The sequence below is a fragment of the Centruroides sculpturatus genome, unplaced genomic scaffold (genome assembly GCF_000671375.1).
Source record: "Centruroides sculpturatus isolate CEXI.00-Female unplaced genomic scaffold, Cexi_2.0 scaffold18, whole genome shotgun sequence".
Classification (NCBI taxonomy): Eukaryota; Metazoa; Arthropoda; class Arachnida; order Scorpiones; family Buthidae; genus Centruroides; species Centruroides sculpturatus.
The window spans coordinates 1,527,520-1,599,608 of record NW_019384302.1 but is presented as its reverse complement, the minus strand read 5'-3'; the positions used below and the strand labels follow the sequence as shown (position 1 = coordinate 1,599,608).

Sequence of the window (72,089 nt, the reverse complement as noted above, 5' to 3'; positions counted from 1 at the left end):
TCTGAAAATTGTATAAATTCACAAGGATGCAGCTGAAAGAAAACAATAGAAGTAGCCTAACTCGGGTCTTGTACGATGTATTTCACCATTCCCGTATTGTTCTTAATGTTTTTACCTACATACAAAACAGATGATGGTGCCAACAAATTTTACTCTTATTCTGAATACTTTAAATAAGTATTAACTTCGAATAATTATTTTTTCAGGAATTGACAAAATAGAAGAATTAGTTGTTGGTGATTGCAATGAAAATTTTGATGCTATGGCTTGCCATTTTGACTGCGAGAGAAAACGATTTTTTTTTGGAATGTGTAAGCGGTTATCAGATACTGAAGATATATCCTCCTGTGTTTGCATAAAACTTACGACAACGTATGTACAGTATTAACTTATATTATTTGTTATTTTGATATATACGGTATTATTTGTTATATATATGGTAAATGAGTATTCACTTCGAATAATTTTTTTTTTCAGACGCTGTAGAGTTGGAAAGATTGGTTGCAATTAGTGATTGCAATGAAAATTTTGATCAGGTGGCTTGCAAAGTTGACTGCATGGGAAAAGAATTTCTTTTTGGGTCGTGTTTGCGGTTACCAGATACTGAAGATACGTGTGTTTGCATAGGAAAACGTCCGACGGGCTTCTCAATGTAGTTGTTTTAAACTCTTATTATTTGTTATATACACGGTAATCTGATAATTATGCTGTATTTTTGTACCACTTAAAAGTCAAAGAATATTTTATTATTATTAACGTAGTAGACTCTTAATCATATACAATGAACTCTCCTGAAAGTTATAAATTAATAAAAATATAAATGCTAAGTTATCGATTGTTTATTTAAACTACAATACGTGAATGTGTGTTGTTCTAGAAGATAGGTCGTAGTTCGGATATCGAGTTCGTTCTCGTAGTTTCTTTCTAAAACAGTGATTCCCAAACTCTTTCGACTCACCGTCTCCTTGTTTCTATAAACTTATACCCAACGCTTCCACCATAATACAACGCTTACAATCCAATTTCCCTTGTAGTCATCGTTCGGCCATGCCTCCACTTCTCCCTTCACTAGATTTACTCTCCGCCCTCTGGGGCGGTAGCATTCACTTTGGGAACCACTATTATAGATGTATCGGGGACATTTTAGAACATTTATTTATCAGAATTACATTTGCTAAACATGATATATTAAAAATCGAATGGCATAAAAGATGGGGGATGATGTTTCGATCTGTACTTGCACATGTTAAATGAATAGTTTCGTATTGTTTCACATAACAGAATGTATCTAATGTTGGAATTGGATTGGTTGTATACGGCAACCCGACACGAGCAATATGCCAAAGGCGGAATGCTTCTCGGAGGACTTTCTATGGGAAAGTGGTTCCTATTTAGGTGTTACAAGCGTGAAGAAAACCCGAAAATTCCACGTGGCCAATTCGTTGGCCAGGCGCGAATCCACGACCAACTGTTTTGTAGGTTTATCCACTCGGCGCTCATGGGCGCGGAAGAGTTGAAATTCCTTGTTCTAAACTAATATCGGTTATAATTTTAACATAAAGAATTTCATAGGTTTTCAGTAAAGTAGCGGTTATATTTTTACTTTAAAATCATTCAACTAATTTGTTTAGAGATCGGCACGAATATTTGAAGCATTAGACTCTTAGATTATTAGATTATAGACTTATTACTTACAGTAAATATTCGAAGAAAAAATTTAATTTAATCGTCAAACGATATTAATTTTTCAATAAATTAATATAATAAATTTTATTATATTCTGAATATTAAATTATTGTCACTTAGAAATAAGATTATAAAAGTGAACTTGTGACTAAAAGCTGCATGTGTTTTCATAGGAAAGAAGTTTTATCTGTGTCATCATCATCACTGTTGAACAATTCTACAAAGAAAGATCGAAACTGGGTTTGGGCTACGTTTGTGTTAAATACCTGTAGACTATGCAACCCTCTGTTATGTTATACGAACTTTTGATCACTAATTATACGACCAGAATACTTATACATCTTTTATTTTATTTATTACAGTGCGATAGACGTACAATTTAAACACCTGGACCATCTGGGCGCCGGTTTAAATGTTTAGAGATCGTCACAATTATACGAAATATTAGATTAACAATACTAGTCAATTTTTTACATTCACTTCGATATTATATAATGTAATAATTCTGAGAAATATAAGCTTAATTTAAAGGTCAAACTCTATTATATTAATTTTTTATAAATTAATTTAATAGAGTTAAGATTAAATTTTTAATTTTTATATCACATAAAATGTATAAATTCATAGAAACGAAGCTGAAAGGAAACAGAATTTTATAAGAGGTGTAAACACTGGTATGATGTATTCAACAATTCCGGTATTGTTCGTAATGTTTTCATTTACATACGGGGATAACGAAGGTGAATAAGGATTTTTGTATTTCTATTTATCACTAAGTGAGTTGTAGTTTAGTATTAGTTATATGGAATTATTCTTTCAGGAATTATACCCGAAGAAATTATAGCTATTGCTAAATGTAATGAAAAATTTAATTACATAATATGTAAAATTGAATGTTCGGAAAGAAGATTTAATTATGGAATTTGTGCCAATATACCAGACTATAATGAGTGGGACATTTGTTTTTGTATCGACAAACTTTATTCGGGTTATGTCATGTAATAATTATGCTGTATTCTTATACCAAATAAATTAAAAGCTGTAATATCTACATTATTTTATTTATTATTGTTTTGTAGTCTCTTAACACTGGAATTTACATTTGACAAAGAGAGAAACAAAACCCTACAGGGTCTCTGAGACTCCTGATAGCAATCGGAAAATTTAATAAGAGTTGAATCTCCACGGACGTTAATATATATCTTTTAAATTAAAAAAGTACATAAATATATTTATACATGTCCGGGACAGATCACCCAAAAAATACCTAGGTGTGTCTCATGTATGCAAGATCCACTTTCATCATTTGTTAATTTCTAACAATAGAAAAACTTCAAATCTTTCCAACTCTCTTTGTAATTTATGTACTTTATAGAACGAAACTATAAGACTGGAAATTCAATGGAAATTCGTATAAAAGGTGTATTATAAAGTATTTCGGGAACAAAACATCAGCATTGTGTACGCAGAAGTAATTGTTAAATGTCACGAATGAAGAAGAATAACGAATATATTTTTCGATGTAAAAATTATATTGCTTTTTTATTAAATAATTTGGCGTATAAGCTTTAATTCAAAATATAAGTATGAGTTTAGCTTGGTAAAGGAACAGTTGATGCGACGTTATCTCTAATTCGAAAGCGATTCTTCGTTCACTCTCATAGTTCAAGTATGTATTGCGACTTCTATATTTGTTTATAGATTTGGGTAGAGTTTTATATAATAATTTTAATAATACAAGATTCTGTAGTTTGTAATTTAAAATAAATGATGAAATTAATATAGCTTCGTATATGAATTCTGAACTGACTTTTTTAGCTAATTCATATTAGACTTGCTAAAAAAGTCTTCATGGTGCCAAGAAAGAATACAGAACAAAGAAGGCCTTTTAAATGCTCATTCGGTTAGGCCCACTTCCGGCGGGCCTGACTGAATGGACTTGTTAAAAACCGAATGGATTCGGCGAGAACCACTTCCTGCGACCAGGTGATGAGATAAGAGGCCCGACATGTCGGCATGGACGAAAAATTCCCAAGATTTCAACTAATCGGATTGTAAAATGGATAGTTCACTACACTGTTTAACTTAAATAACAACAGTTTATTTAATTTTCAAAGTATTTAGTCGTGAAATTATATTTTATTGATTTAATTCGACTTTTACTGACTTCGTATCTGCCTGCACGCTGACCCATGGGCTTGAAAAATCATCATTGTAGTGCCCACAGGAAGGAAAGAGGAACAGAAAACAAACTTTGAAGCAAACAATAATATCCCATTTCCTGTTTTGTTTTATCGGTTTCTCATACAGAAGACATACGTATGTATATTTGTAATCCTGCTTTAATTAAACTAATAGTGGATTATATGGATTATATCTTTATAAACGTATGAAAACGGGGTTATATTGATGAAAGTTAATTAAGATCAGATATGGAAACCCGATTAATTCAAACCTTTTTCCCTTGAAAAAAGTTAAATAACTGACGGAAGTACTCTATTGCAAATAGGTAAAGTATGATATACAAGGGCTTGCTAACAGGAAAAGTATTATTTACAGAAGAAAGACACTACTAATTTGAGGTGGAGAGAGCATATATTTTTAATTAACACTTGTACATGAGGGAATCTACTGTATAATAATGTGGAAAGTGAAACGCGATCTGGACGAAAGAGGCCGGTACAGGGAGTCGAGTAGAGGGGAGAGAGAACATCACGGGAGAAGCGAGACGACTGGTGAAGAAGAAAGCGCAAAGAGACGAAAGACGGAAAAAGTCCTACACTTGTTTCAAAATAATCATAATATCTTTATGTAATTTATATTCTTTAAAACGTTCCTGTTATCAAAATCTTTCTTATCTTAATTAAAGTTCTTCAAAGACAAAAAAAAGTCTCACAATAATATTTAACAAAACATCTCTTTTTGCATAAGTTCAGAAAAAATGTAGTTAGTTAATTCTATTTTGATGAAATTTTAAAGTATAAATGTTATTAATTGTTCAAATTATAACTGATTTAAAGGAAGTTGCTGTAACGTTGGCTGGCACGATGATCGCTCTTCTCTTATTGTGTTTGTTCGNTATAAGCTTAAATTGAAAATATAATTATGAGTTTAGCTTGGTAAAGGAACAGTTGATGCGACGTTATCTCTAATTCGAAAGCGATTCTTCGTTCACTCTCATAGTTCAAGTATGTATTGCGACTTTTATATTTGTTTATAGATTTGGGTAGAGTTTTATAGAATAACTTTAATAATACAAGACTCTAGTTTGTAATTTAAAGGAAATGATAAAATTAATATATCTTCGTATATGAATTCTGAAATAATTGCTTTTAATTAACAATACGAGTGAACACAATTGAAGAAATTAGTTTTTAAGTCAGTTATGTATACTTTAAATATCCATGAACATACGGTTTACCGCTCTATTTTTAAGAAATAACAGGTTATTTAAAGTAATCCTTTGTGGGCTTGCTAAGAAGATCTTTATAGTGCCACTATAGGCGCTAAAGAGGTATTAAGAGGTATGGCCTTCATAGTTTCGAAAGGACAGGAGTTTTAAAAAAACATTGAAAATCGAAAGTCAAAGTATTTGTTACAGGAAAAGGTCGAAGGAATGGGGCGATAAGGGGTCGTGTGTATCTGCAGTAGGATCGGATTTAATGACGATTTTACTGGTTATTAGCATTTACAAATTTAAAAAAAGTAAAACTCATCCCTGAACTCAAAATTAAGCTTTTTGCATTTTATAATAGTTAAAAATACAAAAAGTTTAAAATATACTATGATAACAGCTGGTGCCACTATATATAGTAATACTGTAATACTGCCATATACAGTATATAGCAGTATTACAGCTTCGAATGTTGTGAACGTATGTTATAAAGATAAAAGAAATAAAAAATTTTTAATATAAATCTCTGAAAATAAAAATAACAGTAAAATTATTTTAATCGCTTCATTTTCAAATTACAAAGTTTAATTAGAAAACTTCAAAAATTCGTATAAATGTCTACTATTCGAATAAAAAAGTAAAATTCTATGTAAAGGGTTAATTTCTCAGTGACACGAATGTTAGAATAAAAGTAAAGTGTTTGTTTTCCAATGGCAACATAAATGAAAATAACCAGAACTCCCTCCAATAAACTAAGAAAAACACATAAATCGGCAATGTCGATCCGTTCACTCTTCTATCAAAACTACTTCCAGGCACCTCTCTCAAAGCTGGCGTATTTGTAAAATTTAAGTGACTCATACAACATGGAACTCACATAAAACAGAATTATCAAGTGTTATAGGGGGTCAACTGTACTTTCACATTGCACTTCATATAATACAAAAAATTGATATCAATTGTATAAGCGGGAATCTTATATGTAACATCTCTTAATGTATATAAGTTTCGTTACTAAGTGTTACTAATTCTATTTCGATGAAATTGTAAAGTATAAATGTTAATAATTGTACAAATTATAACTAAATATTTATACGCAAATGTAGATTTAAAGGAAGTTGCTGTAACCTTGGCTGGCACGATGATCGCTCTTCTCTTATTGTGTTTGTTCGGATTTGTTAAATCGGGTAAGTAAACTAACTTATAAAATGTGTTTTAACTTGTAAAATTATTACGTATAATAATAATTATTTGTATATTAATTTTGTTTGTATGAATGTGTTAATTGAGATGAGAAAGTTAATTCTTGTACATTCTTGCTCCACGTGGTGAGTGAATAAATCGACTGAACACTGGTCAGTTCAGTTGGTGGTGGGTTCACGTTTCACCAACCAGCTAGCCACGTGTTTTCTTGACTTGTCTAACACTTAAATAAGACAAGTTTTCTATTGAAAGTTTATTTACTGGACCATTGTTATATCTCGGTTAACTGTCTTACATGCCATTTTGCATATAATGTATATAAATTTCACTTTTTTTTTAAATTAAAATGTACTGTGTATGTATTTTTAAACTTTATAAAGCATTGTGTTTAACTAAATGCATATTTGTATTAAGATTTCTTCTTTTAATATGGATATTAATAAAGATAATATGGATATTAAACAATTCATTGTTTTGTATTATTTTATTTCTGTTTCAGACAGCTGCAACGAGAAGATGGACAACTTGATAAGAAATATGAAAAACGATTATGAGATAAGACAAAAATTGCATCCAGCCTATTTAGGAACGTTTCGGGATGGAAATACTGATGTTTGGGATATAAAATTGTATGGATTATTATCTCTTAGAAGATGTGAAGAATGTACATGGAATTTTGGTGATGACTTCAATGTTAATGTTATTTCTGAATTATGTGCTACTGGTTTAAATATTTTCTTTTCTTATTCATACGGCTTAATTTCTGGAGAGGTTCATATAAAAATTCGAAGAGTGGAATCCATAATAGAACTTTCAGCTTCATTCCCTGTTGAAAATAGCAAAGTAACGTCATTTTTTATCACTGGAATCCAAGACTTTAAAGTGGTTTCCGTAACCGGATTCACGTTTCTTTTTAATTGGCTTGCAAAATATTATTTCGAACAGAAAATTAAGTCAATGTTTCCGCGTATATTGTTTACTTTAGAAGATAAAGTAATAAATGTCATTAATAAGAACATGAATAAACTTTCTAAGCATTTGACAGACGTCATATGAAATTAGAATATACATGCCCAGTGTTTCAATATATATTTTAATATAATATAGGCAGGATAAAACGTCCAAATACTTTTACACTCAGAGTGAAAAATTATTTTTTTTTCTTATGTTTTAGACTTTGAACTGCTGATTTTCATCCCTGTAATCACATATCTGTAATATCAATTCAATCTAGTTTAAGTTTGTAACAGTTTAAATAAATTTTTATTTGTATACTTTGATTTTTAATATATTTATTTAAAAATGTCATTAATATTGTGTGATTAAAAATGTGCAATGGAGATTAATGAGGGAAATGACTATTGAGAGTGAAGCAATGCGAACAACGGCTCGACTGAAACAATTGTCATCTCTTGCAACATGGATAGAGGCGACAGATATGCAGACGATCTTCTTCGGCAATAGGTGCAACAAAGAGTTCGAAATTCTGTTCGTAAACCGATCTGTTCGAAAAGTGAGTTGTTCGAAAACCGAAGTTTGACTTGTATTTGAAAAATAAGTGTTTTGAGACACAATATCGATCAGTAGCGCCATCTGTTAAACAATGTAAACACTAACTATAAAGAAATTAATTAAACGTTTAAGTATTCTTTATTTATCTGCAAATTTTATTTATTAAAAAAATATTAGTTTACGAAAACTTACGTCACAATATTTTAGCATTGTAGACATTGGTGTAACTTGGGGTAATTTGAAAAGATGATCTGGGGTAATGCTTTAATTTCGGGTATTAAGTAATGGCTTAATTTTTCTACATTCTGATTGTATTTGCATAAATTCCCCAATGATTAACTAACTTATTCAAATAAATTCACCAGGAATTGTTTGTATGGTCATTTTTATTTGAATTCTGATTGTACTAAAAAGTACAGTCAGAATGTAGAAAAATGAAGCATCCTTTACCCATTGCTGTCGATAAATCATCGTTTTTTATATATAAATAACATCTCTAGACCAGATATACTATAAAGCTAGACTCCAACCAATGCCGATAGATTGGTTGGAGTCAAGTCTTTTATATTCTCATCAAATAAATGTTCTGGCGAGTATATAACCAATCATATACAATGAACTCTCTGGTTTAGGAGCGTTCATTGTATATGATTAAGAGTCTATTACATTAATAATAATAAAATATTTTTTTTACTTTTAAGTGGTACAAAAATACAGTATAATTGTCAGATTACCGTGTATATAACAAATAATAAGAGTTTAAAACAACTACATTGGGAAGCCCGGCGGACGTTTTCCTATGCAAACACAGGAGGACGTATCTTCAGTATCTGGTAACCGCAAACACAATCCAAAAAGAAATTCTTTTCCCTTGCAGTCAAGTTTGCAAGCCACCTGATCAAAATTTTCATTGCAATCACCAACAACTAAACTTTCTACTTCTACAGTTCCTGAAAAAATAATTATTCCAAGTTAATACTCATTTAAAGTATTCAGAATAAAATTAAAATGTGTTCGCACCTTCAACGTATGTAGATAAAAACATTAAGGTCACTTTTGACAAAATTTTTTTTTTTTGGAATTTTTGGAATGTTTTTTAGGTCCTCAAATATTTTCAAAATTTTTTGTCCGCGCGAAAAAATTTAATCGTGATTTTAATAAGCCTTTGATAAAGCTCGATTAAGGCTTAATTGTTTTTTAATGGGAGTTTTTTTTATCAAATTTATTTCATGGTTGTAGTGCACGGATTTGACTTCGATAAAGTTATTTAAAGCTGCTTTCTGATGTCAAAAACGACTTCCGAAAGTTTTTTTAATTTTTTTAATTAATCGATTTTTTAATATATTAATTTAATTAATTAGGGGGGGTCGGAAATCGCAATTAAAATCTTAATTTTTTAAAAATATTTAAAAATATACGTGTCGGTCATATTCACCCTACTTTAAACCCTTGTCCTCCCGAGACGTATATGAGAATGTCCGGGAAATCCGACTCCAGCTGTGTTCAAGGTCATCCAGCTGTGTAAACAATGACTCATCGGTGTTAAATTTCGCAGAAAGGCGAGACAAAGGAAAATAAAATTTGAAGCTTTTTCTTCAAAATTAACGCATTTCTTTCGTTTTTTTCAGTTTTAAGTATTTTTTATGTATTTTTTATGCTTAATTACATCATAATTAATTACAGGTGGTCGTTAAGGGGTTTTAATTAAGAACAATACGGGAATGGTGAAATACATCGTACCAGACACGAATTAGGCTACTTCTATTGTTTTCTTTCAGCTGCATCCTTGTGAATTTATAGAATTTTAAGATGTAAAAATAGAAGTTGGAATGTAATTTTATATAATAATTTATGGTTAAATTTATGAAAAATTTATTTTATAATATAATCTGTTATTTTTTAAAATTTGATATTAAAAATTTATGTAGTTTATTACAGCTGTAGCACTTCATATATTTATATTAATTTCTAAAGCATTAAAATAGAAAATGATATGAACAATTTTTGTGAAATATAAAACTATCAACATTTTTTGTAAGTTATTAAAAACCTTGAAAATAGAAATGTGATATTTAGTTGTAAATCTATATTACTGTAAATCAAAGATAAGATGGCGTTGTAACTTACAAAATGGAACCATCTACTTAATTAACAAAGTTGTGAAATAATCAAATTTGATACCCTTGATAAAAGTTTTCTTTTAACGCGTACGAGTTTTTATTTTTATTTTACATGATAAACCTTACCTGATCCATCTACCAGAAAGACCCGAATCTTTCAGTTGGAGGATATGTTCTTTTACACTGGCATTTATGCATCAACTTATAAGATCTTTCTAGTAGCCCAGTAGTAGCCGAATGGATAAAACACGAAAAAATAATAGTTGGTTTCGAGTTGCACCCGACAAACGAGCAGGCCGGCGGAATTTTTCAACTTTTTTTCTGGTGTCTAATACCTAACTAGGTGCTAATTTTTTATAGAAAATCTTCTGGGGATGCATCTCCCGTGATAAATCATCCATGTGTTATGTTGCCGTATCCCATCAAACCACATTAAGACCTTGTTAGTAGTTTTGTTACTATTTGTATAGCCTTAATACAGTAATGGAGAATGGAAGAAAAGATTTAAAAATATATTATAAATTCCTACAATTACATGGAGAATGTTCTAGGTTTTCTTCACCTAAATAAATGCTAGTTTTCCATAAGACCTCCCGGGAGGCATTTCCTCCTAGGCAGAATGTCCATGTGGCGCGTAGACTTAATCTAATAAAACTAATTGATTATGTTATGTAAAAGCGTTAATAATTAAGATAAATGCTTTTTTTTCAATTATTCTAATCATTTGCGTTAAGTTTTAGGCTGACATCAGATTACGCTTGTTTTTGTATTTATGTTAATTTTATATATTTCGTGGGCCAGAACGTCCCACAGGTTTTCCGTGGGATTTAAATTACTATTTCTGGCTGACCAGTCAAGAAATTTCACGGAATTTGCTTCAAGCCATAATTTTGATGCAGCTGAGACACCAATTGATGGATTGTCCTGTGGAACAAAGACTTTCCAGACGTAAATTAAGCAGAGAGTAAGATGATAATATTATGACGTTAAAAGCAAAGTCCTCTGTAAATTAATACGGAAATGATTAAACATAAAAAGTAACATATTGAATTTTATTTCTTGCGAATTTCAATCGATACTCTTTATTGTACTTCGGTATGCAATCTTGAAAGTCTACCTTGGTTAGCAACGAGGAAGATACCTTTTCCTGAATTCAGTGGCCATTTTTTGCATTTCTCCTTATCAATTCCATTTTATTTTTCACGTGTATAATATTTTACACCCTTTTTAATTCTATGAGCATTAATATGTATACTGTATATCATATGAATAAATATGTCAAAGTACATTTTGCGATTATTTCGATAACCTTTCGAACTCGTTCGCTCTCCTAATAATTGCGAAAGGAATAAATCAGATCCATCGATTTCGAAACTTTTATCTAAATAGGTATAATCGATTGTTTCCAGTTTCAATTGATAAAATTTATGACGCTATCGATAAACTTATAAACAATAGAGTAAAGCTAGCGTTAAATATAAACAGAGATATCAATGACGAATTTCGGGCGGCGTGAATGGGACACAATTGTAATACTTTTTCAACAGTTTTCCCGATTAAAGCCGGATATCTCTGGTAGTTACAAATTTTATAAAAGTGATCGGGTCCAAAAAAGGGGAGAGATTGTCATGATTACAGCCACGGTCTCCTAGTTTCTCTAAAAACATTTTACCTTGAATAGTTTCCCTTTCTGGCCAAAGATATATATGTGCCAGGAAGGGAGAAAAGCAATGCCTTAGGGAACGGTTTTCCCACCTAAGAAAGAAATTAGGGATTTTACTTTTTTTCTTTTTTAACTCTTTTCGCCATGCGAGGAATAAGAAGACAAGGGAAAGTCTAGCTGGGAAGAGAGAATACCGTGCAGCCTGTAAACGCTGAGAAATCCTTTTTAGGAAACCCATCGTGAATTTGGTCAGGGAGTGGCCGGGAGACGACATATCCGGGACGGAATTTTTACAGATTTTTCGATCAAATCGAATTCGTTTCCGTGTTTACCCATAGCGATAGCCCGACGCCTTCCGCTCGGTCATTCATTTTGCTGGCAAATTTCTATCGCAAGGTATGAAACCGACTTTATACGATCTTTAATTTAGTTAATATTAATATTTAATTAATTATATAAAAACATGATTTTTCAATGTTTCTAATTTTTAAGTTGCAGAAAGAATTTTTTTATTTATTTTTTTTTCCAAAAATTACTATTTTCAATTTCTCCGCGAGGGTGCCAATGCATCGTTTCGACGTAGGTTATCATCTGTTTTATGCGTATCGATGTCCGACTCGAAACGTGGTTCGTAGGAGATATCAATTGACGTCACAACCATCTGTCTGGCGGTTCAGATGCACCTTTCGACCGAAATGTAGTTTAGTAACGAAGAAAGGCGTGCGGGTTCTTTTCCCTGTTATCTGATCGTAGGAAATGGCCGGAGATCAGATGGATGCGGGTGAAGGTTATTCAGCCACAGTGAGTTTACTTCATTCAGATCTTGTTTTAAAATAGTTTAATTATAACACGTGACTCATTTCATCCCATTAACTAATGCACACAATTATTTTGACCTGTGACAATACATTTTTAAGCATCTATTACAAAAATCTTCATATAAACCTATCTGATAATTAATAATGAATGTTCTCGTCATTATTTAATGATTTCTGATACAGTTTATAAGCTATTAATTTCCACAAATGCCCTATTTAATCTATAATGTCGTCATATATATCCTTAACTTATTGATTACACAATTATATGATCTCTGTGCTAGAGTTAACTTGCCCTTTATGGATATAATTCCACTTGGATCATGTGATTAGCTTCAATATATATATACTTTTCTAGAAAACATCTCATTCTTTATAAACAAATTCACTTTGTTTATACTACACTGATCTATGGTTTTTTTTTTTAAATATAAATGTGACGCGTTCGAAGTCTGAGGCTTGACAAGAGATAGATTTTAAAATGATTAATAAACTACCAAATTTTTAACAAACTTTTGTGGAATATATCGCTTCTATATCTTACGGTTCCGCGTAATGTACTTGCTGTGTAGAATGCCTATGACGGTCATAAGATATAAAAGATACATTATTGACTTAATATAGAATTTGATAAATATTTAAATACCTGCATTATTATTTATTTAATTTAGCTAATTTAAAGTTAAAAATTATCTAGAGATGATTTTTAAATTTAAATTGAAGATTATTCTTGATTTAAAAACTAAAATTGTTTATTTTGGGTTAAAATAATAATGATTTTTTTAGTGTAAAATAGTTCATTGGGAACAAATAATAATTTGTATATGATAGATTTTCATCAATTTTACTTAATTTGACCAAGGTGACAAGTTGCCAAAAATGACATTTTATGGCGTGGCGACGATGCCGGTCTAAATAATGGAATTTTTGTGAAGGCATATATGTGCAAATTTGTTTACGTATATACTATTTCTATTTGTAGTTAAATTTTAATTTTAAAAAATGTTGGCTATTCAACAGTTACATTTGCTTCATTATGCTTTGGAGTTGCACCTTGGAAAAGTAGTTGTATGCTTTGTTAACATATGGTTTGTTTATTTAGTTATGGTAATGCAACACTTGGGAGGTCTGCCTATGGGAATGCCTTCTGCGAGGTCTTTTTTAAGGGAAACTGGCCCCTATTTAGGTGTTACAGACGTGGAGAAAATCCGGAAAACTCCACGTGGCCAGCCCGTCCGAGCAAGGTGCAAACCCACGACCAAACTCCCAGTGTTCAGAGTACGAAAACTGCTTGGCCATTGGTGGGCCTGTTAACATATGGAATCAATGTTATTAGCAAGTGGCACCAGAGAAGAACAGAGTGTACTATACTTTCTATTTAATTTGTCATCAACATCAATTAAAATTTTTGTTAAGTATTTTAAAACTATTATTAGTATTATTATTGCTGTTTATTTGTGTATATTACTAATATTGAAGTCAAGATAAAATTTAATGTTGTGATAACTAGAGTATTTCTCATATCACAAATAGATATTCAATTTTAAAAATATAGCTCTACCATTTATAAGGAAAAAAAAGAACTTGAAATCACAGTGTTGTTTATAGAATTATTTTGTTGGATGAAAAGATCACGGAAGAGTTATGTGCTTAAGTTAAGTTGCTTAAGTATAAACAAATGTACTTTAATTCTTATATGAAGTGATAAGAAAAGTCAAAAAGAACATTTTAACAACTTTTTTAAACAATTTAACTGTAGCTGTAAAATTCATAAAATATATACAGAAAACACACTGTATGTAATACAAATTATACTTTCAGATACCTGAACTAAATTATTCCAGATTCATTTTTACCTCAAATTATCTATTGATTATAATATGATGGCACTGCCCATCACTAAGCCAAGTTACAATAATAATCTAATCAAGCATAGAATACTTATAAGCAAAAACATTGGTTGAATTTTGATTAAGTATTATCTGAATTAATATATCAACAGTTTTAATTATTCTCAATTAAATACTTTGAAGAAAATATTTAACTAAATATTAATGAATAATTTATCAAACTTAATTGCTCCAATTTTTAATCTCTGTGCATGTGCACTTTGATCCTTGATTTTTCCTGCTATAAGACCAAATTTGTGTGTAAATAATGCACTTTTAGTCCTTCCTTCCACATTATTCATCCTTCTAAAAAGTTTGTGCATGAACGTATCATTCTTTTATGTTCCCCTTATTTTCCTACAGTTGTAAAAATGTTTTTGTATGTGCTATAGTTCTGGTCTTCTAAAATATGTGTAAATAAATAAAAATATTCTAAATTTGTATAAAATTGATTGTTTTTATTATAATATGAACTTTATCTTGTATATACAGTTTGTATTTGATTTCTAAATCAAAAAACACTGAAAACTTGATGTCATTCTGACTTTGTTAATTTATGTTATCACATAAATTTATTATATTTAAATATTTTCTATTGAAATTAAATTATCTAAAATGAAAACTAAACAGTTTAGTCTTTTCAGAATTTAATTTTATCGCAAACTTATTTTAAATAATCTGTATAGTGAAATTTTTAGTAAAAAATTTTGTGAGATATATCTATGACAAAAGTTCTACCCATATCAATTTTATCTCTTGTAAATATCAAATTATTATTACTGGAATTGGTTTTGGTAAAGATAAGTTAAAGTGACTTTAATGAAGTACCAAATTTAATCTTTTGCCTGTATTTTTGATGATAGTAAGGTCAGTTCTGGGTATTGATCAGTTTTAATTGTAATAGTAATCATAACAGTCACTTAAAACTCTAAACCAGTGTTTTTTAACCTGTGGGTCGCGACCCCCAGGGGGATCGCAAAGCCTTACATGGGGGTTCGTGGGTGAAAGAAAAAGACAAGTGTTTGTAGGTCCTACACTACAATAAAAAAATTTAGAATCTCAGTGAGAAGGCTGTGCCTGTTTATTTTACAGTACAATTGGTTTTTCGATCAATATTTAAAGAAAGAAAATCAAATATGTAGTTTTTAAAATCTGGCCTGGGGGGTCTCCAGAATTTTTTAACTTGTAAAGGGGTCACATATTCAAGAAGGTTGAAAAACACTGCTCTAAACTATAACCAAATAAATCTACTTTTTATGGCAGTTCTCAATTAAGTTAATTAATTAAGAAGTGATTATTTTAAGTATAGTAGGAGCATCTCCCATGTACTGCATATAGCCACCAACTTGTTCCCAGTATAGATTATTCATAACAAAAATTTTAATTTATATACCTTCATCTGTCTAATTCTAAGTGAGGATTCATAAACTAAATCTAGATCCATTTCGAAAGGCACCTCTATACTCAAATTAATTGAAAAAACAAAAATATTATATAAATCACATGAAAAAACTTTCCTTTCAGACTTTATCCATCAAAAACATAGAACACTCTTTAGATTTTAGACCAGAAAAAACTACTATTTTTTCAAATCAGTCAAACAACATGATTTCTTTTTAATGTCTCACAAGAAAATGTTTGAATTCCATGAGTAAGTGATTTGCTTCACTTATCTCATGAGCTTGGCTCATTTGTTCTCAATATAGACTATTCATAACAAAATTTTATGACGTGAAACAGCTATGAAAATGAGTACTGCATGACCTATTGCCAGCACAAGTTGAATACCAGTAAAAGGTTTAGAAGGGTGGTACTTTATGAAAATTTAATTCATTATTAACATTTATACTTTTTCATAAAACTCATTCGAACTTAAAAAGTTTGGATGCTGTGAAATGTTGATGATAGCATTTACGGCCCAAGCTGGCTGCTGGTCTTTATAGCCTGAAACTGGGTAGGTATTACATGACCTGATGTATATGCAAACTTAATTTTTTGCACATCTCTGTCACCTCTACTGGTCCTGCAATTTGCATGTGGCTATACACATTCTTTCATGGTGTTGTGATTTTACTTTTAAGGAGTGTATATAAATATTTATTATGTTACTTATTTATAGTTGACAGCTGTATACAAATATTGAAAAATAAATTGCATAAACCATTTTCAATCTAGTTGAGTTACCACTACAAATTTTGGTAGTCAGAGATTTAGGGTAGAATTATGCAGACGTGAGCAAGCAAATTTTCCAAGTGAGCAAGAAGAGGCGAGATGCAATAAATATCAAACCTGTCATATATGTGCAAGAACCTGAAATTCGCTCATGCCAATGAGATTTCTTGCTTCTCGCTTGTACATGTTTTTCTTTGCGAGATATCTAAATAGCTCGCAACCTCTCACTCACTACTAAATTTGCATCTGCATAGTCGCATCCTTACTCTGTATACTAAGGAGAGAAAGTCTTTGAGTGTTTTCCTTGTAACATTGTCTAAGTAAATAATGTCTCAGTTAGTAGTAGAAAATTAGTAGTTATATTTATTTGGATTCTTATGGACTTTGAATGAGTGGCAATGTTTACTATAATGAAGTGACACTTATTATGATTCAAAATGCTTCTGGAAAGCAAGAAGATACAAATCATTAAATTAAATATTAGAATTCAAACAATTATTTATCTGAATTATTGGTCTGCTTTTAGCCTGATAATTTGGCAGGTTGTTTGGATTTTATTAATTAAAATTGGGTTATAGTTGTTATTATTTAAATATCAGGTATATTTATTTGAAAATTTAATAACAATAAAATTCAAAACTGCAGTTTGTTATAAAAAAGTTTGCACTTTTCCAATTACAAGAGTTTTTCAGGTTCTTTACTGCCTAAATGTGTAAAATTGCTAAAGTCCTAAGAATGAGATTAAAAAAGAAAGCTGAACTCTGCTTTACTATGATATTACTTATTCTTACACTTATGTTCCTGTGAAGTGAAAAAGATAGAAAGGAAGACGCCAAAATATTTTTGTGTTAAGATTATACAAGGTCTGTTCAAAAAGTATCGGACCTTTGGTCGGCAAAAATAAATTTATTGACTTTGAGGTACAAAACCCTAATCCCCTTCAAAGTAGTCTCCTTGGTAATGTATACACTTCTCCCAGCGTTCCTGCCATTGCTGGAAACACTGCTGGAACGCATCTTTTGGAATGGTTATCAGCCGGTCCGTCGCATTTCGCATGATGTCTTCTCTCGACTAAATTTGGGTTCCTTTTAGCGGCATTTTCAGCTTGAGAAATAGCCAAAGGTCACACGGAGCCATGTGGAGAGAGTACGGAGCGTGACGAACCACAGGAGTATTGTGTTTGGCGACGAAAGCCCGAATCAGATGCGCAGAATGGGCGGATGCGTTATCACGATGGAGCTGCCAAGTTTTGATCGACCACAGATCCCATCGTTTGCATCGCACTGTATCGGAAAGACGACGAAGGACCTCCTGGTAGTACTCCTTTGCGATGGTTTGGCCTTGTGGTGCGTACTCACGACACACCACCCCACGAGAGTCGAAAAAACTGTCAACATGACCTTTGATATTGCTGCGGACCTGCCGCGCTTTTTTTGGCCTCGAGGATCGTCCCCGAAAGCCTGCTGAATCTTGCGAATGGTTTACACTCGGGTATCGCCAAGGTTTTTGGCAAAATTTGATGTAATATCGCTGCTCACGTTGTTCAGTCATTTTCCAGCTTAGTGAAATCCGACGAGAGCGCACTACATGACCTCACTCATAGGCCTATTGCCAACGACTGACGCTTCCTGCAGGCGGGAAAAAATTCAGGGCTGTGCATGACTGTCCCCTCCACAACTCCACCGAAGGAGGCCTCTCGCGCATCATTGGTTTACGCGAAAAAAATAAAGGTCCGATACTTTTTGAACAGACCTTGTAATGCTTGTTTATTTACATAAATTTAAATGTTACATATACAGTCTGCTCAACATAATCCTTTTGGTTAAGAATAATATCTTACTGCTTTTCAATGAAGATGTGATTAATTAAAATGTTCAGATGTAGTACAACTTTAAAATATATTTTATAAATGATAATTATGAAAACTTTCTAAAAAATTTATTAATTATTTAACTCTTGACAATTATATTAGATATTTGGACATTTTAAAACATCTGTAGTAGGAACTGAACAGCTGCTATCCTATATTAATTAACATAGTTAAATGCTTTGAATAAGACATACTACATGGTAAAAATTCAAATTTATTATTCTGTCGACTTTATTATTTGCTATTAGAATGCAGTTTTCTCTCAAGGCAAACTGGAATATTCAAATTCTGAAATATGCAGAGTTAACTCATATAATTGATAAATTTATGAAAATAAAAGACTATACAATAAAAAAAAAGAAGTCTTATTATATCTTTTCTCACACCTCACATTTCAAGAAGAAAGCCTTACCATGGAATCAATTTCTATTTAGAATTTTACATACTGAGGCAGATGAGTAGCCTCTCAATAAAGGTCAACTCTACCATAAGACTGTTATTTCCTGAGATGAGAGAAAGGACATAATAAGACTTCTTGTTTTTTTTTATAGTGTTTTTATTTTTGTGACCCTACATTTACTGTCCGGAGAATTTTGTCAAAATCATATAATTGATAATTTATTCTTTTTTAATTGAAATCATTTCTAAAGGGTTACTTAATAAAATAAACTGTCATATACAAGGTGCATAGTAAAGCCCTTATACATCCACAAAACTGACAAACCATATAGCTACAGGTATGAATGTGATGTATAGTTATAGTTACTAAGTCAGTAACTACGTACTAACTTAGTAAGTAAGTTACTAAGTTAGATAAGAGCACTTGCAGTGCACTTAACTGGAAAACAATGCATAATACAGAAAAATGTCAATTACAAAATTGTAGAGTATGACCAAGTTAGTACAAAATATCACTTTGCACACATAAATAGCTTGAATAGAGAGTAATGTAAATTCAAGTCTTCTCATTCATTTCTCATCTGTTTATTTATAACATGTGTATTTCTCATTTTCCTATGTCTTTGTGCTACTTTCATTACTGCGTGTTGTATGTCAGTGTATAAGTGTATGAGTGATGTTGTCTAAATGTTGTAAAAGGTTTTCATTAGGCTCATATACATTATCAGCAGCATCTAAGTTAAAAATCACTGATTATCTCTACAGAAATCTCAAAAGATTAGCATTATCTTATTTTTGATAATTTTTTAAATCTCATAGTATGCTTTAAAACTGCAGTCATTTTTATATTAAATCAGTTTATAAGAGATGTAAATTATAATGAAGTTATAAAAACAATTTGTAATTGAATAAATTTAAAAAAAAATCTTAATCTGTAAATATTATGTTATGTAGTCAAACAATTGCCTTAAATACTCAGACTATAAATCCACTAATTTCAATAATACTAAGTAATTTGCTACTAGAGGTAGACATTAGGCACCATTTTGTATCCAAATTGATAATTATAATTTATTATTTGAGTATTTAAGGCATTCATTTCGCTATGTATCTATATGCATATCGGTTCTTGGGGTTGTTTAACATACTTATGTAAATATTACATATTTGTTTAGATATGTTGATACAAAGATAAATGTTGATAACAGTTGCAATGCAGAATAACTGTTAATATAAATCTATGCAATGTAATTTTCCAGTTAATCATTTGAAATTACTCAATTTAAAAAAATTAGATAACGCAAAATGGTTTTAATAATCGTGTGAATGAACTGTGTTATTTGGACACAAGGTATTTTGCAATAAAAATTGTCAATAATCTCTTTTTATCTGAAAAAATTAATTTATTCTGTCTTTCTCATTCAAAAATAATACAAGTATGTTGCTAAGAAGCATTAAATCCATAAGTATGAGAAAATGTCATATTTCTGTATAAATTAGAAATTTTTAAATTATATAAACTTTTAAAAATGTAATTGTGAATATTTTTAGATAAAGACTTTATCTCTGTAATTTACTCTCATAGATGAATACTTAAATTCTCTTAATGGCTCATTCTTATCAAGCAAACAAATATATCTGGACTTTTATAAATTAAAGCAAACTTATTCTTTATCTGTTAATTGTTACTTCACTATAGGAAAGCTTACTTAACGACTAAATCTTTAAATATGTTTTGATTTACTGATAAGTGTAGTTTCTGTTTAGAATTATTTTAAGTGTAATTTTATTTACAGTAAACCTTTTAAAGAAAAAGTGAAAGCTGATAGATGAAACTTGATGAGATTAGACATGACAATTGAGATTAAGAATGATATGAACAGTCATTATAGACTGAAAGAGTGAAAATCTCTCTTTGTTAACTATTTTAACATGATTTTTTGCAGAAATTTCAGAGTTTAGCCTAATACGTAACCACAAAAGTTACATATTAACCTGTTGAGTAGCAAAAATTTTATTTTTAGTTATCAATCCTCAATCATTTGCATTATTTTTATTGACATATATGTATTTTTTCTAAATATAAGTAAAAAATAAATTTAAAATATATATTGAAAAAGTTTATTGATGGAAAAATAATTTGTTGTATATTAATAATTTTTCTGCCTAAATAGTAATGGTTTAATGAAAATTAATTCCAACATTTCTTAATACATTAAATATGATATTTGATACTCTAATCTCATTATAGTTCTTAAATTAGTTAACTACGTTTGGAAAATTTTTCTTATAAGAAATTTAATGTAAACAAGAAAAAAACCTTAAATTAATTTGATATCAGGACTTTGAACATTGTACTTGAACTTAAAAAAGTTATTTTCAATGTTTCACTCAGTTTCAAATTTTAAATTACTTAGAAGTTTATAAATAAATAAGTATTAATTATGTTTTATATTTTATCAGACAATTAGAGTGTGTACTGAGTTATATTTTTATAGGAAAAATACTAGAATTCATAGCATTATATAATATAAAAATATCTTTAATATGCATCGTTTAAGATATTTTTATATTACTTTTCAAAAATTTAAGTAAAAATATTTTTTAAAATTCATATTAATTCCAAAAATGTTAAATTTTCAGAATTTTATATAACAAACTTTAAAATATTATTAATCTTTGATGTGGACTAATACAGGAAGTGGGGGTTTAATAATGTCAATTCTTTATTATATCCAAAGATGATGGATTGTTGATTATAAAATCAACTTTATATAAGATATGATAAGAAACATAGTGCACATAATGATAAATATGAAGGAAACAAACATTGCTTACGAGAATATAAACAATATTTGCATTAAGGCGTGATTTACAGGACATTGTAGATGATTAATCTTAAATAATATATTATGATATGTGATGCATTAAACACATTTGTACTGTGGCAAAAATAATTTAAACTAAATACTCTAGCGTAATCTCAGAATCAGCAGATTTAATAAAAATTAATTTTTATTAAAATATTTAGAATTCAACAAGAATTTGATTTATTACAAGTTTAACTGTTTTATATGTTTTATTTATTTTATCTCATTTTGATTATTTAACAGGTAGGGCTGGTTTACATCTTCAATTTAATTGTCGGAACTGGTGCGTTAACCATGCCAGCAGCATTTAGTCATGCGGGATGGATGTTAAGTTTAGTGATTTTAATTGCAATTGCTTTTATGAGGTGAGTTTTTATACTGTTTGTGTGTTTTCACTATTAAAAATAAAGTAAACATATTTATTTTAAATTTTTTTTTTTTTTTTCAGTTTTCTTACAGTTACTTTTGTAGTAGAGGCAATGGCAGTGGCCAATGCTATGGTGCACTGGCGTACAGTTCAGCACATAAAAAAGGTGATTAATGAGGAAGAAGAACAAATGCATGCAATCAATACCAGCAGGCAAGACTTAGTGGTGAGCACCTTTGTTTTCGGTGCTCTCCTGTAAGCACTGTAAAAACGTATTACTTCAAATTTTTTCAAAAAGTTTGTGACTTTTTAAATTGCATGCAATACAAACGTTAACCTTATCTTAATTTATTTAAGTATTCAACTAATGCTTTAAAAATAGATTAATTTAACAAATTTTTAATTCTGTAATATAAGTGGCATCTTTACTGTTGGATTTTGAAATAAAAAATGGAAGAATGAATTTATTTAAATATTTAATATGAAAATTTCTCCAGGTGTGTGTGGAATAAGGGATCTTCGGTCTCTATTAACTCTTTTAATTTTACGAAGATCTGCTTTTTGAACAACTGGATGGCTCTATTATGAAATGGTCATCAGGCGACTCGACAGTAATGCCCTCTCGTCTTTCCTTCCTAAAATCCTGATCTGTAAAAGATACGTGGATGACATTCTCATCATATTGAGGGAGGTCCCTGACATGACATCCTTCGTCAAAACCATCAACAACAACCCTTTCAGTCTGACAGTTGAACTGGAGCAGGCTAGCACAGAGGAGGTCTGTTTTCTTGACATAGAAATAAAAATAGTAGGACAGATGTATGGATGCTGGATCCACACATCCATTTACCACAAACCCTCAGCCACCCCCACGTACATACCAGCCAATTCTTACAACCCATTCCCAAACAAGGTGGCCACCTTTAGAGCTATAGTGGAAAGGACGTTCTTGCACTTGTCCACCAAGCTGGCCCTGGCAACCGAATTAGCCTGCATCAGGAGGATAGCAACCAATCATGGGTTCCTGAATATGACTTGCCACTTAGTAGAACGATACTAACACCTGAAATACACCCTGATCGCAAATAATGTTGCCGACTCCCAGCAAGACGGTTTGACACGAGTCCCCGTCACATTCAACCCATACCTAATACAGTACATAAGAAGATAGCCAGAGAATACGGGATATGGTTAGCATACAGAAGATGTCCCACAATTTTCCATATCCTATGGAATGATAAAGATCCTCCCAATTGTACCAGACTCCCTGGAGTCTATTCTATCCCAATCAGGGACAACTGACCGGGTAACCACGTGCATTAACCGGAAGGAGGAGCTGACTCTATCTCTGGCCTGGCAATCACTGTTGGATTCCAACCTGCAACTTCCCCCTCCATTGCACGACCGCGCATGTTAGAAAGGACCCACTTTGTCGAAATGACACCTGATCCCAACAAATAAAGTACACTCTGTCCAGGGAATTCCAGTTAACCTGAAGAAGAGCAAAGAGATTGTTCAAAAACATTTGTCAACAGTGGTATACAATATATACGCGTCATGCACCGGTTACAGGTTCCGAATAGTGTAGTGTAGATTTCACCCCAGTACTGAGATTAGAAAAGTTTCTCTATTTAAAGATTTATTTATGCCAGCTAATTTATATCGTAAGAAGCTGATAGGCCTGGTTAGAACTAGAGCCAAACTACGGTTTCTGACGGAAGAACGGACTTTTACCGATGGCATTTTTCCGAATACGCCTCCCACCAGGCAGCGAACCTCTACTTAAAAAAGTCAGGATCAGTGCCTTAATAGAGCCATCTGGTCGTCCAGGAAGCAGATCTTCATGAAATTGAAAAAATGAAAATTTCTTTTATATTTTCAAAATAAGTGTTATTATAAATATGTGTATATGTTTACGTATATACAAATATCCCTCCTACAACGTGGTTTTTCTCTAATACATTTGAAAATTGGAGACATTCCCATTAAAAAGATTACAACATTTTTATAGGTGTTCACTATCATTCAACATTTTTTATTCACATAACACGACATTTTTTTTAAACCTAACTATTGTGTTATATGGGGATATCTGGAATACAGTTATATATCTATATATTGAAGAAGCTCACGGTTTCATAACTTACCATTTGACTATCATCACAGATTAGAAAATAAAAACAACTATAGATTTTGATGATATGAAACCGTGCTTTGCAATTCGTTTATGCTTCTAACACAATAAAGTGCTATAAATTAAGACACTTGGTGGGTTGTCTCATCTTTATTTAGTTGATACGTGTGAAAAAATTTTACACGTTTCGGGCTTTTAAGCCCCTCTTCAGCCAACTAAAACATTAAAAGAGGATATAACATACATATAAAAAAAAAAAAAAAAATACACAAGTTTTGTAAACTTCATAAAAATATAAACATACCTATAAATATAAACTAATTTTTTCACACGTATCAACTAAATAAAGATGAGACAACCCGCCAAGTGTCTTAATTTATAACACTTTATTGTGTTAGAAGCATAAACAACTATAGATGTTTGAACTAAAAATTCTAGTTTCATGAAGCAATCTAAAATTTATAATGGACTGTTATCCACAGCTTATGATTAAGTGAAGTTCAACAGAAATGTTTCCTTTGTCTTAATTTTTCATGCTTAAAGTTTTTTGAGCATAGATGCACAACCCGAAATAATATTATAAAGATTAGAAAGTAAATTTCAAGGACCTTTCAAATTCATTAAAGAATATAAATTTGAAGAGTTGCATATGATTAACTTTTAATTTTGAAGATTGCAAAGAGAAAAAGACTGAATGCCTCTTATTTAAGATATGGTTCATCAGTGTAAAAATCTGATTTTTATGTCAATGAAAATTAGTTTCTATCTTACAAGTATAAAATAAATTAAATAAAAATATATTGTCATACAAGAATCAAACATATAAAATAATATTTTATATGTTTAATTCATATATTTCAATATATTCACAGGTTTTTATAAACACACCTGCTGTCAATTCTTCTAATCAATCTGATTACTGGTGTTAATAAACACTCCCGCTCAACAAATTTTTATTTCCGATAATGCTTAAATTTTGGGAATAAATGTTTTCAGCTTCACCGATAAATAAATTAACATAACACAACAGGTGTTATCTTAATTTACGTGTCATATATTCTTTATACAAGGGCGAGTCAAAACTTATCCACAATGTAGCTATAACTTTTATTGCAATATAAATAGGAAACTGAACTTAACATCATTTTTCAATATAGTTCCCTTGCTTTTCAAAGCACTTGGTCCATTGTTCTACAAACTTCATTGCCCTCAGAAAAGAACGTTTTCGGCTGAGCAGCAAGCCACGCATGCACCGTCTCCTTCACTTTTTGATCTGAGGTGAATTGACGGCCTCTTAATGCCTCTTTGAGTGCACCAAACAAGTGGTAGTCTGAAGGGGCAAGATTAAGACTATATGGAGGATAAGCCATTACTTCAAACATGAGTTTCTGGAGCATTTCAGCAGTGTGGGCAACAGTATGTGGATGGGCATTGTCGTGCAACAACACAACACCTTTCAACAGTAGTCCTTGGCATTTGCTTCAAATTGCAGGCTTTAGCTTGTCAGTAAGCATCTCACTGTAATGCATACTGTTTATTGTTGTGCCTCTCTCCTGATAATGTTCCAGTACTGGGCCTTTGGTGCAAACTTCTAATGGAGTGCCCATGATCTATCTGCAATAAAAGGAAGACAACTAGAGGAATAAGGATCGAAATTCCATAGCAGGACCACAACATCATAACAATAAAATAAACGAGGATAGAGGTCAATATGAACAATGTAAGAAGAGTTATGTCAACATTGCAGATAATTTTTGACTCACCCTTGTAGTTATATCAAGTATGTATGATCATAAATATTTATAATAATAAAAATCTGCATAAAATTTAAACCTTTAATGAGCAATTATTTACTGTGACATTGTCACAATGCTCTCAATTTTAGTAGTGTCAGGAAAAGAATGATGTACAGGGCTTGCCCCTTTACATCATTTTTTTCCTGATAACAACAGAGTCATGCCAGTCATCTATAACTCCATTCAGGGGAAAATTTTTGAATTGAAATAATGTGACTTCTGGTTCAAACTGAAAATTTGTATGTAGTTAATTGGGGCATCCTCTCCTTAAACTTTCCATTTCTGGTCTTGATTTTCATCTCTAACTCCATTCTTGAGATTAAGGAAGGACAAATGGATGCCAGTGGGAATTTGCAAGTCTACAATTTTTTAAATTTGCAGCCCAATTAATGTTTTTTTTTTATTATAAATGTATTCATTTATAATAAAAAAACATTAATTACTGAATAATTAAAAGGCAACAATACTTTTATATTTTCTGTTGTTTTTTACTTTAATTTATGATATTCTTTTACTTGAGTTAAAAGTCAAAAATTCTTACTTGTTTAATTATTTTAGTTTATTTTTTTTATTTTTTATTAGAAAGGATTGATGAGAGATGAAGTCATATCAAATTCTATAGAACATGATGAAAAAGTGCCTCTTCTATTAAGTAGTAAGTAGGCCTTTCTTGTTTTTTGAAATATCTTCTTTGAAATAATGTTTAAACATTCTAATACAACCAAACTATTATATCCTTTCCTCACTAGAAGTTTTCACTTGAGTTAAACTTTCAGAAAAAAATTTGATTATAATTACATCTTCTAATCCAAAAATGATTTCTAGTTTATCTTTTTTAATTCCTTGTTAGACTTTCAAGAGAACAATTTAAAACGTCTTCACACTAATCATCATATTTACATCTAAAAATTAACTTAAATTTTCAGGAATCAAACAAGGATAAAATAGTCCAGTTGCATTAGAGTATTCAAGTGTATATGCAATTTATTATGTTTGTCAGTTAAAAAGTAATGTGTGCAAGAATATATTTATTAAAATATGCATTTGAATTATACATTGTTAAATAAATGCATTTATTTTAAAAATGAGAAACAAATGATAACTTATTTTGTAGTCATGAACATTTTCAACCTTATTCAAAGACCTTCATTCAGCTACAAAGATTCAAATTTTGGAAGGTTTTTTTCATTGTGCTTCATTTCCTTATTCCATACACGGAATTACTTAACTGTTTTCATTAGAACATGTTAATAAAGTGAAATCAAATTTAAAATGTTTCAAAAGTTGAAAAATTCTTAATTCACATTGTTAAAAATAACCATTGAATTAATTAAATGTAAAATAAATAAATAACAACTTATACAAATAACCATAATAATAGAGTGGAACCTCTATATTCGTCAATCTCTATATTTGTAATATTTGATATTCGTCACATTTTGATGACTTTTTTTATTTTTCCATATTTGTCAGTATTTTCTGTATTTGTCATCATTCCCAATACTGGAAGTGGCACTATAATTGCATGCCTGCACTGATCAGCTAGCTGTAGTTAATCAGTCTGGTTTGTGCGGTCATTGTATTTGCTGTTGAGTTATTAAAAGTAATCAATGCAAGAAACCAAGTTCCAATCTGTTCAAAGTGGCACCCAAATGTTGCTATAGTCAACCAAAATACAAATACATTCAATGATAATGTAATTTGCCTACTTCCGAAAAGTTTTAAAAAGCAGACAAAAACACACAACGCTGGACAAGTTCTTTATTAAATCGAGTGCTACTGAATCATTGGCAAAACAGACCCCACGATCATAATTGGAATTGCCTAATGTTTTAATTGATATGTCTTCTTCTAAACAATAATACTATATTATTAATATACTATATTAATAATACTGTTCTTTCCCTTCTACCACTACACTGTATTTATTTAGTACAATAAAGATAAAGTTTTACAAACAACATAATTTTTATTCTTGTACCTTTTTTTCAGGATGGGAATGGATTAATTGAATATCAGTTATTTATTATGAGAAAAATTGTTTCTATATTCACCATATTCCATATTCGTTAGGCCCTTAGGAACAGATTAATGATGAATATAGAGGTTTCACTGTATTTTTAATTTATAACCAATGAAATATTCCAAGTAAATGCTTTCTATAAGCTATCCCACTATTATCCAGAATTTGTACAATGTTATGTTTATAATACCCATAAACTAAGAATTCCATTTGTATGCATGATTGTTACAGAATCTCATAAATTTCATAAATTCTATAAAAGTCAATTTATGAAATTTTATGGTTTGGTGTGCTAGTGAAGATGGCAATTATTTTGAACATCATTGTTCTGATCCATTATTTTTAATAAAAACAATAAATAAGAGAAAAAATTAACTCTATTATGGAATACAAAAGATTTGTAATGAACAAATTATTCTTCATTCAAATCATTTTCATTCAAAATGCAATAAAATGATAAAATTTTATTATATTTATTTATATATATGAGCATATGCCTTTGGACAACAATGCTTTTCATATGTTAAATAATATAAATTATACAAAACGCATAATATTTAATTTGAAAAAACTAGATAGTATCCCAAAAATATAATAAAATACAATTAAAAAATAACATTTGTTACTAGCACAAAAACACCTTTAAAAAACTATAAATGATTCCAGTAAATAATCATGGATGGAATGACTAACATTTTCAATCCTTTCCACAGATTATCTTCTGGTCACAAGTTTTAAATTGTAATGCTTTTCAAATATTAAGCCTGGTACTTGCATATGGAAATGGATGATGGAAACTATCGACAGAACGGCAGAATGATGTCACTTTTGCCATCAAAACTGACAGAATACAAAGTTGAAAACTTTTAACTTTTGCCATTGCGAAAAGCAGAATGGTAAAAATTAGATCAATAGGAAAGCCATTTAGCAATGTCATCGTAAACATTACATGGGATGATAGCATTCAAACTATGGTGGTTGGCAAGGCTAAAATGCTTTATTTATACAGTAATATACTAATATATTTCATTTACATACTATATTACTATCCAATTTAAATATTAATGTCAAATAGACCTCCTTACTGTGTAAAGTATTCAGAATGGCATAATCGTAATTCTGGTATGAAATTATTCGATATTCCTAACTTTCAACGATTTTGAATATTTTTCCCATCCAAATTCTTTGTTTTTGTGCTTTTTTTTATTTGTGATAAGATTGTAGGCAAACTTAGAAAGTTTAATTGATATAACAAAATATTTCCATCGGTGCCATTTTCTACTACTGGCACATGGCCTACATACTGAAGTAACTTGTTTATATTTATGGCTGTCAGATGGTGCACTTTTCAGTTGTATGGTAATTTCTGCACATGAGTACACACAACGTGGAAAGAAGATGGAGCGGCAAGTTTTAGCTTACAGTTTCCATTGACGAATTCCATCATCAGTTTCCACATGTGAGTAGCAGGCTTTAAATTTTTCAAATATTATTGCATTTTTGAATATATATTTGATAATGCAATGATATTCAAAATAAAATATTTGAAATGCATTCCAATTCCCAACGTTTGATTGGAAGAAGATCCATAGAAAGAATCAAAAATGTTAGTTTTTCTATTCATGATTATTTACTGGAGTTATTTATTGTTCTTTAAGGTGTTTTTGTGCAGTGTACTTATACTTCAGTCTAGAGAAATATTCTGAGTGGAATAACATTTGCCTGTTTTATATTCTATGTTTATACATAGTAAGTTTTCCCAAAACATAGTTTGAATATTTATATTTATTTGCAGAAAATATTGAATTGAAAATACGGTATTTTTATAACATAAATAAATTTTGATAATAATCAATTTTATTCATATATTTAATTTTTTAAATTTTGTATCAGTTTGAAAAATTGAAAATTTATGTCATTCATTGACAATCTGCTTAATAGCTGCATATTGATGAAGATCAAAACCTATCTCAGAATCAAGTCTTCATCCAAGAAAGATTATGGTGACAGTTTAGTGTTATTTATTATCTTTTAAAATCAGATGAAACCATCAACATTCAGAAATATTGTGCAGAATCCCAACAAATGTGAAAAAAGTTAAACTAGAAGCAAACTGCATTAGTGAATAGGAATCCTAATGCTGCATAATAATACTTGTCCACATATCTCAATAAATTTGTCATATCTCATAGATAATGATTCAAAAACTTCATCGATTAGAGTGAAATTTTCTCATATTCACTGAAAGTGGCACCACTCATTACCATTTATTTAGGCAACTAGATTGCTTTTTAACAAACATTCAGCAATGAAATAAGTTCAAAATGCCTTTAAGAATTTACTCCTTCCAAGAATTCAGACTTTATAATAATAAAATAAAATTACTTGTACCACATCCACAAAATTATTGAATATGGTAAAGTGTATACGATATAATAACGTCACCTTTTATTAGAGGATCCAATGTTTCTTACATCAAAAACCAAGGTTACATTTTCTCACCATACTAACACATCCTTAGCCTTTATAAATAACTGTTACTTTTATGGTTGTGTAAAAGGATAAGAAAAAGACTTGAAAATGTTTAATTTTTGTAAATAGTCTTAACCTTCAAATAAGTTTTTGTAGTGTAAAGTTTTATCAAAATAGCTTCCATTTCAGATGCAACAATTTGATTAATATGGTATGATTTAATTATTGTTTACCTAATAAATTTATCAGATAAAACATATCTTTGATAAAAAAAAAGTAAAGAAAACCCACTTCTTAAATTTATAGTTTCAGATATATTAAACTTTTTACTTATCTAATATTGCCTAATGTATATGTCTGTCTATTACTCTGTTTATATTGAAGATGAATTTTATTATTTCAGATTCAATGGATTCCATCACAGATACTGCTGCTGTAGAATATTATAGTATAACAGAAAGAATTGAATTAGTAAGTATTGTATAAGCTACTGTTTAGTTCCTATCTCATCTCTTTGAATATCGCATCTATCCATATTATTTTATTTGCAGATCTGTACTTTTTCATTAAACTTCATTTGTGTTTTAAACTTTCATTATGAAGACTTTAAGTAAATATTTTTATTATTACCTCGATGTAGTATTATATATTAATTTCCATTTAAAATTTTTTCATATTTTATTTCTAGCAATAACTTTGTATCATTATGTATTTTTATATAATGATTTGAAATTCATATATGTAAATGTGAAATCATTTGCAAGAATATTTGTTTCTATTTTCATATTGAAGGTATTTTCAAACAGAATTATTCCATCATTTCTTTTTACAAGAATCAGAAAATTCTCTAAATTCCTTCATTTGTTAGATCTTTTAATAATTCTGTCGGAATCTGTCATAAATTTAATTTTTCTCATCATGAAATGTTGTGCATTTTCTGTAATTTGTGAAATACGAAAATATTGCTTTGTTTGGCTTGTGTAATTCTTCAACAATGGAATCACAAAGGTGAGAACTTTTCATTTTGAAATTTTTTCTAAAAATCCACAGATTATATTTTTAGATATACTGTTATGATTTGTATTCAGTAAAAATATATTACTATTGACAGGAAATTTTGTTATATTGATCAGTTCATATATCTTCAATAAATACAGGAAAAAATGACATTACATTTTTCAATATGACACTATTTTGTGATTAGTTTTCATATTAAAAAAGTAATAAAATAAATATATGGTATATAGTTTTTAAATTCATTTTAATGTACTCAAATTAGAAACTTATAAACGTTATAAAATTAATTGTTATAATGTTTGTAAAACATCAAAATAGATAATAAACTTATTTTTGTGATGATCTGCAGTATTTAACATTAATTTTTGTAATAAATATGTACAGTTAATCTGTCATAAAGAAACAGCAAGATAATTTCACAAATAATTTTTGTATAATTTTTAGTTGTAAATATTTTCTGAAACATATTCTAAAGTTGAGAGCTATAGAATTAGATTACAACAAAAGTAGGGTTAACATTAAAAGTTAAAATTAATTTTTAACTTATAAACTGTCTATTTCCAATTAGGAATTTATTTTTTTACAGTACTGATCATTGCACTCTGCTTAGGAAATAGTCTCGCAGAGTAAATCAGCCCATTTATTTTTAATTTAGCTATCAAAAACTCACAATATTTGCCAGCATGGCCTAGTGTTGTCTTTATCAATAATAATAATATAATTATTTATATTTACAATTTTCTTAAAAATTATAAAAAAACACCTCATCGCATTTTAATTTCTTAAAAAAGTTTCAAAGAACAATAAAACTGTTCACTCCATGATGAAATGTTCTGTTGTGAGAAGTTTTTTTTTGTCAAATTTGGAACTTTTCATTATGGAGTGAACATTTTTATTGTTCTTTAAAATTTAAAAAACAATATTAACATAAGTAAGAATTACTGAAGTAAACAAAGATAGATTATTAATGAAATGAATATACCTATAAACTATTAAATGACATTTTTGTGTTGATAATGTGGAACAACTGTTATTCAAAATGATTATTAAGCAAGAATAATATACATTTGTTACTCTTATTACATAATTATTTATTTATTTTTGGATTTTTCCACATATGGGGTATAAGATGGTCTTTAGCATAACCACTGTGGATTCGGTCAGTCCACAATTGGGGGCAGCTTGATGGTGAGAAACAAGGCTCAACTTAACTTCATTTATGAAAAATTCTTGGGATTGTTTTGCTTGGATTCAGTTCCATGGCCCCAGAATGGCCACTTAAGAACAGCCAAATAGTTAAGATAGTTTTAATATAATAATTATCCATTACATTTTTGCATCTGTTATTCTTTTATGAAATGATATTTAATAAAATTGTTTACATGAGTAATTTTCTAATTGAAAAGTATGACTGTACAATTTTTAATTTATACATTGTAACTATAAAGTTTAATCTGTTTTATCTAAATTACAGCTTTCAAATACAATTTAATATTTTTTAAAAATTCAGCAAAACAAATTAGCAAATGTGTTGTTATAATTTGCTCAATATCCTATATGTGTATTTTATGTATAAGAATGTAGTCATTATTCAAGATTGTTTTATTGTGTTGAAACAATTTTTGTTTGTATAACAATGTTGTTGTTTATTGGCGAGATTATGTCTCGTCTCTAAAATTGTGCTGATGTCAACAGCTGTTTACCTTAGAGGTATGAAGGAGTATATGTCAGGAGTTGCAATTTAGCATAGAGTGTTTGGTGCCCAAATCATGCGCACATAAACCACACTTGAAGGTAGTCAGGGAATCAAGAACTAGATCAAAAGAAAATACGAAATGCTGAGATTGTTTCTACAAAGAGGCACGGGTGCAAGATTTGCGCATGCATTGGTTGCACTCTCTGAGACATAGTCTCGTCCATTAAATCATTGTGTATGACAAAATTTTAAAAACAATTAAAATTCATTATTTTATGATTAATGATGATTTTTTTTTTTTTAGGGAAAGATGGCTTCCTTATTTTTCAATAAATGTAAGTTATTTAACTTCAAAATAATAATAATTAATCAATATTATTAATTTATTAGAATCACTTTAATTAATTTTGTTGATTTGATAGCAAAATTTGTTAAAAATTCTACTAAATCAGTATTGAATTTTATTAATAGATCTAACAGTTTAAAAATAAATTTTTATGGTTAGCATTACTGTGTCACATGGTGGGATAGAAGGATATAAAGAGATTATATTTGTACACCAAGTGTTACAGATATTTTATAGTAAATTTCTTCTAGTTTGTCACTTTACTAAATTGTGCCAGATCAAGCTAAATAGGCTTTACATTTTGTAAAAAGTTTAAAACTAAATTATATATTATCATCCTGAAAAAATTACTTCAAAATATAGTTCAGATCAATATTAATATATACAAAATGAGTAATTATTTATTGTGACATTGTTGCAATGCCAGACTGTAATTTTTTATCATATTTTTAGTTAAGAGATGGTGCCTACCATCTACCCTTAGTAGCAAATTACTTAGTATTAATTATTAGATTAGCAGAGTTACAGCCTGATTATTTAGACAATTGTTTGGTGATGTTTCTATATTCTTAATTTATTTAATTTAAAATATATGTTTTTCATCTCAAATCAGTAGTGTCTTGCCCCGTATATCATACTTTTCCTGATAACAGGAATCATGCTGGTCATCTATGTAACTCTATTCAGGGGTTTAGACCAGAAGTCACGTGAATTGAATTCACGTGACTTCTGATCTAAACCGGAAGTTTGTATATAGTTAACGGTGACCTCCTGCCCCTAAGCTTTCCCTATCTGGCCTCAACTTTTATCTATCTAACATTGTTCTCAAGATTAAGGAATGATGGTAGAAATTATAGAGTTATAATGTTTTCAAATTGCAGCCCAAGAAGTACAACTATCTTAGTGATGTTATTATAAGTAGAAGAAATTTGTTTAAAAATTACTTCAACACTTTGTGGAAAGTCTTCTCAATGATTGTATGATATGAAGAAGGAGAGAAGATTAATCTCATTAGGATAGTTAATTGCTTTTATAGGGATTGTTGTGATATGATGTGACAATTGCAAATTGAACTGGTAATTGGGGGTCTCCAGATAGCATAGAGGAAATTAACATCTGTATTGCTTATTTAGTAAGTCTAGAGTATTATACTGCTGAAATGAAGATCAGTCTGAAACTCTGGATAGTGTGAAAGTTTTATAGCTTTTATTTATGAAATTATTGTAATAAGACATTATACTTAAATATATTAATAAAAAAATAAATATACATTTAAAAAAGTGAAAAAATATTTATCGGGCAATTAGAATTCTAATAATGTAATTATTAATATAACTATTACAGCTATTAAATAATAATTACACTTTAAAAATAAAAAATGTTATGTTTAATTGTTCAATTGAATATTTTAAAAATGTAAGTTTACAAACAATTATATTTTTTGTTACTATTTTCAGTTGGAGTGAATATATTTTATTTATGTATAGCTGTGTATTTATATGGAGATTTGGCTATTTATGCTGCGGCAGTATCTGTCTCTCTCAGAGATGTTACATGGTAATTTATACTTTCAGTTTTAATTACATCAATGTAAATATATTAGAAATTCTGTAGAATATGAAATAAAATTTGGTATTATCTGGTTATTTCTTGTAATAAATACATATTTAAAACTTCAATCATCAAAAATTATACATTTTTCTTATTTTACATATTATTACATATAATTTTCTTCAGTTGGTTTTTGTTTTAATCTATCTAATATACTATCAAGAAAATTTTTATTTTCAATATTTAATTTTATTTCTAGTACCAATTGCATAAATATATCAATGTGTAATTTTACAGTAATTATGTGCCACCCGGTAATGCCTGTAACATATCATATACTGATTGGGATCTTTGCTGGACATCTGTCGACTATATATCTCGCAAAGATGCCTATCGAATATATCTTGTGAGTATTTTAATTTTTGGATATTTCTTACATATACAGAGATACTAATTATTATGAATGTTTTGTAGTTAAGAAACCAACGTATAATCTATACAGACTTATGGTCAACCCTTTAAAAGCTGTGATATTCACAAGCAAGTTTGTGTTTATTCACAAACACAAAAGCATCTTTTGTGTTTGTGAATAAACAAACTAATGCAACAACACACAGATGTAAGTGTTTTGTCTTCATAGAATTGCCAGTATGCTGAATCTCAAACCAATTAGTGAATACCAATAACATGGAATATACAGACTGAGTGCTTTCAGTTTGCAAGCAGCTAAGGGTCTATAAGTACTCAAAATTTTAACAACTTTGCAATAGCAATAAAAATGATTTTTTTTTTCTATTTACATATTTAATTACTTACTATAATTAAATTTATAAAATTAATGCATTTCGTATATAAAATACTTAGCTTAAAATCATCACAATACAGTTGACCCCCCCTATAACACTGTTGATTTTTCCATTTTATATGCATTCCATGTTGTACGAGTCGCTTAGATTTTACAAATACGTGAGCCGTTCACAGCCCAGCACATGTATTTGTAAAATCTAAGTGACTCGTACAACATGGAATTCATATAAAATGGAAAAATCAACAGTGTTATAGGTGGGTCGACTGTACATTATAATAAATAATAAAAACAGCAGTATAGGGAATCAATGAATCATTGCAAAATTTTTAATAAGTGGATGAAGCCTGTGCATGAGCAAGTGAAGCAAGCAGAGAGGGCAGAGTTCCTTAGAAACATTATAATTTGTTTGAAGAAACAAATATTTAATCTATATATTTTTTTCATTCCATGTTTGAAAAATCTTTCCGGTTTTCTTTTCATCTATTTCTTTGCAGTCTGTTTCATTGTTTCTCTTCTTTGCCAAATACTTTGTGTAAATAACTTTCTTTCCAATTTAAAAAATAAGAATGGATCCAGGAGAAAACTTTTTAAGCATGAAGTACAAAAATGAAATGAATGTTTGGAAGAATATGTCACTCTTGATGATTATGTTTAAAAATATATATCTAAGATTAAAATTAATGATTTTACTACTTTTTAAAACTGGTGATATTATTCTATCTCTTCCCAAATTTGTTTTACAGAAAGTAGAAATGTATTTATTTCCCATATTTAAACACTTTTATACTAATAATTAGTTATGGTAGATGTTTCCTAGAGATGAATTATTTATATCATAAGAATACAAATATAAATGTAAATGATGTAGTTTTTAAACTATACTATGTTTTGTATATATCTGTTGATCATGTGATAAGAGGCACAGAGTAATTAAAATAAATAACTATGGATAATACGTAGTTATTGATATAACTGCTGCTTTATTACTACTGAAATTATTCTTGCATTTCTCTTTAGCTTATACATTCTCTTTTGACAAGATTTTTGATAAGCATATTAAGGGCATACAGTGGTACTGTACCTCAGGATATGAAATTAATCCGTTTTGAAACTGAGATCGTATCATGAAAATGTCATAAGGTGAATCGTTTTTCCCCATACGTTTTCATGTAAAACCAAATAATTCGTTCCAACACAAAAAACACACACAAATTAAAGCTAAGTAGTACATTAAAAAAAAGTAACTATAGTAAGGAAAACACAGAAAAATGCATTTTGTAGTTGTAAATATATAAGTAACCATAATAGAATAATAATTGATAAAAAAAAAGCGTAGTTTTATTTGCACTTTATCATTGAGGATAGATGACAGTGGAGGTATAAACTGGTGGCATAAGAGAGGAAGAAGGGAAATGATACTAAAACTTAACTTATATAANGACTCCGATAAATGATGCAAGCAAGTAGATGGAAAAGATTCTCTAGTACCAAGTCTATTTACTGAGAGAATAACAGGAATAAAAAGCTTTTAAATTTTTCTACTAACACCAAGACTAACTGTGTGACTCTCTATCTAAGAAAATGGTTAGAAAAGATGAAAAAAATGAAAGTACTTTCTACCTTGTTAAAAGACTCGCTCGGGTTTCTTGTGAAATGTTGCAATTCTCAAGCGATTTCTGCTGTTTCAGAATATATATATATATATTTTTTTTTTCTTTTTAATTTTTATTCACTTCTTTTTGCTTTCTTTCCTTCACTTCCACCAGCACTTTCAGTAGATAGAGGTCGCTTCGTAAAATATCTATCCAAAGAGTTTGGCTTTGCCTACTTTTTAAAATTTTTCTAAAATTACTTAGGCAAATGTCAGCATTACTTAGGCAAAAAGGTTCACACTGGAGTAGCAATACGGCCAGTGTGAACCTTTTTGGGCTGTTTCTTATCAATAAAGTCAGTCATTTTCTGATAATACTTCAAGATTTCTTTTATCGAGTGAGATCCTTTCACGATGAAGCAAACACGCAGACTGAGACCGATGAACAGAAGTGAATAAAAAATGGCACTGCAAACTAATGTTACGTCCTACGGTGAGTTTTTATTCATATCGTGGAGCAAAAATATGTTCGAATTTCATGTCGTATCCTGAAAATTTCGTAGGCTGGGGCGTTCATATCCTGAGGTACCACTGTATTTTAATTTTAGTTTTAGTTTTATATAATGATGTTACAAATGACTTTTTTTCTAGATAATTTATTTATAACTGGTTAGTATCAAAATTGTAATAAGATGACAGCATATGGATATATCTATGATATTAAAGTATCATTATTAATTTAAGTGCAAGATATTTAACAATTCCATTACCAATATGTCTTTAAACAGCAAAAATCAAGAATTCTTTCTCCCCTCGGCAATATTTCCTTTAGTCTTTTACACTGTCTGCTGGCATCATAGTCCACATTTCCTTGATTATCAACTCAATCTCATCATTCTTATTCCATGCTGCACTGTTTTTTTTACATAAATTTCACATCTATACACTGGTTGTGTTTCTACATTATCTATTGGTAAAAGCATATTACTTGCTTTATTAAATTATCTACAGTGGCCACCCTAAATTTATAAATTATATATTATATAAATATATATATATATATATATATTTGTTTATTTTTCTTTGGATTAACGTAATAAATACAATTTTTTATGAATTTTCATAGGCTGTATTTTTATGTCTGTTGGGGCCGTTTGCATTTTTTAATGTCCAGAAAACAAAGTATCTTCAAGTAATAACTTCTGTTATGAGATGGCTTGGTAAATATTCTTTCATTACTTGTTTAGTTTGTCATTTGTTAATACATATTGTAATTTTTTTTATTTATTCAAGTTATTATATTATAAGATAACTCCATTATAAATTTATGATCTGAGCAAAGTAAATAGACGCGACACTCCATTCATTGCAACGTTTAAAAATTAATCATTTTAGTTTCAACATTTTTTATATTATATTAAGTATTTTTGTATTTTTATCTATAAAGTTAAAAATATAAGTTGCATAAATATTTATATAACAGATTTAGAATTAATTCAATGTAAGTTGTTATTTAAAAATGAAAATTTTTATAACTCTAACTATTAATGCTTTCATTTTTATGTATTTTTGCACAACATAAATTAATATAAAGGTTATACATTATACCCGGGTAAAAACTGAAAAGTTTTTGTTTGTTATTTTGTTTTTATAAATCAAATTATCTGCTGGATTATTTTAATTTTATGATATGATTACTTTATTTCTAATTATTAAAATTAATTTGGCAAGAGACAGGTGGTTAGGCTGTCAATGATACAATTAATAAATTAGTGCATTCTGAATTTAAATTATTTATTCATTTAACTTACATTAAATATTTTGATTAATTGATGTAATGTTAATAAACGTTGTTGTATACAAACTTGAGAAAAAACAAAGGTTTTGTGTAGATATTTTGCTATAGCAATCACCCTAAATAGATATCAAACGTTGTAATATTTGTTTTTAACATTCTAATTGAAAAAATATAGCATAATTGTAAATTGATAGTTGTATGTTCAAAGTTCTGCTAGGAAACTTTAGCTTATTTATTTATGATTAAAAATAATATAAAATTTAAAAATGTAGATTAAACAATAAAATATGAAAACAAAATAGTTTATAATTCTTTTTACGAGCTGCATTTTCCATCAGAAATTCAAAAAATACCTGAAGAAGAACCGTTCCTGGGGTTCGAAACGTTTGTTTCGGTTAGTTACGAGTTAGTAAGGAAGGAGAATGCACCGGTAACAGGTTAGAAAGAGTTGTAGAACAAAATAGTTGATCAAATCTTACTTTTAGTATTGCTAAATAGCAAATTTTAAAAGTTTTAACTTATTATATTAACTTTGCCAATTAATACATTAAGCTCTTCTAATGAGAAGCAATACGACTACTTATCAGAAAGACTTACCTTTATCCATTAATTAATGCTCGAGCACTTTTTGAAGAATTAGAAGAAGCATACATTGTAATCAATATGACAAGTTTTTCGAATAACATTTTACACAAATTGCATAACAGCATTAAAGAGGTATTATTATTCCTAGCTGTTCCATTTTTATAATGAAAAGTCTTTCAGATATTTCAGAATTACATTGTCAATTCATAGCATCTTAACACACAGAGTATTTATTTTTACAAGGCATTTTCTAATTAGTTCAGAAAATCTAATTAGGTTTTATTTGTATGTCATATTTCTATTCACTTACCGATAGTGATTATATATTTATTTTAATTTATATAAAGTTTATTTTCTGTAATTTATAATTTTATATTTTTATCATATTTGTTAGGTATATAATTCTGTTTGAAGATACTTTTATTTATTCTGTTTAATTCCTCTTATCTATCAAATGACAAATTCAAACATTAAATTTTTAGTTTTGTATACTAAAATTTTATGTTCCGTTTCAGCAAATTATATGAAAGATTAGAGCAATCTAATCAAATAAGTAAATTAAGTAAATTAGTCCATATATTGATATAAAAGTTTAGTTTTTCTCCTTTAGACTGCTTTATTGCTATAGAATATTTTAATTATAACCAGTCAACAAATGAAAACATTAACATGCTATTTTAAATGTGGCAAGCAGTCCATTGAGAGGAGGAACTGGGATTTGGAGAAAACTTAGGTTCCTAGGAAATTAAAATTATTTTTACTAATAAAATAATTATTTAAGACTATTTTTTATTAATAAAGAAACATTTTACATATATGTATACATTTTAACATATCATTTATTCAAAAAACAAAACATTAAAGGGATCAGCTAAGAGGTAAGAAGGGTCACTCAACCCCAGACCCAATATAAGCTCTTTATGCCTCCTGTGGTAAGGATAGAAGCAAATCTTCCATTAAGAAAGAAAGGTTGCAGCAATTATCTATACTTAAGAAACTTTTATTCTATCTCATTCAATTACTCTTGATGTATATGCTGAAAAGGAAACAAAGGTTGATAATTCCAATGCACCTTATTATATATTTTGTTTTTAGTAGGATAGTAGTAAATGGTTTTCATATACACTCTAATTGTTTTATATTTTAACTATATTTATTAATTAGTTAGATTAAAATGCTAATGAGTATTTTTTATTATTTTTATTTGTAGCTTTTGGAAGTATGATTATATTAGCAGCTATTGCTTTGGTAGAAGGTAAATCACGTGGCCATCCAGAAGTAGCAAATCTAAATGGAATTCCAAATTTGTTTGGTGTGTGTGTTTACTCTTTCATGTGCCATCATTCTCTACCATCTCTTATTACTCCAATTAGAAGTAAGAAGAATTTGACGTTATTTGTGTTGGCTGATTTCTTTCTTATTCTCGGGTTTTACTCATTGCTGTGCTTCACGGGAATATTTACTTTTAGTCATCTCAAAGATATGTACACGCTGAACTTTCAGCCTGAGAAGTGCGGATCTGGAAACGACAGAATAATCATTGCCGTTCCGTTTCTTCAGTACTTTTTGGCTCTCTTCCCCGTTTTTACACTAAGTACAAATTTTCCCATCATTGCCATTACCCTAAGAAACAATTTAAAAGCATTATTTCTAAAGGATACCAGACAGTATTCTTTTTTCCTGAAAGGAATTTTCTTTCCATTGGTCACTATACTACCTCCGGTGGCCATAGCTCTGGCTACGGAAGATCTAGAAATATTAGTGGGAATTACCGGTTCTTACGCGGGTGCCATCATTCAGTATATAGTTCCGGCCACTCTGGTGTACTACGCCCGAAAGGACGCCCTGACGGCTCTAGGATTAGGAGTGAAAAACAAGCACATGTCTCCCTTTCATCATACTGCCTGGATTATTTTTGTTTTGGTATGGTCAGCGGCTTGTATTATATTTGTAACTGTAAATCATATAATTACTAAGAAATGAATTGGATATCTGTTGGCTGTGAAGCGAGGAAAACATATTAAGAAAGTACTTATTGCAGACTAAAGTCTGAAATTGAATGGTTTTCATAAATAGATATATATTTTATGAATTTATACAATTATTTTTTTAAGTGTTTTTAAAATTTATTTGATATGCAGCAATAGTAGCAAGCATGTTTTGATACTGGCATAATTAGTATATGATTTAAATGCATGGTTGACAGTTGAAATTTGCAAAATGCTTCCTTCTTCATGCTTTGTAAGTAAATCCTTGCACAAATGCATAAACAAAAATAGATTTGTGCCAATGTTTAAAGTTAATTTTTACAAATTTTGATATTCATATCAAACATGAATGATTTTTTTTCCATTATTTCCATAACAAGGATCATATTTTTGATCAGTTTCTTATATATTAATCTGTTCTTGTTCTTCTACACTTGTTCTTTCAAGTCGTACACTTGTTTCATTAAAGTTACAGCCAAATATTTCAGGATAAATGCATAATAAAATTGCATTGTTTTTGCAATTAAAATCAATGGTATAATTCTTTTCTAGAATCATCTTATCAACTTTAGTTAACATTATGAAAATTGTATAGATTCTTACTTCCTATATCCATTTGTTTCCAAGTGCTCGTATTTCTTCCAGAAAGTGGTTCGCTTAAAACTCGCACACGACATAATAATTGAACGTTGTTAACAGGTAAGCAGAGTATGGACTTTCTTCCTATCGAATCAAATCGAGAAACTCTCTTCACAACCGACAGATGTTTGGTTTATTTCAGAGGTATTTATAAATATTTTATTTTTTTAATTGTTATAAATATTTTTGGTATCAATATTTCTTTAGATTGGAAGTTTTGGCATAAGGGTTATATATTAATTTTTTAATACAATATTATTATTTTAATGTGTAGACTGCATCAAACTTTTTGTTGTTTGTAACTTGCTTAAAAATATTCTGATAAACATATAACTTTGCTAAAAAATTTTTTTCAAAATGGGGAGACTGTACAATGAGAAATGGGGCCAGACATATCCTGGGCTTTAAAAATTTCCTGGGATTTTTCGACTGAATGTGTTTTAAACTTTTACTGCTACTATATTTTGAAAGCTATTTTGCTGTTATGTAATGATAATAAACATTTCGGTTCAAAATATATATGCTCTTAGTTGAATTTTACTGAGCATTTGTTATTGTAGTAGAACCATTGGTTTTGCTAATAAATAAATAAATTAAAGTCGGCACGGGGCAGTCCGAGGAAGCTGTTTGCCTCTCGCCATCCGTCGGAAAATCTCGTTTGAGTACACTCGGACTGTAAATTTGTAATATTTTATTTTTATTTAATAATTTAATATATCTTTTGCCATGTTCTTCCAATATAAAATAAAAGTTGTATATGATGTAAAAATAAGTAATATTTTTATATTTTGTATAAATATATTGAAAATAAAGTTTTGTATAAGGTTGAGATTTTCTATATTATTTTCTACACACTTTAAAGTCGTAAAAATTGTACATAATAAAGTATCAATATTTACAGTGTAAGGGATCAGTTTTGAATTTGATCCAGATCTTTACAATTATCAAAAAGAAAATAGCAAGCATCTGTAAAATATATTAAGAATTCATATATATTCAATTATTTATCTTCTCTCCCTCCAGCTATTATCTTCCTAGAGTACACCGTTCTCCTCCTATTCCTCTTCCATCACTCATCATTCAACTGGACATCAGCTTCAGTAAGTATATCATTAAGGCTCCCTGTATTTCAATTTGCATCTCTGTTATGTCATAATTTCCTCAATACAAATAAGGCTCATTTCTGTTTTTCCTGTAAAGGAGTGCGCCTAATTCGGAGGGAGTAATTGGATAGTTTAACTATTACTAATAATAATACAATTCTAGTTTATTCAAACTATTATCTCCTTACCAGTTTTGAGGTATTTTAGTTTATATGTTGGAATAATTTTGTGGTTCTACTTGTGTCATTGATAGAAGTTGAACTATTCCCTGCAACAAATACCTTGATCTCAGAAAATTCAATGCCTCATTTTAATCAATTTTTAATAAAATTTTTGACAAACGTTTAACCTTCTTACCTCATATTAATAGAATAATAGAGCTTAGCTATTAGAAGAGGTATATATATATATGGCGTCATTGCCCTTTTATTTCGTCACACAGTCTAGTGAGCCGTTCTTTGCTAATTTCCAATCTGATTAATACCGTCTCCTATTATCCGAAATTAGGAAAGTCTATCTTGTACTTAACGAATTGGCTAATTTATCACATGCCAACTGAAGAAATTTCAAGATCGAGATTAGGTAACACGTTCCTAGATTATATTGTAAATTATTTAAGGGGCTTCTTTATAGGGACAAGCATTTACTTAAGAGTATCTGCTCCACCTCGCGCTTGGGTAAACCCAATTAAAATTAACCAGTCGTTACTCATAATTATCAAATTTTTCCAATTATTTACAATAAATACACGTGTAGGTAGATAGTGCTACGTCTTATTGTTTCGTTTACACCGGCCATTATTATTTATTTCAAAAAAATAATTTCTTTTTTAGTTTTTTTTCCATTTTTTATTTGAAATTCTTCAACTAATCTGCATCAGAATTTTGATTCAATTGATTTTCCTAATGAACTGCAACGGCGTGGATGATTAATGTCCTACAACAGAATTATTATGGATTGTCGTTCATTATTTCATGTTTATTTTAAAAAATAAAGCTGATTATAAATATTTTTTATCACAAATTTTACTTCGTAATATTTTATTTACAACGCTTCTTGTTCTTTTTTTTGTGAATTAGTGTCAGGATGTTTTTTTTATTTTTTTTTAGAATTATATCCTTGATTTTTATGTTCCTTAACGTTAATTTCATTGTAAATCTAAGAAATTTCGTTACAAATCATGAAATATGTAATATTTTTCTCTTACTGTTAACTTGAATAATATAATTGTCATCGAATACTGCTTAAAACACACTAAATTAATGAAAATCCTATTGTTTTGTGAATGATCCACATCATGGTTCTCGCGTGGTTTTGAATAATAATAAGGAAAATAGTTTACGTTTTCATCACTAGGGAAGAAGAGGCGCTGTGAAAGATACTCTTGACGTTACCATATGTTAACAGTTTGTTTTCGAAACATTTACCGATTTATTAACCCCTTAACAGTCGGATTCGAACCCGAATCCCTCATTGCAACGTGGCAAACGAGCCCATGCAAATGGCATATTGCATTTCTCTCATCACGAATGACACTTCACAATGCAACAAACGTTTTTTTACTGTGATAAATGAGTGAATTCTCTGAACTTCATTAATGAAGTAACTATATTTTATTTATAACTAAACTATAACGTTTAAAAGTTATAAAATTGTTTTTTTGCTGGACCGAAGAAGAGGAAATTGCGTAACGATCACCGTATCGGATCTTCAAGCAGTCGTGTCAATAACAAGAGCAGCGATAAACGGAAACCAGTGGAACGACGGGTATAAAAAGTGACGTCATCTTTGCGTCCGGAACGGAAACCGGATTCGACTGTTTCCGGATGGGGTTTCGTTGCCGAAAATTTAGCCGAAGAGATTATTTTCTGGCTCGGCAAACCGGATCTTCCGACTGGATCCTCATCGTTCAGCAGGATTTTTTCTTTTTCGGTTGGGGTGGAGAAGTCTGACGTTAGGACACCGTCGAGATCAGAAGACAGACGAAGAACAATCTGAGAAATAGGTGCTGATGACTGACGGCCGTATTCAGAACTGTAAACAAGAAACTTACATTATATAATTTCAATAAAAATGTTAGATGTAATAATAATAATGAGGAGTTCACTCGTCAGCAAGAACAATGGATTTTATAACAACTGTTTGACATTCGTAAATTAAGTTAATTGGACAATGGTGTAAAAGTTTTTTTTGTGAATTTTTGCAATTTAAAATTGCCAAATACAGTCGACCCCCTATAACACGGTAGATACGTTCCGTTCTTTATGAATCCATTTTGTACGAGTCCTTGCCAATCACAGCCCGGCACGTATGCACTTTACGGACTATGACTGTTTGAAAGGTTTTCTTCCATAAAATTAATCGATTCCTAGACTAATTCGACTCAACATTTCCAAAATACGTATATTTTTTTGGGAATAATCCGTATAAACTATGCTATAAACAAAATATTGTAGGATTACTTACCGAGTGTGCATCGTTCGACGTCGCCATTGCTTAAGCTTGTTTTCGTCGCGGAGCAGCGCACCAAACGGCGGCCGCGATTTCTGATAAGTTATTTTTCTGCGAAAACTTCGTTGAACTTTGGAGACATCATTAATATAAATAATTTTTATGGCCGTTGAATAAGAAATGTTTCTTTCACAAGAAATGTATAAAATTACAGTACTGTATTAGACTTACGGTACCTAATTTACATACTGTACAGACAATAGTAAACTCAACTTACTCGCCTAAACTCTCCGTAGTGTGGCGCTGGACGGCGGAAAGTAGTTCGGCTGCACCGAATTATAGGAGTTTTTTTACCATGTTTGTACGGATACCGAAGCAATTTTTTCGCAGTCATATAGGAATCCGAACTATAGGAACCCGTGTTATAAGGGGGTCGACTGTATTTATTGCGAGGATTGGAAGGAACGGATTGCAAATCGTTGGTTTTCCATAAGAACCGAATGGGTTTACATTTTCACACAATATGAAGAAAGCCACAGAATTAATCAAGATTACAGAAACATGCCACAGTGAAGAATCTTAGTTACACATTCCACAGGCCATGTGGTCAAGACGTTTGCTATATATTGTTACACGTGCCACAGTGAAGACTTAGAGGAAAAGATGCATTTTTATTTCTTACGCTTTGAAATATGGAAGTATTATTGGGGTCCATGCCGAAGGATGAAAGATTTCGCTAACGCCTGATTTCGGTTCCTAACTAGAGAGCGTGTTTCTCATTCTTTGTGGTATAAATAGGCTATGAAGTATTGTTTGATTTAAAAGTCAAAATGGAAGCGCTTTGAACACGCGATTCGAATAAAAATCCTAAGCAAGTGTTAAAGCTTTAATTTATTTCTAATTAGAGATGAATAAAGTAGAGGTTTATTCATTGAAGGAAGACGAAAATGTCCGTCATTATACCCACCGGTTGGATCGTAACGTGGAAAATTCATGGCGTTGTTGTAACAGATGGTAATTTTTCTCAAGGAAGAAGAAAGTAGACGATTCGAGGAAAGACTTCCTCGTTAATTCATAATTTGAAGGAACCAGAAACTCGGAATGTCGGGCATTTCGGGTCAATCTGCGAAATTAATCCGAAGAACAATTATAAAGTTACGACTTTTTGCGGGAGAGTTAGGAATTTAATTGGGAATTATTGGCCACCTGGATGTTACAAATCGAGTTAAGACGACTTTTACGGTCTTCTGGATAATAATTGGGTGATATAAATGAAGTAAGTCTTCTTTAAATCTACGTAGTAAAGAGAGGGGACTTACGTGCTTCTACCGTTTGAGATACCGACGAATCCGGATGTGGTTTGAGACTTCGTAAAACAGCTTCTCTGCTACTTTGGTTAATCACTTTGGATACTGTAGAAGCACACTTTAGCCTTAGCTCGTCTTTGATGAAGTGTTCACGGTATACCACGAAATTTAATCCCACTACCGTTGATTTCTTCCCGTCGGGATAGATTATAGTAGGGTAGTGCAGTAGGAAGGAAGAATCTGCCTAAAAAGACAGTATACAATTAATATACTGTCGTCTCCAACCGACTGAATTTGAAGTAGATTACAATAAGATGAAGGAAAGGAAAAGAGCATCTTACTTCCTCGTCGTTGATATACCACTTGATAGAGGCAGGAGGGATCGATCTGTAAGAGACACACGTAGCATTGACGCGATCGGATGGCTTGTATCGTCTATGAATCCCTTTTATCGTCGGTCCTTCGCTAGTCGACGTTCCTACAAACAATACAATCTACGTCATACATCTCTCGAAGATCGAACAGTGCTTAAGAGAATGGCATCCCTCTTAAAACCACAAGATTTTACAAAGAAAGAGTGTATAAAATGGAACATTCGCTCATCTCTACACACAAGGTACTGTTTTTTTAGTGATGCGTGGAGGAATGAGTGGCTCCGTTTACTCACCCGATTGCAAATTGGAAGGATGGATATCGTTGTTGAAGACGATTTCTTCTTTGCTGGTCGTGTAGGTGTGAAACACGACCGAAGTGCATCGTAGATTCATGGCTCCCTCCCAAAATCTGTTCCGATCCACACGAAATCTCAATCCTAAAGTGGTGGTTTCCAGACCGTCTAGGAACCGAGACGGAGGATACTTGATAAGAAGACGATCCGGCACCTGAGAAAATTAATATGGATAGCATGAAATGAGCATACGAGATTAGGTACATCGCGTGTCTCCTCCATTTTGATCAACTGCGCGCCTCGACGCGGCGCGTCGCGTCGCGTAGCGTTAGAGTTGTGACGGACAAACAATGAGAAAATCAATACAAAAATAAACTAAGAATTGGTGAAGTGGTTTGAGGCAGAAGAGGGGAAAAAAAGCTCTTTTCTAAATTGAAAAATGTCAATAAATACGTATAAAAATTTAAAGAAAAAAAAATAAAACTTGAAGGAAAGAAAATGTCGAAAAAGGAATGATATAAAATTCACATTTTTCTTGGAATAGTTTCAAGTTTAATATTATAAAATGCCCAAAAAACCTTGCGTTAGAATCAAAAATAGATAAAAATTGTAAGAAGTAGCACAATTTCTCTAATTAAGTATAACAGTAAAGTTCTATTTCCTCTGCTTTCTCCAGAAACGGAGGGAAACAGAAGAGATGAGAATCTACCCTTCTAGCAAAAATAAAAAAGATTCAAACGAAGAAATAGTATAATTCTTGTCGAAACATCAACCTTACATCCACTAAATTGATAAAAGAGATACACATAAAGAGAAACTACACCTTGTTTTCTATACACGATCCTGATCTTTTCTGTTTTCTAACTCGATTTTAAGACGGAATAGTTCTTTAACAACCGAATTTACGTTTAATTAAATAATTTGAATGTTGAACGGTGGGTTTTAATTGTCAACGGGAAAGTATTGGAGCTTAGAATAAAGAAAAAAAGTCATCAAAGTGAGAGGAGGAGCGAAGAGAAAGATAAGGTTCTTTCTTTGTTTACGTACTCGACTAGAGATAAAGGAGGATGTTTACGTATTAAAATATTTATCTTCAATATATATGCGGTGTATTCCGCGAGAATTTTTCAATATCTTGTCAAACAGGACCTCGTTTCCTGGTCCAAACTCCCTAAAGGCGTCTTAACACGAAAAAATTCTATCAAACGATTCTCCTGCGAAAAGACAATGGACAGGGCCACAAATTCTATCCTCATCACCCACCTGGAACTAGAAAACGGATTTGCGATTGTTCGGCAGCTGTTTTGAGAATTAATTATAAGAATTTAGCTTAACATTTTCCATAAACTTCTCCTTTCTTATCACAGTTTGGATGTTAAAATACCTTTACTAACGTTTACGAGACCAGGTTCGTGTACCCTTACACGGGAGTAAAATGCATATTTATGTCCTTAAAAATGGTTATATTTTCAGAAATATACGCTTGTAAAATACATTTATTGTCGTATTCGTTGGTAATGCCTAAGTTTACGTGTGTTTTGATTACTTTTTCCCTCTTCCTGCTGTGAAAAATGCCGTTTGTTTAGCTCCTTAGTTTAAAATATAACTGTGAAGTCGACGTGTATTGCTAATCAGTGACAATCGATATTTTCTACTCTATAAAAAAAAATATATATATTTATTTATTTGCAAAATATCGCATCGAAATTTGCTACGAATGTACGAAAATTATCATAAATCTTTTATCATTTATTAAAAATACCATCGATATTTTTAATTAATGCCAGAAATGAACACGAGAGGTCGCAAAAGATTACTTTTTGCACGCTTTAATTTCTTATTTAAATGCAATTATATTTTAAATTTGATTTGTTTTTAAGTTTACGGAATTTCTATTCTTATATACATTAAAAGATATAAATATTTTTATCTTAATGATTTATATTTTGTGATATTAACATAATTCAGAGAAAAAATGTAAATAAAAGTATGTAAAAAAGATAGATAAAATCTTCATTTTAAAACATTTACTGAAGATGTAGGAGGAGGAGGAGGAGGAGGAGGAGGATGAAGCGAGGATAAACGTAAAGACGTCCATTTTCTTTGACTTAAGAGCTCGTAACGTCATTTTGTGAATGTAATTTTGTTCGGAGATTCCGTGCAAAATAATGTAATGCCCATAAAATCTGATATTTTTGTGTAAAAATGTTAACAAAAACGTTAAAGTTATCGAAATCCGAATTGGTTAATTTAGTAGAAAAATCAATAATCAAAAATTATAGCTCAAGAAATACAATATTTTTCTTTATAATAAGAGATAGGAGGAAGAAAAAACGGAAAAGAAAGAAGTATTGACTCACCTGTTTATCATTGAGATACCATCGAAGTACTGCTGCTGGCTTGGAAGCTGCGGATGAACAGTTAGCGTTGACCTCTTGACCTACTTCGTAGTGAGTTCTGGTACCTCCGATCTTCGGCCCGTGTTCCGGAAGAACTTAAAATAAATAAAGAAAGAGTGAGGACGGTAAACAAACCAACGAGGTTTGCGCGACGAGTAGTTTACCAAACACAATTGACATTTGTCAGCAGTGAAGTTGCTGCTATCACACAAAGATAGGCGTAGTGAAAAGGTCACGTAACTTTGACTAAATAAGATACTTTGCCTTAAAGAATCTTATTTAGAAGTTAGTGAAATTTGCAAGATTTGAGGAAAAATAAAAGGGTTTAATAAAGAAAAACGATACTAACCATAAATCTTCATCTCTTTTTCTTCACGAACGGTCTGGAAAGAAGGTGCCTCGGCCGACACCTCACACCTATAAACTCCCTCGGAATTCAGATCGGTGCGATATAGATAAACGTTACCCAGGCGCGAGATTCCCAACTGTTAATAGACACTGGAATCACTCTCAACCAATTAAGATCAAACGTATCCATTAAAAAAAAGAACACGCGGAAGATCGTACTCACGTCCAGATACGCTCCGTGTAAATCGTATTTCTGAGCAGGAGGACGGTCGCTGGGCAAGTATCTATAGAACTCGACGTTGTTCCTATACCATTTGATAGAATACAATTGATCACTCTCCAAATCGTAACTGCAGTTCAGCCAGACGGGACGTCCACGTAAAACTGCTTCGGGTACTTCTAATTTCGCCAAACGTAAGCAATCCAAACCTGGAATACGGTTGTAAGTTTTTTTTGAACATGGTCAAAGTAGAGAAGAGTTTTTAGGCCCATTTCTCCCACGTTAAATTGTGGATTACCCATCGTCCCGTCCCTCGAACGTCTCCATTAATGTTAAAACAGAGACATTTTATCTTCCGGTTGGAACGAAAATTCCATTTTTAGTGCTTTTTTCGGAAGGGGTTGTTCCTATCTTTCAAATAGAAATGGATGAAAAATGCTCGTAAAGGACGGAACCGAAGACAAATTCGATCGAAGTTGTCGAGGTGTAAAAGTAAGATATTGCGGTCTCCCGGCATTGGTGTTAGACCCTGGAGAAAACCTGATTCTAGTGAATTTCTTAGATTTCTGAAAATGTGTTCTTAAATATAAATCGGGTTGTGTCTGGCTATTTACTTTTCTGCCTCGATAACTTCCTTTCTTTCACTTCTTCTTCTTCTTCTTCTTCTTCTACACTTTTCTCTCTTACTGTTGAATAATTACGCCACCCATTCTGCAAATTTCTCACGTGATAATATCTGGTATGCTACATTTGCAAGGATATTAAATTTTATAAAGTAAGCAGCGATAAACTAAACGCTCTAACACCTAATTGTGTTAGCTCTAGTCTTTATACATTAACTTTCAAAACTGAATTATTAACATTTGGTGCGCTTTTGGAGCGTATCTTCTCTTATCATTTCCGAAATTCTTTTATGTTTTCGACAATTAACATCGGAATTTTTCGAAAATGGCTAGCGATAATACACATCGTATTTTAAGTAATAGAATTTTTCATTTTTTTCGGTTGGAAAATTAGGAATTTTTAGACTTTTATAGTTATTTCTTAGACTCGAAGACTTAGATTCGAATTAGCTTAGTAATTATATTCATTACACGTCTTTCTATACTCATTTTGTCGAGTTGAAAAGATGCTAAGATGTCTAAAAGAATGTTAAGTCTAGCGCCTTTTAAAAAAGGTTTAATTTAATAAGGATGAGAATCTTCGAGTCTGTTTCTTATAATCATTCCTTTTGTTAATTCATTAAAGCCTAGAATTATCTTAAATCTTTAAAAAGTTTCGCCTTTTCTGGACATTTTCTTAGTCAAAATCGATATTAATATGTGTCAAATATTTTTATGGAGTGAATCAGTGCAGAAAATAGTAAGATAATTTAGCATTTTAAACATGTTCGTACTCATTTTAATTCTTAAATTTATATAGAATTAGATTAGATTAGAATTACTTTATCACAAAAGCCTGATCCTGCAGCATTTAAAAGCTAAGAAACGAGTGATAAAGTCTAGGAAATTAGAATAGATTTTAAAGAGAAATGATTCGAAGATTTATACATTGTTTCTCGACTATAAAGGTTGAATTTTGTTACGTTTAATCCACTTTTATCCACGTTAACAAACACACTGATCCTTCTATCGATAACTTAAAAATAGATCAGTTAAACATGGATTGTTAAAAATATTTTCAGGATTTTTATGATAAGAAATGAAAGATCGGATAGATTAAATTACTTTCTTTAATGTTTTTTTATTTAGAGATTTCTAGAAAATGTGATACAATTTAGAATAGTTTACAACTCTCGAGAGGACCGAAACCCACTGGTTGGGAAATACAAGATTAGATGGATGTGTAGTATAGTTTAAAACATGTTGAGAAGTAGAAACAGGGATTTGGAAATGAAAATAGAACGTCGGGAAGAGATGAAAGTTATCTTCTTTAGCAAACTTGAAGAAAGAGCATCGAGTACTTCTTTCGAACACTTTACAGGATGAACGATGTAAGCGCATCTTCTAAGATTTATAGCTACAGTTGGTAGAATGAGCCTCTTGCGCTGCGTAAAGCCAAACGAAAAGATGGGTTGATATACCTGTTTATAGTAATAGGAAGTTGAGAAATGAGAAAAACAGAGAATGGAAAAAGTTAACTTAATTGTCGACCCTGTTTAAACGTCATAAATAAATCATATTCATAATTAATCTGTAGAAGACTAAGCTTCTTTTCTCGAAGGATTTTTTTTGCCTTTATTCGACTACAATTTAGAATATTGTTAACTTTGATAAGGCGAAGGAACAATGAGCAAGAAGAAAATAAGGAGCAAGAAAGACGAGGGATTCGATCGAGCGAATTCGACCCAACTCCAAACTATATTGTCATTCTTGTAGAGGAGTACGAGATAGGAAAATGACCCGGGGCACGGGTCAGGAAGTGACGTTTTTGTTTTCTTTTGGTAGAATAAACACAACGTGCCAGACCCGATTTTTTAAAGATTAGTACGGACCCGTTTCCCAATATTCGGGGTGAATAATTCAAATAGGAAAGTGGACTCGACCAGGAATAGATCGACGCCTCTACTTCTAACCCATTTTATTGCTTGTAATAACGGTAACGAGTGGGTGGAAGAAAACCACGCGCCCATTTGCTATAGGTGGGAAGAAGAAAACACAGATTTTTATGGCCGGTTGCGTTGGAAAGCCATCGTCTGAAATATAGAAGAGCTATCTCACTCTCTGCACTCGACTACCGCATTAGCCATCCGGGAATAAAGCGAACAGACCACGTGCCATCGGCCAAAATTAGAGAAACTCGCTCCTTTTCTGGTTCTGTAGTGGATCCAAAATTGTTTCAATCTCTTAACGAGATCCATTTACTTTCTTCTCACTCTTCGTTCTATATTTTCCATTACTTCATCACTTCTCTTACTAATTAATAAAGATGCTAGAGCTACCTGCCCAATATTACCATCTATCGACAGTTTAAAGATAAAATATTGCATCAAAACTCATTCTTAAACTTTAAAATTTCTCGATATTGATATTTAAGATTGATCATTTTCTCGTAATGAGTTCCTTTCGTGATTAAAGAGGATCGGGATAACCCCTCTAAAGACTCAATAATGCATTGAAGACGAGTCTTGAATGTAATATTTTTAATCTAGATGGCTACAACTGGAATCATTTATTTCCACCTGATGATAGATTCATAAAATCTACGTTTCGAATTGGGGAAAAAGCTTAAGAAACTGTCTGCAGTGTAGCCAATGTCGTAAATCACAATTCTGATCTTACTTCTTCGATAGTTGGGCAAATCATGATGCAGTAAAGAAGAGATAAAAAATTATTATCTGCTTCTTTATCCTTCTCTTCTCACGAAGAGGATAAGGAAGCACATTTTAAGGATTATCGAGATTTTAGAAATTCCTGTTATTTTCTGTTTAATAGCTCTTTTCTCTAATGTAGAAATAAATGAGCATTGTAAAATGATTGTTAGAAAACGTTGGCTTTCCTGCATAGCTAGCCCCTGTAAAACTGTCTTTGCTGCAGTGATATCGTGCTTTGCAGTGAAACATCAATTTTAATCTGATAGATATCAACATTATTCACTTATCAACTGTAAATATTGTAATAATTATGTTAATATTTTTAACTTTTAAGAAATTCTACAATTAAATGCTTCTTTTACGTATATTAATCGTTAATAGATGTGTCAATTAAGTAGATTTTTATTGACTTCTACGTGAAGGAAAGAAACTTTGCTTCTTACTTCAAGAGTAAAGAGCATATTAGTAAGGAATCTATTGTAAAAAACTAGCATTTATTATGCTTCTAAACTGCTTAAATGTTTTAAAAAAAGACAATTTTTTGTAAAATATATTTAAATTTCAAATATATACAGTAATATAAACTATATATCTATTATTATAAAAATACTTATTTACCGATCAGTATACGTAAATTGATATTTGTGTATAGACTTTACAGATATAAATCACCGTAAACATAATAAATAGAGGGAAAAAAACCTTTTAAAAATATTATCGATGACTCTGTCAAAACAAGAAAAACTCCTGTTACTTTATAACATAACATCGATATGTTACTGTTATAAACTGTTCCATTTATAACATAAAAACGATAAATGTTGAAGTAAAGAGGCGTTAAAATTGCTTTCTTTATTGTTATATTTTGGAGTTAATCGCGGAGAAAAAACGATAATTGTTCTGTTACATTTTTCTCTTCGATTTGTATCATCGTACTGTACTACAAAGTAATTCGTCTATGAGAATTCAAGAAAGTAAAGATTATTTAGCAGAATGTAAGAGAAAGACGATAAAAAGATTAAAGATAAGCTACTATGGTTCGTATAGGATGAAGAGCGAGAGGAAAACCTCTCTCTCTCTTCATTCCTTTCGTTATCCTATACGAACCATTTCTCACGTCAACAAGCTGACTCGTAATTATGTGTACTTTACATCTTATCTAAGATTTAAAACTTACATTACAGTTTAAACAATACTTTTACCTAAGGCTTTGTTTATCTTGACATTTAACTTAATCTGTGAAAGCTTTAAGAAATTATCTGTATTATTTTACAAGAGACAAAATATAATAAAATTTAATAAATAACATTAAAAAAATAGATGAAAAATAAGATATAATTATAGAAAAATCTCTCAGAACGAACTCAAGAAGTGTTATTTGAGAGATTTAATATTTGTACTGGAACCTTTCAGTAATCCACATACAAATAAATTACGTATTCATTTATTTTGCAAAGGATTCGAGTTCTAGTGTTATTTTTTTTTTTTTTTTTTTAAATTTTTGGAATCAATTCGAGAAAATCCTTTATCAATTCTTGTTACAGGAGTAACAAGAGGATCGATATTTTCATATATAAAATTGACAAAGTATACAGATACAACCTGTCCAACACCGTATAATTTTTCTTTTCAATCTCGGTGTTATAAATATAAATTATCATATTTTGTATGCTGTTTATTTTAAAATTTATCATTATATTTATGTAAAATTATTACTGTTAATTAAATTAATATTCTATATATATTATTTATCTTTTTCTGATAGTTATAAATAGCTCGAAGTGTGTAATCTATGAGAATGACTGGAAGGTATTATCTGCATCTACCAAGTTAAATTTGAATTTTAATAAGAAATTTTGTAGAATTTATAGATTATATCACAGGTCTTACGCTTAAAACAATGAAGAAGTAAAGAGGTGATAGACGTCGAAGGAGATAAATTTAGAAACATAATTAAATCTGGGAATTTCTGACTCGATTTATGCTATTTCCTTTTCCTATTATTAAACGTCTAATTCCTGTAGGATGCAAAAAGATGGAGAAGATGAGAATCTCTTCATATGTCTCCGTGAAACAGCTTCTATACAAATATATTATCTTAAGTGTGTGTGTGTGATGCTTATCAACGAAACTCTAGAGACTAAAGATAAAAGATCCACTTTCCTTCTATAATTTCACCGAATTATACCAGACGTAATTCAAATTTGGAACTTGTAGGATACACTTCTAACTTCTACGATATGGAAAGTACAAGCGAATTGTAAGGAGTAAGAATAAATGAATGTAGGAGAGGCTATTACAGGAATATCCAAAGTCTTTGTTGCTGTAGGAATAAGAGTTTACTGAAGAATTATAGAAAGTAAGAATAGATTTTCTTGCATCCTACTCGAATTCTCCATATTGGATGTTAAAGTAAGGAATTATTAGACAAGTCCCTGCGAGTAAACGTATCTAATTTAATATGTTGAGAGCTTATTTAGAATATAAGAGCTTTGCAAAATATATTACAAATAAGAAGTTGAATGTGATTAAACAAAAGGAAATCTTCTTTGATATTTTCCGTCTCGTCGAAGCAGAAACAAAGCTAAAAGTTCGATACGTTTATCTAAGAAGGAAAGAAAAATATTTTTGTAAAGAATATATATATATATTTTTATTAATAGAATATTCTGTTTTTATATAGAATATATATATCTTCAATTGTTTATTTGCTCTTTCTTCGATAGGAATATCTTTATTGTGAGATCTCAATCTACCAAATGGGTAACTCTGATTAAATGTAGTATATAGAAACTTGCCACATTTCTCGTCTTTTAATTTGTAAATTGACAATTGAGATGAAGTTACCATCATAAAATGAGGTTTATGCCAATCGATATTTATTGAAGCATACATTTTAACTCTATCGTCTCTGTACACGTGCTTCCTGTAGGCTGATAACGATGCACTGAATCAACCCTTTAACTATGTTTGAAACTTTAATAGCCGTCCTAATCAATTTTTGTATTGTTTTTACAAAAATTACGTCTTGTTTTATCTAGTTTCTAGTCTGAAATAGATCGGAACTTTATCATTTTCTCAATTAATAAGAGATGTGACTTGTATAACTTTCATATGTGTAACTGGATAAGGATGCTGTTAGAAACAGAACACCGAGATGAACATGACCTCTCCAATTTTCTTTCTATCTCTAAAATCTGTATGCAGAATAAGAGTGGCCACAAGAGCGGTTAACATTACGTCGAAATTACTGTTATTAGGGGTCATAGAAGATATTAGTTTGAAAACATGTGTCATCGCGTGCATCGTGTGTATCAAAAGCTTTCATTTACAATCGATACAGGAGAACACGCTTAATAAAAGTTTAAAATTGCATACATAGCATGTATATAAGCAATTTTATTTATTTAAACCCATCATTTAATGTGAGAAATGAAAATAAACCTTATAAAAATGGAGAAAAGATTGATCTCCTCTTTCGTATAATGTGAAGGAGGAGGAAGATTATCGGACCAAGCAGAAGCAAAATTTGATAAGAATTACATTCTTGCGTATAAAAATAATGTAAATATATCAACTTAAGATGTATTCAAACATTTTCCTATCAATTTTTAATAAAAAAAAAGTATACGGTTTATGTTTCGTTGTCGAGAATCGAAAGTAGAGATGTCACAAAGGGTGTTGAAGATACGTATAAAACTTCGATCGAGTTTTATAACATTTAACACCTTAATAAAAATATTTATATATGTATAAACGATAGAAATTCTTACAATTTTATCCGAATTTTACGCTTTATCATATTATCCCACAACTTTATCTATTTAAATATTACTTTGTCGACGTATTTATAAAGTTTTATTACAGTTAAATATAATTATAAGCCTTTGAAAACAGGCTAAATCAGCTCTTAGATGGCCCCAATCTATATATAATAAAAGTGATCAATGGTATCTTATCTATAATGAAAGATGCGGTTACGGCATGTTACTCCCCTATTCTTTATAATAAAATCTTATCTATAACGAAACTGAGTGGTCAGCTATGGTTACGTTCTCTTTCTATAACAAATAGCATCCTATCTATAATCAAATCTATTGGTTAGTGACTTTCTATCTTTAATTAAATCCAAGGTTAGTGATGGGTTGTATTCTATTCTCTATAAGAAAATGGCATCCTCTCTATATTCAGATGGGATGATAAGTTACTCTCCGTCTCCAATAGAAATCGATGACCATATGAGAGGGATCTTGTCTATATTTTTGCAAGTTTTCGGTAATTTCAACGTCAATATCTTACGAAATTTAAGTCAAACTCGACACCTATCTACATAAAGTTAAGAATTTCGACGTAAAATCGGTAATTTTTTTTGGAAAAAATCCCACTCAGCGCATTAAAAATCTACATTTGAGATAGTGTTAAAGTAAGGAGCGAGTTTTATAAGGATAGACGTTGGATTCCAGAAATAACTTTGAAAGAGACCCGGAGGAGCAATGGTAAATTAACACGGGAAAACGGTCTTTAATTTTGTCTCCAGTTATTAACTCGTCTTAGAGTAAATGGGGGGTGGAAAGGAACCGAAACGAAGCCATATAAGTGAAAAACGGCCACTTATCTGGAATTGAAATTTGTGGCCGGAGTTTTTTTTTTTTTTTTCTCCACCCGGCCAGAGAAATCATTTAATATTCCATCAGGGAGCATTAAATATTGCTTTCTCTTAAGAAATGATCTTTGTTGTGGATCACCCTCGGATGTGGGAACACCCTCTTCACTATATTAATGCTCCACTTCTTTCCCTCCCCGATTTAATCCCCCTTTATCGTGTTCTATTCCACTAACGGTTTATCACGACGTCACAACTCGGTCTATCACACTAAATTTCTTCCCTAAATTCACGTTTATATAAGTCCTGGGGTTAATTAATTATTCGCCAATTTAGGGACAATGAATAAAATGCTTATAATGGGGCATAAGTATTATATTTTATACTAAAGATTGGGGTGGAATATTCTGTTATTTCTTTATATTTATTACTCTTCTAACTTCGGAGACGTTAGTTGGAAAACTCTTGTTTTATAATAATAGAAATTGAGTTCTAGATGAAAAATATATATTTTTATAAGAAACTTTATGAAATTTTTTACGTCTTCTTGCCCGAAATTAACAAACAGATCCTTGTCATATCGATCCATTCACTGAGCATAGGCAAAAAGTAATTTTCTTTTCTATTTGCGTAACGTATTAGCAACTAGTTACAAGTTATCTTTGTTTCATACTTCATTCTGTCACAGAAATTCTTCATTTTGTAACAAGAATAAACGTTTCTGTTACAGAAATGCTTCGAAATTTGTAAAAATAATCAAAATTTGAAGTAATTAATCACATTTTAGCCTATAGAAACGGACAGACAAACAAACACGATACATAATGTCCACTGTATTAAGAACAAAAGGGTTACTTTTTCTTCTATATCCCGGACGATGTAATTTTTTTTAGAAAGAAAACGTTTAAAGTCCCTTTTTTTATCTAAACTTTTCTCAGGAGAGGGGCAAAAGTTTATAAGGTCTGAAACGTCACAAGATGAAATTAGAAGTTATCGTCGTGAGGGGATGGAAAATAAAGAAAAATCTGAAGTGAACCTCACTTTGTACTTACCTCTAAGAGTGAGGAGTAGCCAGTAGGATAGGCTCAGGTACATCTCTGTGTCTGTGTCACCCTCTTTCCTTCGACTCCGCTCTCCCTTCTGAGCGGGTGCATACGTCGATGGCGCTCCTCCGTCGCGCACCTAACGGACGAACTCGTAATCCAGTCGAGTGATAGAAGAAAGATCCCTCTCTACACACTCACCAACAGGACGTTTCTAGTATATTTACGCTTAAAAATCTAAACAGCAGTTAGAATTCTCGACATTCCAAAGACTCGCGGAGAGCCTCATCCGGATTTAGAAGATGCTAAACCAGGATAGGAACACGTATTATTCAGCTAACCTCGAGAGAGAGAGAGAGAGTGCCGAAGTTAATGAGAACGGATGAAGAGCAGAAAGGGACTTATCACTTGTTCCCTACGCTAGAGAAGCATGCGCAACTCTTCCTAAATGATCCACCACTAATATGATCACGTGGAAAATATTTTAAGATTATAATAGACAATTGCCGTGATGATGATGATGATAATCTGCAGTCTTCTCAATAGCAGTGCCTGGCAATTCGAAATATAAACACACTCTCTCATTGTTTAGGTGTTAAAATTGATAATATCAAACTAGTATCATTGATTAGGGTATCGATATTAGTAATTAGTTAACTGTTACGTTTAATTATATATGTTACACGTGTATAATTAAAGCTCGTATAGTTGTATGTTTATCGAATTTGATCAGTTTATACATTTACGATTTTGAATATTTGAATAAAGTTCTTTCATCCGAAATAATCTTGCTTAAAGTAAAGCTTCTTTCTCCATACTTTACAGATTATTCCAGATATTTTTTAGGATTTCGTTCTCTATTTGGAAAATTTTCCATATTTTCTCACCGAAATATCACAAAATACAACCAATTTTAGGCTATTTTGGATCGCTTTTCCGAGTCACATCATCAATGTTTATAGAAACGTATTCGTCATCTTGCCCCAGTCTAAATTACCTTCATCACAACACTAACAGGTGTTTAAGTAATTCTATATTAACTTAACACAGAAAAATTGAATAAAATTCGCCCGTTATGTTCATTAATCACACGATATTCTCTATTAATTCATTCAGTATAGTAATGTATCAAAGTTGGAATGAAGTAATTCAAGTAATAGCAGTAAGAGCATTACTACTTCACCTTTTACCTTTCTAGTAACATAAAATGTTCTGTCCAATTCACTGCTTCATCTAGAATTACTAATAAATATTTCATCCAGAAATTCCATTGCATCGCTTCTTATTTACTAAAATTATTTTAGCTAATGTATTTCTTATATATACATTCCCATATTGATATACACACCCTTTATAAGTACTCGTATAATACAGTAAATCTTAAATCCATCCTTAAAAATTTACATATGAAAATTCAAAGAAATTTCTTCTAGCAATTCCAAAAGAAAAAACAATCAAAAGAGACGAAGAAGAATGCCTAAAAAGAGGAATTTCTTTTGTCTTCTGCTCTTTAAGAAGAGACAAAAGAAGAGTCAGAAATTCCAAAAATGTTTAGAGATTTTTGGGGCTTGCGATCTACCGGTTGGAAGAAGAAAGGAACTTTGGAGACGAAGATAATATAAAAAACATGAATTTAGACACGTAATGACGAAACAGAAATCGAGATAATTATATTATAAACAAAGATTTCCTTCCAGATAAACCTCTATTTAATGACGTTATTCTCGGTATTATAATTATTCTTTAATAACCGATCCAACAGGGAGTAGTGATGAAGATTGTCAAACGCAGCCGATGTGTAGATGTAATGTTAATCTCCCTCCTAAAATTATATAAAATTTTAAGTTAATTCTAGTTAATAAGTTAGATCGGATGCGTTTTTAGTTTATTATTTAATGATCTACAGGTTATATAAATAGCGAAAATGGTAGTTATAAGAGAGAACGGGGGCAAGATGACTCGCGTTAAATTTATAAAATTATTTTTACGTTTCTTAAAATAATACTTGATTACAGTTTCTTGATACAGTTTGCCAATGAAAATAGAGTGTGGATTACTGTCATTTAAATATGAAAATCGAGGATCGTGCTCGAGGGAGTTACAAGTTTAGGAGTGAGACTCCGGTAGGCACGTGTTTAAAGTGTTTTCTACGCTTGCACGTCACACAGTAAACTTTCAATGGACGAAGAAGGAATAAGATCGTCTTCTGATGGAAGAAAAACATAAATTTTCCTCAGAACATAAACGTTTTAAGTCCATCGACCGAGAATTCCCCGACCACAATTATGGCGGAAGGAAGAGTGAATAGAAACGAATGGAAAAGAGGAGGAAGTGGTTCCTCGGGAGGAATCTGACTTGTGACAAATGCCAGAATTTGACGCAGTAAAGAATCAACGGCTCCTCCGAGTTCCATTTTTCTCAATACAATCGTCCGAGTTCATAAATCCACTAGCAATCTCTAGTTTAACGAGAGGGAAGAGTCGTTGTCTATCCCCCCTACCGACTTTACATTAGTTTTGGTCTTCAGATCTAGTTCTGAGATGATCTATAATCGTAAAAAACTTGTGGTGTGATCGTAAAGTTTTGGTACCACTATCTGATTTGGAAAGGCTTTATCGAATGAAAGGTAATGCTGAAGGCTTTCAGAAGTTCTCGGGTTTATCTGTTTAAAAATACACAACTTATACTCTACTAGTTAGAATAAACTTAAAGCAACGCGTGGTCCACTTAATCTTCCATTTATAGTAATAAATAGGATGAATTTACTAAGGAGAAAATAAGTCTTTAGTGGTGAGAATCGAATCGTTCCGTCACGTGATGCTTTTTGTAATTAAGGAGCGAGTTTGAGAGACGAGTAGTGTCGTCCTTTTTTTTATTCTACGAACCCACAGTTATATGGAAAATTCCTTCTATTAATAGGTTGCTAGTCGATAAAAATGAAGCGGGGCATCCAAGAAGGATGGAATTCATCTATTAAAAAGGCTGGAACAATAAAAGAGGTCGGAGTTGCCGAAGCTTTTAATTTAGAAGGGATGGAATCGGATCTCCTCCCTCCCTCTTTTCTATCGCCGTCGACCAACTTTATCTGCTTAACTTTTCACTTAAGATAGGATTTTAAAGGACGTCCAGTTTTTTCAAGCAGCAAATTCTCGTTTCGACTGTTATATATGATACGAGGTCGAGATCGATTTTCCACCCTTTTTGCGCGTGGTAAACAGTTATACTGATGGATGAAGGGTGGTGATCCGGAACGTCCACGCTTTTCGGTCCAACAAACTTTCGATCGTCACTCTTCTATAGGTGCCAATAATTACATTTTACAGTATTTCGCACGAAAAACCGGGACGTTCTTTGTTAGGTCATAGGTCATCGATATATTCTTTTGTCGCTTATAAAGATCCAATCGTAGGGAAGTGACAAAAAAAATATCGCGCCGAACCACGATTGATTTTCATTCTTTACCGGAAGGGTGTTACTTTAAACACTACGTTACTTCATAAGGAAGAAGTACCTTAGATACTAAAATTTACCAGAGGGCAAAGGTTAAATTCACTGACGTAAATCTTACTCGCTTAAATATACTCGAACATATCAAGATATAAATTATTTTTATAGGGGTTAACCTTAAATCGAAAAAGTAGTTTCCGAAATAGAATGTGTGTTACGTGATAGAATTCAAGTCTTCTTCTAAGAACTGTCTCGAAATTGCCTAGAGTAGAGTACATTCTATTTATTATTCGAGTGACAAAACCTTGGAATTATATCTCTCTCCAATGAATTGTTAACGTTTCTCACGTTTTGAAATGTTATTGCGTTTATATTGCATAAATATATATTATGTTAAAACGGTATGTCAAATTTGACGAGTTGTATAGAAGAAAATTTAATTTCTATATTGATTGAAAGGTAAAGTAACTTGTTAAGTAACACCCTAGAAAAATAATAAACGTTGTAAAGCATTTATTTTATCCTAAATTAATTAATTTATTGTTATATTAAGATGTTCATCCAGCCAAATGTATGGAGGAGAGTGTCAAAAAAACGTTTGACAGGATGATAAATTTCTATATGTAGCTACTTTATACGTGAATAAAATTTCGAATTTTCATATTCTGATTATTATTTAAACGTACAATACAAGTAATGTTACGTTTAATATTATAAAAGTCATTTCGTAACTTGTATACCAGCGAATTTCATATTTAAACCATACGTCTTCGAGTGGTGTCTTCTAACAGGTGAAATTAATAGAGATCCATTGTTAAGAAAGAATTTATCGGCTTCAATTTTAATATATAAAACTTAGTAGAAAAGCTATGGAGTGTAACAATCAAATAGGAATAATATATTGAGGAAGAGAAAGTAACCCACAAAAATCTTTTATTAAAAAAGTCATCGATCGCGTACGTAAGAAACAAGAACGTTTGTAACAAACCTCTGCGCTTTATCAACTCGAGAGGTCGATAAAACATTCTACTTCTCCTTTACATAAGATTCTTAGAGAATTGCATATTGCTTTGCCACTTTACACAAGGAGAAAATAGCTCCAACCTCGAAATATTCGTCTATCAAGTTCAACACGTTGATATATACAGTTTGAATGTAGCAGTCGTTAAAGTAGAAGAAATACGCATTTTCAACTATATTAACACGTGTATACTGTATTATAAAATGCGAAATTATTAAGAAATTCAGGAGAACATTTCAAAAAATAGCATCAATGTATACATCTCATAAATTTGGCATTCACATAAAGGGATAAAGAAATGTCTTCTTCTGGCAATTGGAACTGTGGCGTGTATCTGAAAGAATGAAAATATATCAGATGCATCCCTGATTGATAGTTTTAGTATTGTAAATTGTTTCCCTTTCTATTATTTAAAGGCTGAAATTTATGAAATAAATTTCTACTTTACGCCTTTTTCTTTACGTATTTTCACCATCTTTAAGCATTTATAAAGTGATTAATGAGTTTAGAAAAATGAATAATATCACGAATATTTTAATTTTATATTGAAATAAATACAGGAGCAACAAATTCTCTAACTTAGTTTGTTAAAACGTCAAATATTGATTCAATTGGGAGTTAGTGAGACGTCATAGAAGTTATTTTTTCTCTGCTATTGTTTCACTAGTCTTCTGTATCTTCGACTTATTTATATCTAAATTAAATATAGGAGAGTTATCTAGACATACAGACATACCAAAAATTACGTATAAATATCGAGAACAAACAAACTTTTATATACAGAGAACGAATACTCATCCGGAAGAGTAATTATGGTAAATGTAGATTTTCTATTATCTATTTCACTACAGTTATGAGTTATAAATATATATATATAGGCTATTAATATACGTAGAGTAATTAGGAGAGAAATGAATAAAGAGAATACAATACTAATTGCATTTCTTCCGGTGATTTTATTCGAGGAACTTGCAGGAGAACATCTGCACACGGTTAGAAAAGACAACAATTTTAAAGGTTTGAACCTCGTAAGTAAAGCATATTTAACTTTAAGATTAAATTTCTCTAATTAAGTTTAGACCAAGTGGTGATTTTATTCTTTAAATCTTGTACTGACTTAACGATGTAAACAATTGGAGAAAGTTGACCGAACAAACCCATCGATATATTTGTGAAAACATTTCCTTCTTTCGTACAAATTTATTTATAATAAACGATAAAGGAGACAGATAAACACGATTAAATACATTTAAATAAATAAAATTACGTTTTCCGTATTCAATCCCGCATAAATATCTTATAAATCTTTAATTATTTATAGTGTTGTACAGGTAGAAAATTTATTCGAAGATCTGTATTAATACTAAACACCCGAAGATTCGAGGAGCATCAACCTTATGATTACACGTAGTTCTAAAGAAGTGGTTACTAATTAATAGCGTTATAAAGGGATCTGTTATAACACCAACCCTTTATAAAGAGATGTCACAAGTTAGTTGTAAAGTATTTTATCAAAATTCTTTATCGAAATCGAGCTCAATCAGTAAATATAATTTTTATTCTTGTGGGACACGAAAGACGACTTTAGGACGAGACTTTCGTGTTTCTTATCTGGGGCATTATATAAATTCCACAGACCTCCCTGACACTTTTCCGTAAACAGTTCATAAGCGTGATTATTAAATTAACTTTGACGAAAACCGTGTTGCCTCCCGAATCCGATAGGAGTTATGTGTATTCATTTTTTAGTTTTTTTTTAATTTAAATAGAGGAGAAAAGAGAGAACACTACTCCAATTGTGATCGGACAAAGAAAATATAATGCCATCTAGTATCGAAAATGCGAACAATTAAATGGATGTCGACACCGATCGATCTCCTAATTTGATAAATAAAGAAAGGAGAAACGTAGACTGTTGCGAGAAGAAGGAGAGTTGGGATGGCAGATTTCTTGTAGAATTGCTCTCCGGAGGATTGGAGGAAACAGAGGAAAAGAAAAAAAATTGATGCATGGTGGGAGGAATGAGGCGAATTCTCGTACGTAACAGGAAATAAGACCGAGTTACTCGAAATTGTAGAAGTAGAAAAGTGAGATAACGTATTTAAGAAATTGTTTAATTTTACGTTATATTTCTTGCATAATTATTATTATGGATACAGAAGAAAGAAGAGACATTTCTGTGAAACGTATTGCACATAGTTACACGAGAACTTCTGTTTTACGTTCAACATTAAATTTAATTAATTTATAAGTTTGTTAGCTTATTTCTTGAACTTTTCCTCTTTTTTTACACTTATATTATTTTGTATAATTATTTGAAAACGGTAAATACAACAAGAAAAATAACCGCTTTTGCTGTATAGTCGACCCCCCTATAACACTGTTGATTATTCCGTTTTATATGAATTCCACGTTGTACGAGTCACTTAGATTTTACAAATACGTGAGCCGTTCACAGCCTGGCATACGTATTTGTAAAATCTAAGTGTCTCGTACAACATGGAATTCATATAAAACGGAATAATCAACAGTGTTATAGAGGGTCGACTGTACTTGCCATTTAAATCTTGATACAAATGTAAAAAGAACGACTATGCCAAATACATTTGGTAAAAGAAAATTAACAATAGAAAGTAATTAGGCTATATATATAGGCAATACTGGATTAACTCAGTTACGATATACCAAAATCCTTGCTCCTTCCTGGGTGCTCCCAAAAATTAGGAAGTTAATTAAGTTTAAATTTCTTTTAATTAAATAATCAAATGAGTGTGTTTCTTGCAAAAGGATAAACAAGAAATAAATCACTTATGTATGACGTAATGAAAGCAATAATCTCCCTTTCTGTAAAGTAACTTGACTAAACTAAAGTCACAAGCGCCATCTGTCGAACTGAAAGAGAATCATTATGTGGAGCCATATTTTTTGTTATACAAGTCGACCCCCTATAACACTGTTGTAATAATGTTCCGTTTTATATAAATTCCATGTCGTACGAGTCACTTAGATTTTACAAATACGTGTGCCGGGCTGTGAATGGCTTACGTATTTGTAAAATCTAAGTGGAATTCAAATAAAACGGAATAATCAACAGTGTTATAGGGGGGTCGACTGTACTTCACATAAAAAAAAATTTCTTTTAGTTTTTATAATTGGAAAACAAGAAGATCGCTGGTATTTTCATTTTTGTTGCTGTAATAATGTTTAAGGAGTGTCTACCAATAGTTGTTCACGGGTTCTCACCCACCAACGTGGAGTTTTTGGGTTCTCTTCACGTATCTAACACCTAAATATGGATCAATTTAACATAGAAACTCCTCCCGAAAGGTTATTCCTCTTGGAAGATCGCTAAAGTATTGCGTTGACTTTTACCAATCAAGCAATGTTTAAAGTTTAATACGAAATCACATTCCTTGATTTTATTCTTTTAATTGACTATTGTTTATATTTTAATACATTAGCACGAAGTAGATTTGATTTAATTAAAAACTTGTGGCAAAGAAGTCTTCTTAGAAACTGGAATTTTGGATTTTTCGGAATCTTCTGACAAACGTCTCATTTTCTGCACTTCTTCTTCCCATTTCTTGTTGTACGTGTTGCGATACCATTGATTCTTTTTGATATCAGGGATGTATATGCGTTTGCTTTCGGGTTGTAAGATGTTCTTAATTAAATCCTTACAAGAACTTGAAATTTTTGGATCTTCAGGAAATCTGAGTTCTGCCGTTACCATGATCATATACTTCTTCTTATCGGACGGATCGAAGGGGAAACGAGCGTATAACATGACATACAGAATGATGGCCATACTCCAAATATCTGATAAATATGGCTGATAATGTTTTCCTGCCAAAATCTCCAAAGAAGCGTAAGCGTGATCCCCACAAAACGTGAAACATTGAATGTTTGAAAAATCAGATTGATCCCACGGCCAAATGAGAAGATCTCCTTTGGCAAGTCCAAAATCTGTGATCTTCAATACAAAATTTTTGTTCAGTAAAAGATTCTCGCATTTCAAATCTCTATGGGCAATACCCTAAATAAACGACAAGCACGTCTTTATGTAATAAACTTTAGGAAGTAACTCGCGTACATATTCACTTACATTTTTATGACAGTATTCGACTCCGTCTACTAATTGATGAAACCATCTGCATGCTCTTTCTTCATCCACACCTTTTTCCTTCTGAATCAATTGTAATAAGTCACCTTGTTCGGCGAAATCCATAAGTATGTAAATACTATAAATAGATAATAGTGTGAAGAAGTTCTATTAAACTATGTCTTTGATATCGCTACAAAAGACACAGTTTAATAGAACTTACTGTTTAGAAGTCTCGATAGATTTGTGAAATTTGATGATGTTCTGATGTCGAACTGTTTTAATAATTTTAAGTTCGCTTTTTAGGAATTTCCTTGGTATACTTCCATCCTTAAACATTATTTTAACCGCCATGTAACAATTGGCATTACTACAGTATACTTTTTTTACGGTAGAAAATGAGCCATTTCCAAGATGTCCTACAATCTGTAAACCTTTCTTTGTCAAGAATTTGTTTTGAATTTTGATAGAAGGTCTCTTAGGATAGAAACTTTCTACTTTGTCCACGTTCATTGTCAATAATAAATAGAAGCTTTATTGTTATATATACTATTGTTTAAATAATTACATAAATTATTTATGAAAGAATGAATATAAAATAATGTTATTTGTTTACAGAATGGAAGAAATTATATTCCATTTCTTGAAAATTAAAGCGTTATTTTAATAAAGATTTAAATTAAAAGTGAATGCAAACGATTGGTTGAAATACAGTAGGCGGAGTATTTCATGTTTTTTTCAACCAATCGGTCTGAGAATAACCACACCTCCTGTCAATCTCGCTAAACTGTTTTAAAATTTTTATACTATATTTGATAGAGGACTGCCTATATTCAGAGAAACGTCTTTAATACATTTTTTCTTTGTTTTTCGTCTGTTTAAGTTTTAAATATTAATATGTACGTTATTTCTGAATGCATTAAAAAATAAATAAACTCTACTTTATTAGTATTATTACCAAATAGAAGAAATAATTGATAAGTCGATTTCTTTTCGTAAAAATAAGTAAAAACAGTAAAACAATATTAGGTGAATTCTCTGTAATTACTCTTTCCACTCAACATCACACATTTAAGATACCATAAAGTGTTTATTATCAAAAAGTTAACGAAAGTAAAGCTGTTAAATGAGAAAAATTGTAGATAATTTAAAGCTTAATGTTGTTTTCTTGTTAGAAATTATCCATAATTTAATATATAAGTGTTGAAACATGTTCAAATCTTAAAAATACACTCACTTATACTAATAATATATTCTGTAAATCATTTTACTGTATAATTTATTGTAACTTGAAGAGAAAAAGTAAGCAGAAAACCTACGATCTGATAATATTTCAAGGCTGTTTATCTTCTGTATTTCACGCAATGTCTCCTTTTCCTTTTTGTTTCTTAATTTCCAACATAATATTTTGTTAGTAAAGAATATTCATTCTTAGTTATATATTATATTTAATCTTTAATAAACTTTCTTTACTTAAGACATCGAGAAAAGGTTTGATATTAATTAAAAATCTTCACATAGAATCATTCAAAAGTTTAGGGTGGCTCAAAAGTCAGTTAACCACACAAATCGCATATAATTTTGTTTGCCAAAGCATTGTAATTTGTATATTAAACAATAAGGGTAAGGTATTTGTATTATAACCAAAAGGTACATTAAACACAAGGGGTAAGGTATTTGTATTATAAACATTAAAGTAAATTTTTTTCTTAATATTTTGTATCCGTTAACTCTTCCCACTTCTAAAGAATACCGAGAAGATGAGGTATAAATTTTTATTATATTTATTTCTCTGCAGGGAACCATTATCCAGTGCCGAAATCACCCGCATCTTTCTCCTATTTAAAAGATATTCTTCTTAATTGTTCAAATCCACTATAGAAGAACATTCGTTTCATTTTTTTATAAAATTCCCAATAAAATAAGTATAAAAATTGATTAAAATCAAATCAATTGAAAGTATTATAAGTTTCTATCGAAGAAAATTAACTCAATTATTATTTAAGACAATAAAATGTATGAAAAATAATGAAAGGTCTTCGAGAATTGATGCACTCTTCTAAAGTCCAAAGGGACTTTATACAACGTTCTCAAATTAATTAAATTTAAAACCTTAACAAATTATTAAATGATGCGGTTTAGAATTAAATATATAAATATTTGAAGGTCATAAGGATGTTTTTTTTTTAAAAAAACCTATAAATTAATTTAAATATATTACTAATTCTACAAGCACTCGATGTTGTCCAGGGATTAAATTAAATAAATATTTCTGTGAAGTAAATTAGAATTTTACAGTCTTTCTCATTTACATTAAAAATTATTAACTAAAAATAAATGCGTGAGGATATTTTCTTACATTATAAACACATATTACATTAGACATTCGCACTTAAAACTACTCAAGATAATTGTTGAGGAAGATTCTTTTCAAGTTTAACGTGATAATCTTCATTCATCTTTCGTTATAAATTTTCATAAAAATTCCGTAAAACTATCATTTATAATTTAATTTAATATTTATTTTTTCTTATTTAATTTTAAATTTGATATTAATCTACACGTTAAGAATCTAAACAATCTTCTTTGCATTCTTCTTCATTTTTCTTACCTTTTCTCTTATTTAATATGGAGAGATTTTCTTAATTGTTTAGTGATTTTACAGCAATTAATTTAAGAATTTTCTTTTTTCTCTATATTTAAATAGCTTTATTAAAGGTAAAAATCCGTGTATTAAACATCTCCTCCCTCCGAATCCTCCGTGGTAAGGTGTAACACAGTACTTAAAATATATACTATAGTATACATTTTAATACTATTTATTTATTCAGTATTTTAAGGTATAAATGTCCATGATAGTAATCCACCCTTATTGATTCTCTAACGATAATAATTAGAGATTCTTGAAAAGTTTCTATGGTTTAAATGTCAGAGAATTTCAATAGTTAAAATAGTAAAGTATCTCGATTTCTAAGTTAATCTCTTACGGAGTTAAGGGATGAAAATGACGATTAGGAAACATTTATATGACAGAATAAAGACAAAATATTGCCTTAAGCGGGGATGGTTAGTCAATCCAAGTTAAATTACATGTATAAACGAGTGTAATTAACAGTTTAATGATGTCGTTGGACTGAGGAGACAATATCCTAACTAACCTGCCTTAATCGAATTAACGAAACACAGAATTTGGATACATTCTCATTTATGTGTATGTTTTTCATCGATAAAAAGAAGGAGAAATTTGATAAAGTTAAATAAAAGTCTATCATCTTCTAATGATCACTTCTCCTCATTTATCATAGTTGAAATATCAATGGGGATATCTTGGACGTGAATTTCGCCCATCTTCTGTGGAATCTAAATATTAAGATACGTATACGTAAATGCCTATTTGCTTTGACAATTTGGGTATTTTTAAGCGATAACTTTAGTTTTTAGGTATGATAGATTCTGTGTATCCTGAGCATCTTATCCGGATCTTCCAAGATGGACGAACCGTTATGAGTCCTGTTTAAATTTTTAATATCATAATTTATCGTGTATATACAGAATGTAGATGAAAACTGTAAGCTTTAAAAGAAAATTTGATAATTACACTTAAAATCTGTTGCAAATATTACGGAAATTTGCTACTAGATGGCGAGACGGGACGAAG

The 72,089-nt window shown here is 30.6% G+C and overlaps 3 protein-coding genes across 4 annotated transcripts; 1 reads left to right on the top strand and 2 right to left on the bottom strand.

Annotated features, from left to right (window-relative positions):
* Positions 1-12,135: 12,135 nt before the first annotated feature.
* Positions 12,136-43,181, top strand: LOC111616348 (transmembrane protein 104-like). 2 transcript variants are annotated; one of them, XM_023357857.1, is made up of 10 exons: positions 12,136-12,379; positions 21,840-21,961; positions 22,045-22,189; positions 26,476-26,548; positions 30,792-30,859; positions 33,406-33,436; positions 34,905-35,004; positions 35,296-35,404; positions 38,524-38,617; positions 40,991-43,181. In XM_023357857.1, the coding sequence occupies exons 1-10, from the start codon at positions 12,335-12,337 to the stop codon at positions 41,761-41,763; spliced, it is 1,560 nt and encodes a 519-aa protein (XP_023213625.1). In that variant the 5' UTR covers positions 12,136-12,334; the 3' UTR covers positions 41,764-43,181. The 2 variants fall into 2 exon arrangements, with proteins under 2 accessions (XP_023213625.1, XP_023213567.1); XM_023357799.1 differs by lacking the exon at positions 12,136-12,379 and adding an exon at positions 13,514-13,806.
* A 2,141-nt stretch (positions 43,182-45,322) lies between these two features.
* Positions 45,323-55,013, bottom strand: LOC111642313. The gene is made up of 9 exons (XM_023388674.1): positions 54,996-55,013; positions 54,863-54,917; positions 50,906-51,105; positions 50,684-50,819; positions 50,296-50,429; positions 47,936-48,149; positions 47,610-47,746; positions 47,281-47,512; positions 45,323-45,544 (listed from the first exon to the last, which is right to left on the bottom strand). The coding sequence occupies exons 1-9, from the start codon at positions 55,011-55,013 to the stop codon at positions 45,465-45,467; spliced, it is 1,206 nt and encodes a 401-aa protein (XP_023244442.1). The 3' UTR covers positions 45,323-45,464.
* A 12,733-nt stretch (positions 55,014-67,746) lies between these two features.
* LOC111612449 (testis-specific serine/threonine-protein kinase 3-like) lies at positions 67,747-68,972 on the bottom strand. The gene is made up of 3 exons (XM_023353694.1): positions 68,655-68,972; positions 68,435-68,570; positions 67,747-68,365 (listed from the first exon to the last, which is right to left on the bottom strand). The coding sequence occupies exons 1-3, from the start codon at positions 68,942-68,944 to the stop codon at positions 67,808-67,810; spliced, it is 984 nt and encodes a 327-aa protein (XP_023209462.1). The 5' UTR covers positions 68,945-68,972; the 3' UTR covers positions 67,747-67,807.
* Positions 68,973-72,089: the final 3,117 nt, after the last annotated feature.

Excerpts from the sequence above, each read along its gene's own strand:
- LOC111612449 (XM_023353694.1), bottom strand. The coding sequence starts at position 68,944 with ATGAACGTGGACAAAGTAGAAAGTTTCTATCCTAAGAGACCTTCTATC. Across the intron at positions 68,571-68,654 it reads TCTATCGAGACTTCTAAACA|TATTTACATACTTATGGATT; the intron begins GTAAGTTCTATT and ends ATCTATTTATAG. Across the intron at positions 68,366-68,434 it reads TCGAATACTGTCATAAAAAT|GGTATTGCCCATAGAGATTT; the intron begins GTAAGTGAATAT and ends TCGTTTATTTAG.
- LOC111642313 (XM_023388674.1), bottom strand. Across the intron at positions 48,150-50,295 it reads GGTATCTCAATGATAAACAG|GTGCCGGATCGTCTTCTTAT; the intron begins GTGAGTCAATAC and ends TAATTTTCTCAG. Across the intron at positions 45,545-47,280 it reads ATCTCAAACGGTAGAAGCAC|TTCTGAATACGGCCGTCAGT; the intron begins GTAAGTCCCCTC and ends TCTTGTTTACAG.
- LOC111616348 (XM_023357799.1), top strand. The coding sequence starts at position 13,714 with ATGGAATCAATGTTATTAGCAAGTGGCACCAGAGAAGAACAGAGTGTA. Across the intron at positions 26,549-30,791 it reads AGTGCCTCTTCTATTAAGTA|ATTCAATGGATTCCATCACA; the intron begins GTAAGTAGGCCT and ends TTATTATTTCAG. Across the intron at positions 38,618-40,990 it reads TTCTGTTATGAGATGGCTTG|CTTTTGGAAGTATGATTATA; the intron begins GTAAATATTCTT and ends TTTTATTTGTAG.